The following is a 71,659-nucleotide window of genomic DNA, read 5'->3' as shown; positions in this document are numbered from 1 at the left end:
TAGAATTCTCAATTCAGAGACTAAGTCCGCCATGGAAACCCTTATACTGCCATTGAAACCATACAATTCTCCATTTGAAGTCTAAGTCTGCCATGCTAACACTAATACTGCCATTGAAACCCTAGAATTTACCATTCAGACACTAAGTCCGCCATGGAAACCCTAATTGTGCCACTGAAAAACTAGAATTCTCCATTCAGAGACTAAGTCCTCCATAGAAACCTTAATACTGCCATTGAACCCCTTGAATTCTCAACTCAGAGACGAAGTCTGCCAAACAAACCCTAATGCTGTCATTGAAACCCTTGAATTCTCAACTCAGAGACTAAGTCTGCCAAACAAACCCTAATGCTGCTATTGAAACCCTAGATCTCTCGATTTAGAGGCTAAGTCCTCCATGGAAAAAACTAATTTTGCCACTGAAACCCTAGAATTCTACATTCAGAGACTAACCCCACCACGGAAATCCTAATACTGCCACTGAAACACTGGAATTTGCCATTCAGAGACTAAGTCCTCCATTGAAACCCTATGTTCCCCATTGAAACCCTAGAATTTGCCATTTGGAGACTAAGTCCACCATGCTAACACTTATACTGCCTTTGAAACCACAGAATTTGCCGCTCAGTGACTAAGACCTCCATGGAAACCCTAATACTGCAAATGAAACCCAGGAATTTGCCATTCAGAGACTAAAACCTCCATGGAAACCCTAATACTGCCATTGAAAAACTGGAATTTGCCATTCAGAGATTAAGTCCGCCATGAAAACCCTAATACAGACATTGAAACACTACAATTCTCCCGTCAGAGTCTAAGTCCTCCATGGAAAGCCTATGTTCTCCATTGAAACCCTAGAACTTGCCATTCAGAGACTAAGCCCTCAATTGAAACCCTACGTTCTCCATTGAAACCCTAGAATTTGCCATTCAGAGACTAAAACCTCCATGGAAACCCTAATACTGCCATTGAAAAACTGGAATTTGCCATTCAGAGATTAAGTCCGCCATGGAAACCCTAATACAGACATTGAAACACTACAATTCTCCCGTCAGAGTCTAAGTCCTCCATGGAAAGCCTATGTTCTCCATTGAAACCCTAGAATTTGCCATTCAGAGACTAAGCCCTCAATTGAAACCCTACGTTCTCCATTGAAACCCTAGAATTTGCCATTCAGAGACGAAGTCCGACATGGGAACTTTATGTTATACCATGAAACCCTAGAATTTGCCATTCAGAGATTAAGTCCACCATGGAAACCCTAATACTGGCATTGAAACCCTAGAAATCTCCATTCAGAGACTAAGTCCAACATGGAAACCCTTATACTGCCATTGAAACCTTCTAATTTTCCATTCAGAGACTAAGTCCTCAATGGAAAGCCTGACACTGTCATTGAAACCCTAGAATTTGCCATTCAGAGACTAAGTCCGCCATGCTAACACTTATACGGCCTTTGAAACCGTAGAATTTGCCATTCAGAGAATGAGTCCACCATGGAAACCCTAATGCTGCCATTGAAACCTTAGAATTCTCCATTCAGAGACTGCGTCCTCCATAGAAACACTAATACTGCCACTGAAACCCTAGACATCTTGATTCAGTGACTAAGTCCTCCATGGAAATCCTAATACTGCCATTGAAACCCTGGAATTTGCCATTCAGATACTAAGTCCGCCATGGAAACCCTAATACTGCCATTGAAACCCTAGAATTTTCACCATTGCAAGGCTGACTGTCTGCAGAAGAGGCACAGCTCCAGTTTTCTGTCCTGGATCTTCAGCAGTGGGAGCAGAGGCCAAACATTTGTGCTCTACTCACTCTGATGCTTGACAGCTGAAAGACGGTGCCGCAGAGTTTCAACTCAAATGGACTTCTAGGTGGGAAAACAAGGAGCGACAGCAATGTGTGTGGCCTGTGAGCGATGACACCGTTTCGCACCTCGCCACCGCCAAGGGGCTGGCCAGAGGTAGGGGGGAGCACCCCAAAGATATGAGGGGGTGGCAATGGGGGAGCCAAAGAGGGGGCCACAAATGGGGTTAAGCAGGAGATGGTGGCCTAAGCGATGGGGTCCTAAGGAATGGGGTCCTAAGGGATGGGATACCCAAATGGTGTCACCAAGGACAGGGTCCCAAAGGATGGAGTTGTTAGAGGAGGGTGAAATTTTCTGGAACCATTCTAGCAGTGATTATATTTGAAAAGTTTGCAGCTTGCAAAGAAAGCCTTTGTACCTCTGTTAAAATTTGTAACTTTGCTGTTCTGTGTTTTAGATACTGTTCCAGTAGGTGATTGTGTTTAGAAACCATAAATCAATAGAGAAGCTTCATACACTGAATGCTGCAACTGTGCTGGTTTGTATCTTAGCTACTTTATAACTAAACGCTACAATGGTGACTTTAGGAATAGAAACAAATATAACCTTGTCTAATAAAAGGAGTGTAGAAAAGAATATACTGTGAAACTCCAACTTAGCAGAACCAAAGATTAAGTAAGCCTGAACCACATACCAAAGGAAGATAAAAGAATGCTGTATCCACATAATGGTTGGGATTTGTCCAAAGAACAGAAAGGTAAAAAGAGGACAGAGTGAGGAAGACTCCTTAATTCATCAGGACGACCACCAGACGACCACCAGAGGGGGCCGCGCAAGCGCAGGAGAGGCTGATGTCATAAGGGACTGATGAAGTAATCCCCGATACCTATTGCGAAACTTCTAACGTATAAAATGCAAACGCGATGTGACGGGGTTAGAACCAGATTTGGGTGCGTACCCCTGGTTCTCGGCGCCTTAATAAAGCACCTCATATGACCATTCCGGTGGTTATGTGTTTGTCCCGACGCTAACAGGGTCACCAGGGAATGAGGGTCACAAAGGATGGGGTCCCCAAATGATGTCACCAGGAGACGGGGTCCCAAGGGATGGGGTCCTAAGGAATGAGGTCACCAGGAGATGGGGTACCCAAATGGGGTGACCAAGGGATGGGGTCACAAGGGATGGGGTCACCAGGGGATGTGGTCCCAAGGGATGGGGTACCCAAAGATGATGTTCAAAGGAATGGGGATACCAGGAAATGGGGTCCCAAGGGAAGGGGTGCAAAGATGGGGTCCCAAAGGATTGGGTACCCAAGGGATGGGGTCCCAAGGATGGGGTCCCGAGGAGACGGGGTTCCAAGTGATGGGGTCACCAGTGGATAGGGTACCCAAAGATGGGGTCCTCAAGGGATGGGATGCACAAGGGATGGGGTCCTCAGGTGATGAGGTCACAAGGGATTGGGTCCCCAGGAGATGAGGTCCCAAGGGATGGGATCCACAAGGATGGGGTCACCTGGGGATGGGGGACCCAAAGACAGGGTCCTAAGCGATGGGGTCACCAGGGGATGGGGTACACAAAGGGGGTCCCCAAATGGGATTAAGTAGGAGATGGGGTCCCAAGGGATGGGATGCACAAGGGACGGGGTACCCAAAGATGGGGTACAAAGAGATGGGCTCCCATGGGATGGGGTACCCAAGGATGTGGTGCAAAGAGATGGGTTCTCATGGGATGGGGTACCCAAAGATAGGGTCCCAATGGATGAGGGTCTCAAGGGATGGGGTTCCCAGGGGGTGAGGGTACCCAAATGGGGTCCTCAAGGGATGGGATGCATAAGGGATGGGGTCTCCAGGAGATGGAGTCCCCAAGGGATGGGATCCCAAGCGGATGAGGGTCACAAGGGATGGGGTTCCCAGTGGAGGGGGTACCCAAATGGGGTCCTCAAAAGATGGGATGCACAGGGTATGGGGTACTCAAGGGATGGGGTCTCCAGGAGATGGGGTCCCAAGGGATGGGGTCACAAGGGATGGGGTCCCAAGGGATGCGGTCTCCAAGGAATGGGGTCCCCAGGAGATGGGATCGCAAGCGATGGGGTCACCAGGGGATGGGGTCCCCAGGAGATGGGGTCCCAAGGGATGAGGCTGCTATTGTACCACAGCCCCCCTGTGGTTCTGGGATGGGATTTGAGCATCCCTGTTCTAAGGAGTAGGTGCCCGGGGGGGTGGGGTTGGAGACCCCTGTTCTATGCCTTGGGCTCTATGAGGGGTGTCCAGGAGTGGTGTTGGGGGTCCCCATTATACACCATAGGGTGTCTATGGGGTGAATGCTCCCCCCACTTGTGGGGGTCCATGTTTGGGGGGGGTTTCCCTTTTCCCTCCCTTATTGAGAATCCATGGGGTTGCCCCTGCACATGGGTGCCCTGGAAGTGGGGCGAGGGGGGGGTGGGGGTGTCTCACTAGCACTGCTGCAGGAGCTGGCCCGTTGCTATGTGGTCGCAATGGGGAACATGGAAGGGCGCAAAGTGGGACCCACAAGCATCCTGGGTGAGGGGGGACAATGGAGGGGTCTGGGGGGGATTGGAGGGGTAATGGGGGTAATGAGGGTGGGAGTTCATCAAGGGGTCTGGGGGGGTAAGGGGACAGAGAGGGGATGGGGACAGGGAGGGGATTAGGACAGGGAGGGTATAGGGACAAGTAGGGATGGGGACAGGGAGGGGATTAGGACAGGGAGGGTATAGGGACAAGGAGGGATGGGGACAGGGAGGGGATGGCGACAGGGAGGGGATGGGGACAAGGGGGGATGGGGACAAGGGGGGATGGGGACAGGGACTGATGGGGACAGGGAGGGGATGGGGACAGGGAGGGGATGGGGACGGGGAAGGGATGGAGAACATCAGTGGGTGCTGGGGGGGGGGCATAAGGGGATGTGGGAATCCTTGGGGATGTATCAGAGGGTACCATGGCAATGGGATGGATATGGAGAGCATCAATGGGTGCTATGGGGGGCATAGGGGAATGTGGGGACACTTGGGGGTGTCACGGTACCAGGGCAATGGGATGGGGATGGAAAAGGTCAATGGGCAACAAGGAGGGATATAGAGAGATATGAGGACCTGAGGGGATGTCTCAGAGAGTACTAGGGGAATGGGACGGGGACGGAGAACATCAATGCGTGCTATGTGGGGGGGCATAGGTAATGTGAAGGGTTAACCGATGAATAGGGGGGTTAGGGTTAAGCTGCTTGCTTAACATGTTACTGCTTACTCATGCCTACAGCACTGTGACACTGCTGCTGTCACAGTGCCTGCTGTGGTGGGTGTCAGGGTGGGCGCTGTCACAGTGGGTTCTGTGGTCGGTGTCACGGTAGGTGCTGTAACAATGGGTGCTGTGTTCGGTGTCACAGTGGGTGCTGTCACAATGGGTGCTATGGTTTGTGACACTGTGGGTACTATCACATTGGTTTCTGTGGTGAGTGTCACAGTGGGTGCTGCCACAGTGAGAGCTGTGGTAGGTGTCACAGTGGGTGCTGTCACAGTTGGTGGTGTGGTGGGTGTCATGGTGAGTGTTGTCACAATGGCTGCTGTGGTGGGTGCACAGTCCATGTTGTCAGTGGGTGCTGTTGTGGGTGACACACTGGGTGTGGTCACAGTGGGTGCTGAGGTGGATGTCACAGTGGATGCTGTTCACAATGGTTGCTGTGGTGGGTATCATAGTTGATGCTGTCGGAGTGGGTGCTGTGGTGGGTGTCACAGTGGGCGCTGTCACAGGGGGTGCAGTGGTGGGTGTCAGAGTGGGTGCTGTGGTGGGTGTCACAGTGGGCGCTGTCACAGCGGGTGCAGTGGTGGGTGTCACAGTGGGTGCTGTGACAGTGGGTGCCATGGTGGGTGACACAGTGTGTGCTGTCACAGTGTTTGCTGTGGTGGGTGTCACGTTGGGTGCTGTCACAATGAGTGCAGTGGTGGGTGTCATGCTGGATGCTGTCACAATGGGTGCTGTGGTGGGTTTCACCTTGGGTGCTGTCACAGTGGGTGCTCTGGTGAGTGTCATGGTGGGTGTTGTCACAGTGGGTGCTGTGGTGCGTGTCACACTGGGTGCTGTCACGGTGGGTGCTGTGGTGGGTGTCACAGTGGGTGCTGTCATAGTGGGTGCTGTGGTGGATGTCACAGTGGGAGCTGTCACGGTGGGTGCTGTGGTGGGTGTCACAGTGGGTGCTGTCACGGTGCTGTGGTGGGTGTCACGGTGGGTGCTGTGGTGGGTGTCACAGTGGGTGCTGTCACGGTGCTGTGGTGGGTGTCATAGTGGGTGCTGTGACAGTGGGTGCTGTGGTGGGTGTCACAGTGGGTGCTAACACAATGGTTTCTATCGTTAGTGTCAGCGTGGGTGCTGTCACAATGGGTGCTGTGATGTATGTTCCGGTGGGTGCTGTCACAATTGTTGCAGTGGTGGGTGCCATGGTCAATGCTGTCACAATGAGTGCTGTCACAGTGGGTGGTGTGGTGGGTGTTGTGGTGGATGCTGTCAGAATGGGTGCTGTGGTGTATGCCAAGGTCAGAGCAGTCACAGTGGGTGCTGTAGTGGTTGTCACGGTGGGTGCTGTCACAGTCGGTTCTGTGGTCGGTGTCACGGTGGATGGTGTCATAATGAGTGCTGTGGTGGGTTTCACAGTGGGTACTGACACAATGGTTGCTGTGCTGGGTATCACAGTGGGTGCTGTCACAATGGGTGCTGTTGTGGGTGTCACGGTGGGTGCTGTCACAGTGGGTGCTGTTGTGGGTGTCACAGTGGATGCTGTCATGGGGGATGCTGTGGTGGATGTCACAGTGGGTGCTGTCACACTGGGTGCTGTGGTGGGTGTCACTTTGGGTGCTGTCACAACGGATGATGTGGTGCGTGTCACAGTGGGTTCTGTCATTATGGGTGATGTGTTTGGTGTCACAATGGGTGCTGTCACAGTGGGTCTTGTGGTGGGTGATACAGTTTGTGCTGTGGTGGGTGTCACAGTGGATGCTGTCAAAATGGGGCTGTGACACCCACCATGGTATCCATTGTGACAGCAACCACTGTGACAACCCACCACAGAACCCACTATGACACCACTCACTGTGACACCCACTGCAGCACTCACTGTGACAGCACCCAGTGTGACACCCACCACATCACAGACTCTGACAGCACCCACTGTGACAGCACACACTGTGATAACCACCATAGCACCCATTGTGTCAGCACCCATCGTGACACCCACCACATCACACGTTACAACTCCCACTGTGAAAAGCACCACAGCACCCATTGTGACAGAACCCATGGATACACCCACCACAGGACTCATTGCGTCAGCACGCACCGTGTCACCCACCACAGCACCCATTTTGACAGCACCCACTGTGACAGCACCTACTGTGAAACTCACCATATCACTCATTGTGACAGCACCCACCATGACACCTGCCACAGCACCACTGTGACAGCACCCACTTTGACACCCACCACAGCACCCATTATGACAGAACCCACCGAGACACTCACCAAAAGAACCACTATAACAGCATTCAGCATGACACACATCACAGCACAAATTGTGACAGCATCCACTGTGACACCCACAACAGCACCCATTGTTACAGCAACCACTGTGACACCCACAACAGCTCCCACTGTGACAGCACCCACCAGGGCACCCACCACAGCACCCATTGTGACTGCACCCATATGACAACCACAACAGCACCCACTTTGACAGCACCCACTGTGACACCCACCACAACACCCATTGTGACTGCACCCACTGTGATATATATCACAGCACCCACTCCGACAGCAGCCTCTGTGACACTCACTACAGCACCCATTGAGACAGCACTCACTTAACACCCTTAACACCCACCACAGCACCCTCTGTGACAGCACCCGCTGTGACATCCACCACAGTACCCACTATGACACCTACAACAGCACCCATTGTGACAGCACCCACCGTGATACCCACCACAGCACCCCTTATGACAGCACCAGCCATGACACACACCAGAGCACCCTCTGTGACAGTATCCACCGTGACACCCACCACATCACCCACTGGGACAGCACCCACCATGGCACCAACCACAGCACCCATTCGGACAGCACCCATCATGAATCCCACAACAGGATACACATTGTGACAGCATCCACTGTGACATCCACCACAGCTCCCACTGTGACACCCACTATAGCAACTAGTGTGACACCCACCACAGCACCCACTGTGACAGCACTCACCGTGACGACCACCACAGCACCCATTGTGTCAGCACCCACCATGACACCCACCACAGTACCCATTGTGACAGCACCGACCGTGATATCCACAGCACCCAATGTGACAGCAACCACTGTGACAGCAGCCACCATGACACCCATCACAGCACCCATTGTGACAGCACTCACTGTGACACCCACAACAGCACCTACTGTGACAGCAGCCACCATGACACTCACCAGAGTAACCACTGTGAGAGCACCCAACTTGACACCCACCACAGCAACCACTGTGACAGCACCCACTGTGACACCCAGCACAGCACCCACTGTGACAACACCCACTGTTGTTAGAGGAGGGTGAAATTTTCTGGAACCATTCTAGCAGTGATTATATTTGAAAAGTTTGCAGTTTGCAAATCAATAGAAAGCCTTTGTACATATGTTAAAATTTTGTAACTTTGCTGTTCTGTGTTTTAGATACTGTTCCAGTAGGTGATTGTGTTTAGAAATCATAAATCAATAGAGAAGCTTCATACACTGAATGCTGCAACTGTGTTGGTTTGTATCTTAGCTACTTTATAACTAAACGCTACAATGGTGACTTTAGGAATAGAAACAAATATAACCTTGTCTAATAAAAGGAGTGTAGAAAAGAATATACTGAGAAACTCCAACTTAGCAGAACCAAAGATTAAGCCTGAACCACATACCAAAGGAAGATAAAAGAATGCTGTATCCACATAATGGTTGGGATTTGTCCAAAGAACAGAAAGGTAAAAAGAGGACAGAGTGAGGAAGACTCCTTAATTCATCAGGACGACCAACAGACAACCACCAGAGGGGGCCGCACAAGCGCAGGAGAGGCTGATGTCGTAAGGGACTGATGAAGCAATCCCTGATACCTATTGCGAAACTTCTAACGTATAAATTGCGAACGCGATGTGACGGGGTTAGAACCAGATTTGGGTGCGTACCCCTGGTTCTCGGCGCCTTAATAAAGCACTTCATATAACCATTCCGATGGGTATGTGTTTGTCCTGACGCTAACACTGTGACACCCACCACAGCACCCATCCTGACAGCACCCACTGTAACACCCACCACAGCACCCATAGTGACAGCACCCACCGTGACACCCACCAGCAATGGGACCCTCTCCCCCCTCATGGGACACTCACTTCTCCTCCATAGCAGCTGGGGGAGCCCATCAGGATGGGGGCAAGGAGCCAGGAGTGCCTAAGGAGGAGGAGGAGATCCCATGGGATCCTGATGGGATCCATCCCAAAGGGACTTGAAGGGCAGCAAGGGGGGAGGTATGGAAGTGATATGGGAGGGGGTGAGGGCAAAGGTGGATCGGGGGCACAAAGGGATGGGGAGGAGTGAGGGGGGCACCCAATGGGGTAGTTCCAAAGGGGAATGGAAGAGCATGGATTACCCCAAAGATGGATGAGGGTACTCAAAGGAGCACGAAAACACATGGGGGCACCCAAAGGGACCTGAGGGTTACCCCAAAGGTCAATGGAAGAAAATAGGGGGCAACCAAAGATGGATGGAGGGATCCCAAAGGGGAATGGAAGCAGAAAGGAGGCACCCAAAGGCTCAAACACACAGTATCACAGTATCACAGTATGTTAGAGATTGGAAGGGACCTCAAAAGATCATCTAGTCCAATCCCCCTGCCAGAGCAGGAACACCTAGATAAGATTACATAGGAATGTGTCCAGGCGGGTTTTGAATGTCTCCAGAGAAGGAGACTCCACAACCTCCCTGGGCAGCCTGTTCCAGTGTTCTGTCACCCTCACTGAGAAGTTTCTTCTCAAGTTTAAGTGGAACCTCTTGTGTTCCAGTTTATACCCATTACCCCTTGTCTTATCATTGTTTGCCTTTGAGAAGAGCCTGGCTCCATCCTCATGACACTCCCCCTTTATATATTTATATACACTAATAAGGTCCCCCCGCAGTCTCCTCTTCTCCAAACTATAGAGACCCAGCTCCCTCAGCCTTTCCTCATAAGGGAGATGCTCCACTCCCTTAATCATCTTAGTTGCCCTGCGCTGGACTCTCTCCAGCAGGTCCCTGTCCTTCTTGAACTGAGGGGCCCAGAACTGGACACAATATTCCAGATGTGGTCTCACCAGGGCAGAGTAGAGGGGAAGGAGGACCTCTCTCGACCTACTGACCACCTCCCTTCTAATACACCCCAGGATGCCATTGGCCTTCTTGGCCACAAGGGCACAGTGTTGGCTCATGGTCATCCTGCCATCCACTAGGACCCCCAGGTCCCTCTCCCCTACACTGCTCTCTAACAGGTCGTTCCCCAACCTATATTGGAACCTGGGGTTGTTCCTGCCCAGATGCAGGACTCTACACTTTCCCTTGTTATATTTCATCAAGTTTCTCACTGCCCAACTCTCCAGCCTATCCAGGTCCCGCTGGATGGCAGCACAGCCTTCTGGCGTGTCAGCCACTCCTCCCAGCTTAGTGTCATCAGCAAACTTGCTGACAGTACACTCAATTCCCTCATCTAAATCATTGATGAATATATTAAATAATACTGGTCCCAGTACTGATCCTTGAGGCACTCCACTAGATACAGGCCTCCAACTAGACTCCCCCCCATAGACTACAACTCTCTGGCTTCTGTCCTTCAGCCAGTTTGCAGTCCACCTCACTACCTGATCATCCAGGCCACACTTCCTCAATTTAGCTATGAGGATGCTGTGGGAGACTGTGTCAAATGCTTTGCTGAAGTCAAGGTAGACCACATCCACCGCTCTGCCATCATCCATCCACAATGTTATTTCCTCATAAAAGGCTATGAGGTTGGTCAAGCATGACTTCCCCTTGGTAAAGCCATGTTGACTGCCCCTCATAACCCTCTTATCCTTGACATGCCTTAAGATGGCATCAAGGATAAGGTGTTCCATCACTTTCCCAGGGATGGAGGTGAGGCTGACCGGTCTATAGTTACCCGGGTCCTCCTTCTTGCCCTTTTTGAAGACTGGAGTGACATTGGCTTTCCTCCAGTCCTCAGGCACCTCTCCTGTTTCCCAAGACTTGTTAAAGATGATGGAGAGTGGTCTAGCAATGACTTCCGCCAGTTCCCTCAGCACCCGCGGGTGCATCCCATCTGGACCCATGGATTTATGGATGTCCAGATTGCTCAACTGGTCCCTAACCCATTGTCGTGGTTTAAGCCCAGGCCATAAATCAGAATCACGAAGTCCACTTCCCCCCCCCACCTTTCTTCCCTCCGCTCCTGGAGGGACGGGGAGGAGAATCAAAAGAATGCAGCTCCCACGGGTTGAGATAAGAACAGTTTAATAACTAAGGTATAACATAAATCACTACTGCTACCACTAATAGTAATAATGATAAAGGAAATAACAAGGAAGAGAATACAACCGCATTGGTGTATAGGCATTTCAAGGAGGGAGCTGAGCTCACCAATTTCACCCTAGGATTATAGGAGGCCTCCCAGTCTTCATCAATTCTAGAGTGCTGCCCCACTGGGGCAAGCCCAGTTACAACCCCATCCCCCTTCGAATCTAGTTTAAAGCTCTCCAAATGAGCCCTGTTAATTCATGCCCCAGCATCCTTTTGCCTCTGTGAGTTAAACCTTTCCCACGTGCCATCATTCGGACTGGAGCCTTATAAAGCCAGCTGTTATCAAAGAACCCAAAGCCCTGCCTAAAGCACCAGTCTCGTAGCCAATTGTTTATGGACTGAATTTTCCCATTCAGTCCCACATCATCACCGGAAAATGGAAGAACTGAGGAGAAGATCACTTGAGCCCCAGATTCTTTCACCATCCACCCCAAGGCCCTGTAGTCTTTCTTCATCCCCCTCAGACTGCGGGAAGCAGCTTCCCCCCCACCTGTCTGGAAGACCAGCAGTGGGTAGTAGTCTGTCGGGTGCACCAGGCTGGGGAGCGCCTTGGTGATATCCCTGATCCGGGCTCCAGGCAGACTACACACTTCCCTATGATGAGGGTCAACTCTGCATATCGGGCCCTCTGTTCCTCTCAGAAGGGAATCGCCTACAACAATGACCTTTCTTTCTTTCTTGTCAGAGGCAGTCTTGAGGCGTGAAGTTGACCGCCTTTTCCTATGTGACCTTGTAGTCTGGCCTTGCACCACATCCTCACTTACCTCTCCATCAAGATCCAGGGCCTCAAACCTATTACGGAGGGGCACCTGGGGAAGCAGGGCAGGAAGGGAGGAAGGTTGCCCACGGTTCCGAACTGGAACTTGCTTCCAGCCCTCATCGTCTTTTTGATCCCTTACCTCTGCGCGACAGCTACAGGGCAGGGGCTGTCTTGGGTCATCCCCCTCTGTCTGAGAGGACAGGGGGTCCATCCCCTTTTGGGAGGTATCTCCCTGGAACCGTTCCTGCTGGCACGCTAGGGAGTTACTCCACCAGTCGATCTCCCTTTCACACTCCCTGATGGTCCTCAGCGTCTCGACCTCCTCTTTAAGTTCTGCCACCAATCTAAGCAGATCTTCTACCTGCTCACACCTCACACAGGTGGAATGCTGGCCTCCCTCCCCCGGCAGCAGCAGGCTCCGGCACTCCCTGCAGCCAGAGACCTGAACAGCCACGGTTTGGGACGGGATCTCTGTCTGAGTTGCTACAGTCTCCTTACTGCAAGCTCTCCTTCTGGAGGCGACCATATTGGTCAGCAGTCTGGGACACCAGCAAAAGAGTCCGCAACACGACCTGCTTGTTCCTCCCTGCGCCTGCTGCTACCGGCAGCGACCGGCCGCTGCCCTCCCAAAGGCTCTTTCAAGGCAAGGGGCAGGGGTGCGGTCGCTGTTACCGCGGGAACGGCCCCTGCCACGTCAGCCGCTCTCTCGCAAGGGCTGCTGGGGCTTCGGAGATCGGGAGATGTCGGGAATCGCGATGTCTCTGCGCTGTCCCCTCTGATTTTCCTGATCTCTGCTGAACCTCGTGGTCTCTGAAGCATGCTGGCTCCGGCTCTAGCTGTGCTAGCTCCGATCAGCTGACTCAAACAGGCACATGGCAGCCCTCCAAAAGGACCAGGAAGGTGCCCAAGGGACCACAAGGATGAGGATGCAGGGAGCAGAAGCAGCATCCCCATAGAGCATGGTCCTTGGTGAGGATTATCGCACATTGATCCCAAACCCGCTGCTTTTTGCTCCTCAAAAGCACCCAAAATCCTGGGTTTTGGTGGGCAAGGAGTGGTGAAGGGATCGTCCTTAAATCCCAAAGCCTGGAAGCGGGATCCGGCAGCAGGAGCCTGTGCGCAGGCCCGGATCCAAGGGCACAGCTGCTGCCCCAGAGGCAGCTTCCCAGACTCTGCTTTGGGCCAAAAAGTGGTGGAATGAGGCCCAGGTTGTTCTTAAAAGCCAGTTTTGGGGGGGGTTGGGAGTTCAAATGGTGCCAAATCCATGGAATTGGGGAAGGGGGGGTTGGGGAAAAGAAGGGGTTGGAAAGGGATTGGGGCAGAAGCAATGGGGTATGTGGGATGCTCCTGGAAGCGGCCATGGTTGGATGGGGCATCCTGCTCTGTGGAAGGTGCCCTTGCCATGGCAGGGCTTGGAGCTGGATGAGCTTTAAGGTGCCCTCAATCCAACCCATTCCATGATTCCATGGTTCCATGACTTCGTGATGTCAGACCTCTGTGCTGTAGTGTGGATGTTCCCTGGTGTAGGGATCTGAGGAAGGAGCTGGTGGCACAAGGGACCTCCAGAGCATCCCACAAACAGAGCATCCCATAGGGATTCAGAGCATCCCATAGGGCTCCAGAGGGCTTCAGAGCAAGTGTGAATGCCTTTCTGTAGACAGAATTTTTCTCAGTAATAAACAAGCTTCCTCAGTAGTGTCTCCCTGTCTAGTTAATTTTGAGGTGGAAAGGGTTTTGTTTGTTCCTTTGTTATAGTATTTTCTCTCCCGTTGTGTCCTTGATTTAAAATGACCTGAAATTCCCTCAGATGAGTTTTAGCAATTCAGTCTGTTGCTCTGAGAGGCTCTGATGCCCTTCGCCCCCTTTCCTGATTCCTTTTCACTGTAGTACGATGTGATTAGCATTTATTTTGTACTTCATAAGCAAAACTCTCAATGTTTATCTGAGTTTTGAAGTAACTAATAGTATTAACTGCAGATACATTTACTGGAAGAAGCAAGTGTCATTTACACTCGCATATGTAGTCATTGTTTGCTAGGAAGTTTATAGGTGAGTAGGTAGCCGCAGCTACCCCAAGAGTTGTGTCTGTTAGCATCACATTTAATAAACTATGCCAGAATAGGAACTTCCAGGAATCTTGTACGTGCTTCCAGTTTATTGTTTCAGAGAAACAAAAGTCACACAAAGAAACGTGGCCGGCTTTGGGTTTTTTTTTCAGAGAAGAGTACAGCTCGAGCAGCTCCGGATGGAAGCAGTGCAGGATGCCAAAAGAATGTCACTGGCAAAAAGGGGGAAAATGGAAGAGAAAGAAAAGATGAAGAGAGAGGTGGAAGAAAGAGTAAAACTGGGACTGGTGGAAGAGAGCATCGCAAAGAATGACTGACTTGTTTCAAGTCACTCCTGCTGTTGTTAGGACAAGTTTTAATTCCACTGTTCTTTCTGCCTTGTGATGCGCTTCTGCTAAGCTTGAAAGTGATCTAATTTGACATGTTTTGAGAAAGTAAAGCCAAACCCGTCTTTCTAAGATACTGCATATGAGCTCAAGGATTATAATGCCATCGAAAACCGGTGTGTGTATGTATATGCAAGCTATGTGTTTCTATAAATTTTTGCAATTAGAAATACAGTGAACTTCAGATTGCTTTTAATGGTCTAATGCCACATATATATGTATATACATTTTAAACCACACTATTGCCCCTTATTAAACATCATCACAAATACTCCAGTAGGGAGGGAGTATCTGAGCATATTGAGAGTGACTACATGGCTGGGGGGATGAGGGCTAAGGTCAGCGTGAGTCCAGATGGTTTTCTCTTTAATCCTATTGCCAAATTGGAAAGGCTTAAGGAGGATTGGATGTATCTTGAGGTTCAGCATGTTGTTGTGCAGCTGTGTCAATGACAACGGTGTGATTTTAAAACCACAGGACCACCTTTGGGGGTCAAGGATTGGTAGGGACAAGTAGAACTTTCCCGACAAAGAAGGTAGAAACCCCTCTTTGCTAACAGACTGGCAAACCTGAGGAGACTAGAATAAGATAGGAGGGAGATGATGACTTAAGTGAGGAAGCGGTGAATTGGTTTGGCAAGCAAAAGTGCAGAGTGATGTGGTTGACGGTTTTCAAAATCTACAGAACAGGGAAGAACGGTGCACACTCACAAATAAGGAATTGCTGAGGGGACATTAGCAAGGGGTGTGGGGGGGTTGTTCCTCATCTTTCAGGAGTGTCTGTACGCTAATGCAGTCAGTATGGGGAGCACACAGAAGAAATTAGAAGTTTACATGCCATTAGAGGGCTACAGTCTCAGTGAAGTCACAGAGATGTGGTGGGAAAGCTCACATGACAGAAGTGCTGAAACAGATGGACACAGGGTCTTTAGGAGAGACAGACCGGGAAAGGGATGAGCGGGAGTTGCCCTTACTGTGACAGCAGCTGGAATCCATGGAGCTCTGCCTTGGGGTGAACAAAGCCGGTTGAGAGGTTATGGCTCAGGATTAGCCGGCAGACTAACATGGGTGATGTGAGTTGAGGTATCTGTATGGACTGCCTGATCAGGAAGAAGTAGATGAGGTCTTCGTCAAACAGCTGGAAGAAACCTCATGCTCATAGGCCCAAGTCCTAAGGGAAGACTTTAAGCACCCTGGCATGTCATAGAAGGACAATAGAGCAGAATACAGATAATCCAGGGCGTTTCTGGAGTACACTCATGACAACTTCCTAGCACAGGTGATTGAGGGTCCAGCCAAGGGCAATGCTCTGCTCAACCTAATGCTTACAAAGAAGTTAAAACTGATTAACTGATTAGGTGCCATCAATCTGAAAGGTTGAGCTGACTGACTAGTCCAACTCCAAGCACCCTGGATGGGGGATTATGACTGAAAACAGCAGAAATCTTACATTTGCCACTTTCTATTATGGATGCCAGTGATAATCCATCATCTTTCAAATTTAGAGAATTTGTAAATGAGTGTAAATCATTAATGTACTTACTGAGGTAGCCTTCTTATGTAAGCGGTGTATTTCTGTACCCTAATACGCCATGGTGGTATACTGAGGCACCTTCACTTCCATTATTTAGCTCCCCTAGTCAAGGGAAAAGAGGGCTGGTTGCAGGTGCCTGCAGTCAAGCATTATGGCAAGAGAGGAGGCGGGACAGGCTGATGTGCAGAGAAAGGAACACATAAGGCTGTGGAAAGCAATGGCCACATTTCACTGTTTGGTGCTGGTGAAGACTGCCATGTTGTGGATTAAGAAGCCATCTCAGGAGCCAGATGAGCTAGACTATTTGCCTTTCCAAGTCTGTAGCATTTTAGGAAGCTGGAATTCAGCTTCCGAGTGTGCCTGTATAAAGCCATGTGGCTTCCTAGAGGGAACTTCACAGAGGGAATTTCACCTCTGGTGCCTTTAGGTCCCATGGGAAACTGATATTCCTTCTAGCTCCTCTCCTAGGGCACAGAATGGGGAGGGACCCTTTCAGTCCCTTCACTGGGATTGAAGTGAGCTGAGGTTTCCTCTTCTGAAATCTAAAACCTTGTCTTAGTACTAACTTTCAGGACTCTCAGCTTGATTTCAAACTCCACAATGATACGCTCACTGCAGCCAAGGCTATCACTGAGATATTATAAAGCAGGTTTTTTTTCTTTGTGAGTAGCAAGATTAAGGTAGATTAGTGGCAACTGTAGATTTATTAGACATTAGGCAGTTCTTCCTTCTGAGGGTGCTGAGGCGCTGGCACAGGGTGCCCAGAGAAGCTGTGGCTGCCCCATCCCTGGCAGTGTTCAAGGCCAGGTTGGACACAGGGCCTTGGAGCAAGCTGCTCTAGTGGAAGGTGTCCCTGCCCGTGGCAGGGATTGGGACTGGATGAGCTTTAAGGTCCCTTCCAACACAAACCAGTCTAGGAGTCTACGATTCTATGATGCTAAGGCTACTGCCAGGGTGCTGGGGCCCAGTCAGGCCTTCCTGTGCATGGCTCTTCTCTCAGGGGCTGGGAGCACCCTGGGGCATGTTGGGCAGCCAGCTAGAGCCAGAGAATAGGAAGGTCTGGCAAAGGTGTGGCCAAGCCTGGAAAAGAAGACGGCCCACAAGTCCTGTCCCCTAACACTGCCCTGCAAGAAAGGCGGAGAAGGATGACCCACAAATGAGTGTGGGATATCCCGGTTAAGAGAAGACATACAGTCAACTTTAATGTGCTGGGAGATGCGGAGCAGCTCTTGGGGCAGGCACATGGCTGGTTCCACAGGATTTTCCAGGCCAGCTGTATGGCTTTTGCTCCTGCCGCTGTAATCGTGAGCGGTGTCAGACCCGATCTCGCCCGGAGCAGCTGTGGAATCACCCTAGTGGACCCTGGGCAATGGTGCTAGGCCTGCTGATCTCATAGACTTGGGATCCATGGGACAGCCCCGATGCCTCCTGGCTGGCAGAGGTGGAGCTGACAATCTCTGAATTGTCACTGGAGGCTATGAGGGGAGAGATCAAAAGGTCAGCAGTACAGCCACCCAGCCCCAGGCCAGGGTGGTGGTGCCCACAGACCTCCTGGAGCCAAACCTACCTTAACCTACCAGGCCTAGCCTTGCCCCTGGCTCCACTGCAGGAGCTCCTGGGTGCTTTGCCTTCTACCAGTGCCCACAGCAGCATGGCAGCTGCACTCCCAGGTGACTGCTCTGTACCTCAAATAGGAGCAGAGTAGCTGGATGCCTTTGGCAGTAAAGGATCTGCACAGCAGCAATAGCCAGTGCCTGGGGAAGCAAACAGGTTGCTGGTTATGAAGACAAAGTGATGTAGACAAGCCATTGCCCAGCAGAGCCCTTTTTCCTAGCCCTTCCTCCCTGAGCCCCTGGGGAGACAGAGATCCCATGCAGAGCCCTAGATCGCTGCTTTAGCAACTTACCCCTCTTCCTCTGCCTGCTCCCTGCCTCCTGGACAAAGGCACTTTCTGGCATTGCAGCAGCTGTGCCTCTGATATACCAGTCCAAGTGCTTGGTCATGTTTCCATGGTGGCTGTCTGTTGGAGAAGGAAGATAAAAGTGTTTGACTCCTGCTGCCCCAGCATCCAGCTGATCCATGCTGTCCCTGCCTCCACCCCATTTCCATCTTCTTCATGAAGCTGAGAACAAGAGTCAGGGGCAGCAGAAGGCCAGGTCTGCTAGGATCAGTCCTGGCCTGGCACTGCGCTTGTGCCTGATGTCTTGTAAGTTGGGAATGTTAGCGTCGGGACAAACACATAACCACCGGAATGGTCATATGAGGTGCTTTATTAAGGCGCCGAGAACCAGGGGTACGCACCCAAATCTGGTTCTAACCCCGTCACATCGCGTTCGCAATTTATACGTTAGAAGTTTCGCAATAGGTATCGGGATTACTTCATCAGTCCCTTACGACATCAGCCTCTCCTGCGCTTGCGCAGCCCCCTCTGGTGGTCGTCTGGTGGTCGTCCTGATGAAGTAAGGAGTCTTCCTCACTCTGTCCTCTTTTTACCTTTCTGTTCTTTGGACAAATCCCAACCATTATGTGGATACAGCATTCTTTTATCTTCCTTTGGTATGTGGTTCAGGCTTACTTAATCTTTGGTTCTGCTAAGTTGGAGTTTCACAGTATATTCTTTTCTACACTCCTTTTATTAGACAAGGTTATATTTGTTTCTATTCCTAAAGTCACCATTGTAGCGTTTAGTTATAAAGTAGCTAAGATACAAACCAACACAGTTGCAGCATTCAGTATATGAAGCTTCTCTATTGATTTATGATTTCTAAACACAATCGCCTACTGGAATAGTGTCTGAAATACAGAACAGCAAAGTTACAAATTTTAACAGAGGTACAAAGGCTTTCTTTGCAAGCTGCAAACTTTTCAAATATAATCACTGCTAGAATGGTTCCAGAAAATTTCACCCTCCTGTAACAGGAAGAGAAAACCCAAACTCTTGGAGACTCGAATCCCCATGGTGAGCATTTCCATCACAAACTGATCTTTGTTTTGGGAATGCAAGCAGTGGAAGGAGATGCCAGCTTGGATAGCCTGTTTTAGAATGCAGCTCTGGTGTAGCCAGGCACGTGGGCATGCTGGACACACTGTGGTGTGGTAGGACTTGCTCTCCACGGGGTCCAGGAAGGTGATGCAGGTACTGTTCTGCACTGGACTGGCCTGCACTGCCTGCTCTGGGCGGTGCTCCCAGCAGAAGGACCTAGGATGCAGATGGAAGAGATAGGCAAGGTGAAGTGGGAAGTGCTGAGTCTTTACCCTGCGACGGTGAGGAGGGCAGAGGAGCTGTCAAGGAGCCCCAGACCCTGTCCATTCTCTACCTGTAGCTGTGAAAGGCTGCTGGGAAGCGTCCCTGTGGTTCCTCACTTGCGTGTCCACTGCTGACATGAGGGGGTTTGAAAACAAGGAGGCTCCTGCACAAGGGTTGGCAGCCCTCACCTGTACAGCCCGAAGAACTGGGTGACACATTCACCCCCTGAAGTGCAGAGCAGATGGAAACTGCGGTTGCACCCTTTCTTCTTGCATGTGATGGTTGCACCCATCCCACCACAAATGAAACAGCGCTGGGAAGAGCACAGCAGCCCCCATCAGCAGCACTCCCAGGGCCTGCGTGACCAGCCTCAATGCCTCCAGGCAATCATAGGCTGTGGGCACTGCTGGCTTACAGCCTGCAGATCCCTCTGGTGCACAAGGCTTTTGCCTGTGCCAGAGCCTCTGTGGAGCTGCTGGCAGCAGGCATTAGTCCCAAACCTGGTGGAAGAGCTGGCATTTCTTTCTTGGGGTCCAGGAAGAACACCCGCAAACCCATCCTGGTGCAAACCTCCCTGTGCTTGCAAGATCCTCACCTTACGGGCTGCCACCTGGATTGCACGTCTGGTGTCCTCAATGAGAAACCCCTGCCTGCTCTCTTGCAGGGAAAGCTTGCTGGCAAGAAGCTGCAGAGCAGAGGCGGCCAGGAGCTCATTAGATCGGCAAGGAAGGGACCATCCCTGCCATAAAGCTACAAGCCCTGGGAGAACTCAGCAAGCAATAGGTGTGGGCACAGAGCCCTTTCTTCACTGTTTTGCACCCACAGATATCTGGGTCAGCCTCTGCCCAGCAACACAGCATGCATGCTGGAAGGGAGAGAGCAAATGCCGCTGGGAGTGAGCACCTCTGTAGGCCTGTGAAAGAGTCCCTGTGAGATTGCCCCCGAGGCCCTGCTCTGTCCCTGCCTAGCTGGCTGAAGGGCAGGGCCTGGCCTTTGGAGAGGGGAACATGGCAGGCATGGGTGCCCTGCAGGTGTCCACAACTTGGCCTGGGCCCACTTCCCGAGGAGAGGAGGGACCCTGCCCTGGGGAAGCTCCTGCATTCCCCTCTCACTGGTCTTGGCCACACACAGTCTCCTGACAATTCCTCTGCCAGCCATGAGAAGCTGTGGAGAGGGACACTTTGCTCTCACCTTGTCCCTCGAGTTGGGATCTTCCTGCTTCATTGCGCACACGGTGCCTCCTGAAAGCCAGCACTTTGAAAGGAGCACCTCTGCCCCAGCAGCGCCAGATGCTTCTCGTCCAGATGCTCCTCTTCCAACCCTGAGGGAATAGTGGGATGCGGGTGAGCTCTCTGCACAGGCCCCAGAGCCCCAAAGTGCGAAGCTCTCCTCCTCCCTCAGCAGCCCCAGGAGAACCCCTTCCTTCCCTGCCCTCACCTCACCGGTTGACACCAACACACAGCTGGAGCCCACCACCCTTTTACCCAGGCCTTGGCAACGGTGGAAGTAGCCACTGTGATACAGCACCACCCACCTGCAGGTGCCCCAGTAAGGGGGCAAGGACAGCCTCGGCTTCCTGCTACCCGCTGTGACACCGCCATCACCTCGCAGTGGGTGGGTCTGAAGCGCTGAGGCCAGGGCCAAGCCCTTGGCACCTGAATCAGGAGGTTGGCTGCTCTTGCACCGCTCCAGGGCTGCAGTGCTCCACAGGTCACTCGGAACGGCCGTGGAGTCTCCAGCTTTGAAGCCAGGCCCAACCTGTCTGGATATGGGCCTGGGCAGCCTACTCCAGGAGGTCCCTGCTTGAGCAAGTGCTTGGGCTCGATGATCTCCAGAGGTGCCCTCCAGCCTTGATCAGTTTGGGCTTGTGCTTTTGTTCCTTCTGGACTGGACAGGCATCAGTTGGCTCATGGTGAGCAATTGTGGCTTTTTGCATCACTTGTCTTCTTTATCTTGATAGGGCTTGCTTTGCTCATTTAACTGTATCTATCTCAACCCATGAAGTTTTGCATTTTACCCTTCTGATTCTTTCCCCCATCCTAGTGTGAAGGAGAGTGAGTGAACACCTGTGAGGGGCTTAGCTGCCTACCAGGGTGTCGTGGCTTAAGCCCAGCCATAAGTCAGAACCACGCAGTCTCTGTCTCACTCCCCCCCTTCCCCCACGGAGGGATGGGGAGGAGAATCAAAAGAATGTAACTCCCATGGGCTGAGATAAGAACAGTCCAGTAACTAAGGTATAACACAAACCATTGCTGCTGCCAACAATAATAATAATGATAAGGGAAATAACAAGGGGAGAGAATACAACCGCTCACCATCCACGGACCGATACCCAGCCCGACCAGAGCAGTGATTGAGCCCTTCCAGGTAACTGCCCCCAGTTTCTATAGTGGGCATGAAGTGCTGTGGTATGGAATACCTCTTGGCTAGTTTGGGTCAGGTGTCCTTTCTCTGCTTCCTCCCGGCTTCCCTTCCATCCTGGCAGAGCATGAGACTCACAAAGTAAACATTGACATAGTAAACATTACTGAGCACCAACTAAAAACATCGGTGTTATCAGCGCTGTTTCCAGGCTGAAAGTCAAAAGCACAGCGCTGCACCAGCTACTGAGAAGGAGAAAAATGACTGCTACAGCTGAACCCGGGACACAGGGTTAAACCCTGCCAGCGTGGGACATGAGTGCTGAGCATGGGGCTGGGGACCACACCAAATGTGGGGAAAGGGCCAAGCTGAGGGTCAGGGCTCACACAGAACTTGGAGGTGACGGCCAAGCATGGAGCTGGAGCCAGGGGCGAGCATGGGGATGGGACTGCATTGACGCTGGGATGGGAAGGCTGGATGGGTATGGCTTTGAGTGTGGGGACGGAGACAGTGACGGGCATGGGTGCAGGAGCACTGGGCTGCAGGAGCCTCTGGGACAAGGCTGCAGCTGGTGGCAAACCAGGGTGGGATCATGGTACAGAAGCAGATAGGGATACCTTGAGACAATGTAGAGATGGACTTTTAGAATCCCTGGAGTTGAGCAGGATAAAAAACAACCAGTTGCAGTCAGGTGAGGGAAAGTCAGTAAGGGTCAACAGAGCACTCATCTGATGTTTGTGCTCGATGAGCTTAGCAAAGGGGTATGTATGGGAGGGTCCACCCTGGAAATAATTGTTTCCCTTTTTGTCAACCAACCCACTCCTGACATCCAAAAAGATTTTTCTAAACATGCTCCAGCACGGCAAGGGCAAGGAAGAGATGAAATTGTTAGCGTAGCAACTTTTCTCTTTAATGGGAGGAAGGATCACAAGGAGAAACTGAGGAACAATGCAAGTTCCCTTGCTAGTTCCCACAGCCCTTAGGGGTCCAGGACCCTTTTTCCCAAAAGGAAGGGGACAAGGGCAAGGATACAGTATACCACAAGGACTTTTTTCCCCTGAAATTGCCCAAGCCAATTGCTGCAAATATTGTGAATCATAAGGCCACTGGAAAAAAGATTACCCCTTTAAGCTGTGTTTTTCTCTGGCATCACAAGCTATGCCAAGTTTAACCATGACTTCCAAATCCAGTCCCCTGCACCTGCACAGGAAAATAAATACACCCAAAATTCACAATTACTGGGAATCTGTTATACAGCAACCTTCAGTAAAGCCCACGTGATTTTAAATACCATAAACCCACGTCAAGAGTTCCCACACACCTGTCAGGGGAGGAAGGGGGAGGGGGGGGAATTATCTGTCCCCGATAGATATGGGCACCATGCATTCATCTCTGAACAGCTACAGGTTGGGCAGAGAAGAGATTCAGAGCAGCCCTGCGGAGAAGGACTTGGGGGTGTTGGTCAATGAGAAAATGAACATGAGCCGGCTGCAGTGTGCGCTCACAGCCCAAAAAGCCAACCGTAGCCTGGCCTGCATCAAGAGGAGCGCGACCAGCAGGTCGAAGGAGGTGATCCTGCCCCTCTACTCTGCTCTCATGAGACCTCACTTGGAGCATTGTGTGCAGTTCTGGTGTCCTCAACACAAAAAGGACATAGGACTGTTGGAACAAGTCCAGAGGAGGGCCATGAGGATGATCAAGGGACTCCCGTATGAAGACAGGCTGAGAAAGTTGGGGCTGTTCAGCCTGGAGAAGAGAAGGCTGTGTGGAAGCCTCAGAGCAGCCTTCCAGTATCTGAAGGGGGCCTACAAGGATGCTGGGGAGGGACTCTTCATCAGGGACTGTAGTGACAGGACAAGGGGTAATGGGTTAAAGCTTAAACAGGGAAAGTTTAGATTGGATCTAAGGAAGAAATTCTTTACTGTGAGGGTGGTGAGGCACTGGAATGGGTTGCCCAGGGAGGTTGTCAATGCTCCATCCTTGGCAGTGTTCGAGGTCAGGCTGGATGAGGCCTTGGGTGGCATGGTTTAGTGTGGGGTGTCCCTGCCCATGGTAGGGGGGTTGGAACTAGACGATCTTCAGGTCCTTTCCAACCCTAACTATTCTACGATTCTAACAAATGACCAGACAACATGGACACAGTGGGACTACAATACAGCATGGGAATTGAATAAAGGTCCCCAAGACGTGCCCTTTTTCAGAAAAGGCACCCTTCCAGGTGGGCCACCTATCAATTACACGTTCTTTTGTACTATCTGAAAACAGCCCAACCAGCGTCTTAGGGACGCATTTACACAGCAAACCGCAGGCAAAGTTAACAAACCATTAACAACGACCTAAACTATGCCTGGACGGAAAACCTGCCTACCAATTTGTATAGGATCAAAAAGCCATCAATGACTGGGTACAAATATTCCACCTGATAGTGCCTGATCCATCAGTTCTTGTTGCCTTTATCTCCCAGGGTGGTGATCTCATAGCAGCCTTCCAATATCTGAAGGGGACCTAGAAAGATGCTGGAGAGGGGCTCTTCATCAGGGACTGTAGCGACAGGACAAGGGGTGATGGGTTCAAATTAAAACAGGAAGTTCAGGTTAGATATAAGCAGGAAGTTCTTTACTGTGGGGGTGGTGAGGCACTGGAACAGGTTGCCCAAAAAAACCAAGTGAGTAAATGCTCTATCCCTGGCCGCATTCAAGGCCAGGTTGAAAAGAGCCTTGGGCAACATGGTCTAGGGTAAGGAGTCCCTGCCCATAGCAGGGGGGTTGGAACTGGATGCTCTTAAGGTCCTTTCCAACCCTGACTATTCTATGATTCTATGATTTTGATTCTCCCCAACTCCCTTGGGTCTGGGGAAGAGGAAAAGAAGAGAGAGAAGGAAGAGAGGAAGGAGCTTGCAGAACTCATGGTGCTGGCCAGAGATTCCTCCTCCTGAATGTCAGCCGCCCGCAACAGGAAGGTTGCCATGAGAAACCTTGAGGGTCACAGGGATGTTCCCAAGGGCAATAAGGGAGCAGAGGGGACAGATTTCCCATGGTGTCTGGCACCAAGTCCAATCTCTCTCAGCTACTTGTGGTTAAAGGAACATCTCCATTTGCTGGGAGATGAGAATCTGCCACGTCCTAGGGAAGGAGATCCACAAAGCAGTTGTGATGAGACCTGAGAGGTGGGGAGGATCAGAGATGTTTCCCCTCATCCCTCCCCAGGCTTCCTCCTCGTGCACCCCCAGCCTCATTGCTTTCCAGGTTTGTCTGGGATGTCTAACCGTGCAAGGACAACCTGGGTGGAGACGGACACATAGGACACTGCAGGGAATTTGGGTACCCAAGGAGAGGAGATGGGGGAGTGTCGAGGGAGGGGATTTTGGGAAGTCCAGCTGAGGTGATTGGTAGGCACCGAAGGAAAAGAACTGAAACAGATCCAAGTTAAGGGGCCTGGGAGGACCACTGTTAGGGGAATTTAGGCTATGGACCAGACAAAATAATAAGCATAGATCTAGGAAGAACTGAAAGGTCATGGAGAGAGAGCAAGGAGGATTTCTTTATGGACACATAACCATAGACTTGGTGGAGGCCCCTCCATGAGTTTGGGATGTGTCTTCACAGGCATGGGACAGATGTGACTATTCACTGTGAACCTGGGCTCCGGGGAAAGAAAGACTTATGGAAGGAAGGAGAGGGACTGATGGGATTGGGTAGCCCCTTGATTGGTCAGGGAGAGGCAAAGCCGAAGAGGCTTGGTCCCCAACATTGCAGCTTTCTTCTGCAGGATTGATGATATGAGCTTGCTGAGAAATCCTACCCCAGTCTCCCCAGAGCTCCCTAGATGTCTCTGGAGGGGCATTTCCAGGCTCCCTGGGATCCCATTACCCCAGGCTGGCACCTGAGGGGCCATCTGGGCACTTACCACATGGTCCAAGTTCAACAATCAAAGAGGTATGATTTGAGCTCTGGAGAGAGAGAAGAGGGCAATGGGATGAGAGTTAAGGACCCAGGACTCCAGAGGCGGATCCATACCTTATGCTGGGACCCAGATGTCCATGAGGGCAAAGAACATCCATAGTCATTGGGATCTCCTGCAGCCTAGACCAACCTCCAGCCTTATTCATTAATGAGGTTTAATAATTTGGGGTCACCTGTGCATCTGATTTGGTGTACCAGACGCTGAGGAGCAAGGCCAAGTTGAGCACTGTGATCTTCATCTTCCTCCTTTGATTTACTATGTTTATTAATTGGTTGTAAAGATGTTAGTGATCACTTGATTCACGCCTTACCTGAACATTTGAAGGTTCCATGCACCCTGTGTAAAACCACAATTGGGTGCCTCAATTTAGCTGAAACACCTTATGTGCGTGAATAAATATTTGTTCTTGTAATTCTGTACTTCGTGTCCTGACCTCTCTTACCTCAGTCAGTGTGAATTTTTGCGACACCACCACCGTCATTGTCAGCCTAAGTCAGCGCTGTCACCGAGCAAGATGTGACCATTCAGAGTGGACATTCAGTGACATTCAGAGTGGCTTGTCCCCAAGCAGCCACTTGGAGCTGACTGCAGGAACAGAGCTCCCCTGGCTGTAGGAAGGATGTCTGTCCCCACAGCACCTCTGATAAGATGCGGGTTTTTTTGTTTGTCCAGGGCCCACAGGACAAGGATCTTGTCGAGGAAACTTGGAAAGAGCCTGACCCAGGTGGGCTGTGGCAGTTGAAGCATCCGGTATGCCTGGGTACTGGGGAGATTTCCTTCCCTGCCCATCCTGGGCAGCATCCTCTGACCAGTGTGGGGTAGGGGCAGCCATGAGAGCCTGGGAACTTGCCAAGCCTGGAACTGTTCATGCCTGTTTTCAAGCACTGCAACCTCATCGTGCGCAACAATCAACTGCAATTGCAATAGAGCCTTAAAGCATGGTTGTCAGCCTGGCTTCTTTCCATGAGACAAGCAAAATGCTGTCCACGTGCCATTGCTAGAAGGAAAGGAGAACAACACTGAGAGCACTCTCATAGTTCTGGCCAATCCCGGGCAATTTTCACATCAGGACAAAGATCTGTTTCTCTTGCCTGTTTCTGAAAGGTAACCATTGAAGCATGTCAGGTTTCTCTCTCCAGCCCCGTTCACCTCTCCTCCCCAAGACAGCTTGGCTGAGGTGTCCCACCAGGGATGGGGACAAAGGCTGCTGTTCCCAAAGAACCACTCCAATCCCCCATCCCTATTGGGGTGGCCTGTCTACCAGTCTCTCGAGGGAGCAGAACATCAGAAGTGCTCATGTGCAACTGTCAGCAAACCCACCAACCGCTCTGAGCAACGGCAGCACTGAACTGAGTGGCCATACTGAGGCCCTCTGAGGTCAGTGTCAGGAGAGCAGAGCTGTGAATGCCAAGTTGTTGTCCTATTCTTCAGACTCGTCCTCTCCTGAAGTGTCACAGTCTTTCCACATACCAAGCAGAAGCCTCAGCACTTGCTCCCTCTAAAATAACTAAAATAATCCACTGTGAGGATAATTCTACAAGGCTGGTGGGGAAAACCTGACTTGGATCTTGAAGCCCATGGGATATTTCAGGGGAAGCAAGAGGTCACCTGGTTTGTCTCCATTATGATACAGACTCCTGTCGTAGCTTCAAATAAAGCCTGCCTAGTTCGATTCAGATGGAAAGCTAGGAACAAAGAAGCACTGTGTGTGGCTGAGAGCTGAAAATAGCTGGGACTCTCCAGTGAAACATTAAAGGTCATTTCTGAAGATTACCCATTACATGATGAGTGCTTGTTCTTTACAGAAGACTTGGTATAGAGAAGAGAACTGTTGTTGGACAGTTCTGAGAAGATATCAAGCACTTCTGAATATTTGCTTTGGAGATTGTTTAAAGGAGAAGCAGTCAACTGGAAAATTGTTCTGCCTTGTGCATTAGCTGCTGAAGCCACAGAGTGCTGAATAATTAGCATTTCAGAGGGCTATGACACAGCTGTGAAGTCGTTGTTCAAGGCATTGCATGCATGTAAGTAGTTAAGTGCAGTGGGCAGTGCAGCCCACCCAGCCACTCGCTCCGTCCTTGCAGTGAGCTCAATTCTTCCTCTATCTCCCCATCCCCTCCATTCCCCCTTCACTCACCTAGCATCTGTTGGTTTCCCCATCCCTTCCCACTTCATTTCTTCCCTCTCTCCATCCCTTCATCCCTCCATCCATTACCTTTTCACCCTTCCTGAGTCACTCACTCACCAACATCCACAAATATCACTGGGAGCAGCACAAATGGACCAGCAATGATTTTATCGTCAGTAAATTGACTCGAGACTTTCTGTACCTTGGACCTTCTGTATCAGCAGTATCAGAGCATACAAGTGAAGCCTACTATGCAGGAGCTGATCTGCCTCCTTCTACAGCTTCATGCCCAACTGGAACATCATCTGCAAGGACCTGTAATTTAGGGGGCTGGAGGATACTGATTACCACCTCAATCAACACCTCTAGGGACTGTGAGAGCCATCTGGGGGATAATGGTCCTGAACGTGAGAAGAGAGAGAGGTGGGAAGCCACCAGATAGTATCTAAATGACTTGGAGGGGGGAGAGATGTGGGGCTCCTGGCCTGGCTGGTGGTTACTTGTGGTCACTTCCGATTTTCAGCTGCCTCTAGAGAACAATAGAGAGGTGACAACTTCCAGCAGGGCACAGAGGTTCTCTGTTCCCAGGGTTTCAGTCACCCCATCCCTGCCAGCAACCCCTATTTCCACAGTGCTGCCCCCAGTGTCATCCCATACACCCTGAGTGCGATCCCAGCATCACCTCAACCCCCTGAACCCCAGTGCTCCCAGTACTCCCTCAGTCCTCCACCTGCCCCAGTGCCCTCCCACACCACTCCCTGGTTCCCTTTGTCTGCCCCAGTGGTCCCACTTCTGCTTCCTTTCTCTCCCACCTTTCCAGGGCCACTTCTTTGTTCTCTCCTCCTACCCCTGTGCTCCCAGGTCTGCTCTCTCGTTCACTCAGTCTGCACCAGTTCTTCTACTTCTGGTCTCTAATTCCCCTCATTTTCCCCAGCGCTGCACGGGGAGGGTGGAAATGGAAGGGCTCAGCCATCTGGGGGTGGTGAAGGCGGACAGACAGAGAAGAATTAGATGAGTTGTACCTATTCATATGCCCCTTACAACACCCTAAAGGGCAACTCCTTTGGCTGCCTTTCTGTGGTTTGTTGCTCTTTTGGGGGTGTTTTTCTCAGAAGGTGATGAGCAGCTGCAGTTGATCCTGCAGCTTCCTGGAATTTGTACGTTCCTGGTGACCACCTGAAATGTGTTTTCAGAAGCATAGCCAATGCTATTTCACTGGGAAAAGAGAGGGATTTCTCAATGCCTGTGCATTCCATGGCCCAAGTGGTAGCTCTATGTGGGATTGCCAGCAACAAGAATGATGTGGGTTAACCTGTTTCTGCCATTTGGTCTGTGGCTTGCCCTCTAGGAGCCTGAGGGTAAGAGGAATAGGGAGGCTCAAAGCACAGGCTGAATGTGGAATTGTCCTGAAGGCCACATGCAGGCTGCATAAAGCAGCTCCGCTGCTCTGTGGGTTTGTGTAGGGTTTTGTTTTTAAAGCAAACAGTAGGGCTCTGCCTGGTCTTAGGGTCTTTTCCCACACTTTTTACTATTGTAATATATGTTAGTTAAACATCGCCATTCTGTAATTCTGTTGTGTGGCAGACTTTTATATAAAAGCAACAGGAATGGCCAAGTAAAACACATCTGGCACTAAAAGGGAGATGTGCACTTTTTTTGCATCATGCCTGCAGGACTGGATTCCTGCTGTGAGATCTTCCTGCATTTACTCTGCTCAACTCCACTTAGTTTTCCAAGACAAGCTGATGTCTCTAATTCTGTCTCTCCTGTTGCACAGGACGACTGGCTGTAACAGACCAGCTGCATCCAGGAAATGGCTTTTTGAGTTGGTGGCTTTGCGAACATCAAAGTCCACAAACTCGGTGGACCACCAGAGAAGTTATGAGGTGGCTTCTTTTGTTCAGAGCTCAGTGGCGATTGTTTTTTTGCAAGACCACTTAGGAAATATCTAAAAAATCCTATTTAAAAACTCCAAACAAACAAAGAAGCCCCAAACCCCAATTTGTAAGCCTTTGGAGACAGACCACCGTGGGTCAATTGGTCTTCAACTCTTGGTGCTTTTGCACAATCTCAATGAATCAGAAATTACTATTAACAATCCCTACACCACAGCGTCTGTCCTGTGCCAGCCCACCAACTGAATTACTGACATTTGTCTCGATGAAAGAGGAAATAGATTTTGTGGTAACATGATGAAGAGGCCGGCGTATGGATTTCCCCTGTGATTTGAGAGCACCATATGATTTAGCTGCTCTCTTTTGCCCAATTCCAAGTGGAAATAATCAAGATTATCCAAGTAAAGCAGCAAATTAATATCATGTCTGTCAAGGGGCTGGTCAGATAAGATCCGTTCAAGACCTCAGTGCAACTGCTATGGAAAACTTGGTTGCTTCTTTGTCAAAGGTCAGGAGGAATTTGAAGCTATTTTTATTCCAGTTGTCCCTCTCTTCTCTCTCCACAGGTGTGTTAACAACCGATGCAGCTTTCTGTTAGTTTGGAAGTTGATCTGTTCTTCGCAGTCCTGAAAGACATGCAGGAGGTGCCCTACAGGACACACAGAGAAGTGCTGGAGCATGTCCAAAGAAGGACAACAGAGGAGGTGAAGGGTCCAGAGAGCAAGTCCTGTGAGGAATGGCTAAGGGAACTAGGAGTGTTTAGTCCGGAGAAGAGAAGGCTGAGGGGGGGCCTTCTCACTCTCTACAGCTACATGAAAGGAGGATGGAGAGAGGTGGGGGTCAGTCTCTTCTTCAAAACTTACAAGGAGCAGGACAAGAGGAAAGTGCCTCTTGAGCCCAAAAGAGAGAGCAGGTGGCTGTGGCTTGATCAGCATCACCTGAAAGGGGAAAAGGGAGGAAAAGAAGGTGCCCATAGCGCCTTGTTCTCCAGAAGACTTGTCCGCAGTGCAGGCGTCTGGCATAACGAGTTGCTGTACGTGCATTTGCCCTTTGCTGTGTGTTGCTGTGTGTTGCTGTGTGCATGCCTGGGCACCTTTAGCTGAAGTCCCCCTGTCACAGTGGCGGGGAGAAAACTTGATGGAAAACTCCCGTGTTATCAGGACATTGCTAATGGTCTGCTGCTGTTACTGACTGGCATTTCTCCCCTTTCTGGTGAGGAAGATAAAGGCAAGAGAGACAGAGCTAAGGGGCAGATACAATACATCCCTCAAGGGGTTTTAGAAGGCCTCCCAAAGGAAAGATCTAGTCTCTGATGCAAACTGGAGTGACATGCCCTGTCCACATGGCAGGGCAAGCTCGTGGCTGGAACTGAGCTGGCAGTGGAATTGGTTCCAAGTCCTAGCTCCAGTTCCCTCCTAGCTCCAGCCAGACATTGCTGGATGCCCCTGCTCTGCCAGCTGATCCCCAGTGTGTGAGAAAGGTCCGATCCAGGGTCTGCTTATGCCTTCTGAACAGCTCGTGATGTGTGAGCGCGCATCAGCATTGAATAGCTGAGCTAGTGAAAGGCAAAGATGTGTTCCTTGGCCTCCCTCTGCTCAGCTTTGGGCCAAGGCAGGGAGCAGGCCTGCTGTCCTGTGGCTGGTCTCTCCGCTAAGGTGCTTGTGTGTTCTCAGAAGCCCCAACAGAAGGTGGGGATACTCAAGGGCTGGTAGTTGCAAAGCAGAGGACGAGGGGCGGGCAGGCTGCTTTCCCTTTCCCAGGCAGTAGTCCTGGTTTTGGCTGAGACAGAGTTAATTCTCTTCCCTGTAGCTGGTGCAGTGCTCTGTTTTGGCTTCAGTCTGAGAGCAATGCTGGTAACACACCAGTGATTTAGTTGTTGCTCAGTAGCACTTATCCTGATCAAGGACTCTTCAGTCTCTCATGCTCTGCCAGTGAGGAGGAGCACAAGAAGCCAGGAGGAAGCAGAGACAGGACACCTGACCTGAACTAGCCACAGAGGTATTCCAGACCACAGCATGTCATGACCGGTATAGAAACTGGGTGAGTTGGACGGAAAGGACCGTTTGATGCTGGATCAGGCTGGGTATCGGTCAGCGGGTGCTGAGCAATTGTATTGGGCAACACTTGTGTTTTCTGGATTTTCATTTCTCTTATTCTGTTGCTTCCTAGTATTATTATAATTTCTGTTATTGTTGGTGTTGTTTATATTATCACTATCTTTTACTTGCTTTCAATTATTAAACTGTTCTTTTCTCCACCCGCAGGTTTTACATTCTTCCGATTCCCCTCCCCATCCCACCCAGGGGGTGGGCGAGCGGCTGCCTGGTGCTGAGCTACCAGCTGGGTTTAAACCAGGACAGAGGGACACTCCAGTTTGCCCTCATCTGCCCTTACCTGGGGCACACGGTGTGCGGGAAGGGAATCTCCTTTACACAGACACCACAGGAGCCCACATTCCCTCAGCCACTCTGCTCACTGTGGTGATGCAGCCGGAGAGGATCCAGGCATGCGGCCGCTGGCAGAGGAGAGGGGACACAGACACAGACACACAGAGTGCAGCTTTGCTGAACGGGTTTATTGATCATGAGAGGGAAACGGCCCAGGGCTCCCAGGGGATCAGGTGGGGTCCTCCAGGGATGACCATCTCCTCATGGCGCTGGAGGGGGACACGATAAGGAGGTCACCACCACTTCGGTCCTGAAAGACAGATCCCTAAATGAAACACCCGCCCGCGGTGTCTGCTGGAACACGAGAGGGGCCTTGTCCCCGGTGTCTCTCTGCAGAGACCTGAGGAAGGAGAAGGGAATTGGAGACCCCAATATGCCTGGGATAGGGCTTGGCTCCTGTGAGATCCATAGGGCACCCAGACTCCCTTACAACAGGAAGCCTTGAAACCTCCCAGAGCCCTGCCCAGCCCTCACGGTCATCCTGGGGGTCTGTATGGCACCAGAGCCCTTGCCTGGCCTGCACAGTGATCCTCTGGGTCTGCTGAGCCCCGCTGAGTGCAAGGAAAGGCAGCTCTGTCCAGCTTGCCCTGGCACATGGATCATGGACAGTCCCCTCTGTTTCCCTCTTCCATACCCAAGCTCTGGCCACCCCTGAGGGCTCAGGGATTTCCTGGGCCTCAGAATCCCTTGTGGGGCTGGAAATGCCCTGATGCTGCTCACCTAGACACGAAGACCTACAGCCAGGCGTTTCTGGCGGAGAAGCACCAGAGGAACCTGGGGAGAAAGGGAGGGTTAGGGACACGCTTGGGTGCACTGGGGTGTACTGGCAGGCAGGGAAAAGCGATGAGCAATGGGGTCCTTGGAGAAGGTGCTTTCAGGGAGAAATGGGGTACAAGAATTTGCATGGTGGTACACAGAAAGCAATGGGGGTCCTGGGGAAGGGGTCACCTGGGTGCATGGCCATGTATTGGGGCATCCTGGGGTGCTTTGGGTTGTAATGGGATGGATGGGAGTGCAAGGGGGACCCAGGGGAAGGGGGCCTCCCTGGAAAAACACTGGGGTGTTGTGGCCGTGAGGGGGGAGCATCTGGGGACAGCAGAACTCATGATACCTACCTCAGGCTTCTTCCCTTCCTCTATTTCGAGTTCCCCCTGTAGAGAGACCACAAAACCTCACTGGTCACTGGTATGTCCCCAGTACCAGCAAGGGACCAGCAAGGGATGGGAGGCGTAAACTGCCATCTAGTTCCCCAGATTGGTTGCCCTCTAAGTCCACCCCAATACTCACACTCAGGCCATAATCTCCACTTTCTTCTAAGACTGCCTGGGAAAGAGAGCAAAGAGCTTGTCTGGATTGGACCTCGGTGGGGCTTTGTGTGGGGCACAGGCGTCCCCATCCTCCCCAGGCCCACAGCTTCCCTCTGGTTTGAGCAGGAAGATCCCTTCTGCTCCCCCCCACCCCATTGCTCCAAGTTTCACCTGGGATACCTGTTCATGCAGTGACCAGGGGTGGGGACAGAGGTAAGGACAGCCTGGAGAACTAGGGGTCTCCAAAGGGGATGGGGTGACTGGGACCCAAAGATAGGGCACTGGCGTGAACTAGCCAGGCTGATAGCATTGAAGGGACAGGACCGTGTGGGATGTTAATGTGGGGTATAGGAATTCAGGTGCAGAGGATACGGGGACTTCAAGTGTGGTGGTTGGTAGAGGCAGAAGGCCGACTGCAGAGGACCAAAGTGAGGGGACTGGGAGAGTGTTTGGGAGCTGGGGTTCAAGGAAGTGGCTTTGGGGACATTACCACAGTGGACAGGATGAAAGGTAAAGGACTGAGGGGGGCGACGTCCCAAAGGCATTGGGAACGATCAAAGGGAGGGCATCTGGGGACCCTAGGTAGGACACAGAGGAGATCCCAGGGAGGGGATGCCTGAGGGGACCAAAAGGATGAAGGGGCCCAAAAGGGAGGGGTGTGGGGGCATCGAGAAAAGAAACCGTTTGGGGCCCTCCGAGCGAGGAGATAGATCCGACCATGCAGTGAAGAAGCTGGGCTCTGGGTATCAGGAGCTATACTGCTGGGAAGCTTGGGAACAGACAGAACTGTGGAAGGCAGAAAGCTGCATCGCCTGGGGCTTCTCCCTTTCCTCTTGCTTGGGAAAGGGAGAAGCCAACTCAAGGGGTTTCGTGCTCACCACTGTGATTTCATCCTGCAGGGGAGCTGATGTCTTGCAGCCAACACCTGTTCCCAGCCTTGAGCCCCTCCATGAGGCACTGGGGACTCACCTGAGCATCTGCTGGGGTGCACAGCAGGATGGTGAAGAGCAGGGCCATGCTGAGCACTGCGACCTTCATGTTTCTCTGCGGTGTGGTGAGTCCTGGATGAGGCTGGAGAAGGTGAGGGGCAGATTTATCCCTCCCAGGACTCCTCCTTTGCCCCCAGGGCAAAGCCAGACTTGGCAGAGACACCAGCCCTGGCAGCAAGCCCGGCCTAGGCGCAGTCACCCCTGCCTCCAGCATGGCTTCAGCCACCTTTGCCGGCATCAGTCCAGCTTCCTGCACGAGGCAGCTGGACATGCAAGTGCCCAGGCATCTGGGGGTGGTGAAGGGGAACAGACAAAGGACCCCTGACAGCCAGACATCCTACAGTGTCTGCCCACTGCTCCAACACAAAAGCACCCTCCAACAGCCCCCCAAAGCCGGATCCCCCTATCTTCCAGTGCCCCTCACCTCCCAGCACTACCATCTCCCAGTACCGCCTACCTCCCAGGACTGTCCTTCCCCCCAGGACTCCCCCAGGGATGATGCTAGCCTCAGACCAGGGGTCTCTAAGCAGAACTGTCCCTGCCCCCTCTCCATCCCTTGGGTAAACAGGGGGCTGGGAATGACCCCTCTTCCTGGGGCATCAAGGATCCCAGCATTAGGGAACACTGGGAAGTAGGAGGACAGCTGCGGTGTACTGGCAGGTGGGGATACTGCCGGGTGACTGCGACCTTCAGTCACGGGAGGCAATGGGGAGCACTGGTGAGTGCTGGGCACTGGGAGATGAGGGTTCGGCTTGAAAGCGTGCTGGGGTGGTCCCGATGCCCAGCTCCAGCCCACCCCATTTCCCACACACAGCAGGCCCCAGCCTGGTCTGGTCCCCAGCCACAGCCTCCCCAGTGCAGAGAACAGAGCAGAATATCCCCTGCCCTGGCCACCAGCCTGCCACTGCCTGGGGCCACCATACCCACCCCGATCACTGGAGTCCCACTCTGCAGAGCTGCCTCCAGATAGGGGGTCCCAATGACTTTGTCCCCAACAAGGCTCTGGCTCCAGCCACGTCCCTGGGTGGCACTCAGACACTGGTCACCCAAGGCCCTTGTCCCCAAGGCATGTCCCTTCAATGCACTCATCCTTGGCCAGGCCAGCTCTGTCCCCGAGCAGGATGTGGCCATCCAGAGGGACACCGAGAAGCAGGCGCTTGTCCTCAGGCAGCCACTTGGAGCTAATTGCAGGAACAAGAGAGCTCTCATGGCAACAGGAGAGATGTTTGTTCTTGTCATCCCTCCTCCGTGTGTCTGTGGCTGATAAGCTGTATTTGCCCAGGGCCAGTGGCACAGGAACCTGTCAGCAAGAGCATGTTGTTGCTTCCAGCATGTTCTGCAAGTTGCCGCTTCATGAGAATGCATAATGGGGGGCTGAGGGGGAACCTGGAGAGGTTAAGCCAGAGTGGCAGAGCCCACTGAAAGCCACCCAGTGAAAGAGAGGGGCACCCTGGCCATGAGGCTGCTCCCCTGGGACTGCCCTCACCTCTGGGCTCCAGCCTGTCCCAGGGGAGTGAGGAGCCCCAGTGAGGGTGAGTGTACGGGGTGCCCTAGGTCTGCTCCTCCCTGGTGCCCCCAGCACTGCCCTCCTTGGTGGGAAGGCCATGGCTCGAGGGTGTGCATGGCTGAGGATGACTGGCTGTCGTCATTCCATGTCTGTGCCTCAGCCAAAACCCTGCAAGGTGAGGACGAAGGGAGAGGAGCAGCGTGAGCAAGGCACAGAGCTCTGACAGCATCACGTCACTTGACTGGAGCTAAACACTGCCCTGTGAATGCAGCACAGCCCTTCCCTGCATGCTCTCTCCCAGGGCTGTGTCCCCCGCAGGAACAGGGCTTTCCCCAAGGACACAGCCCACCTCAGCACTCCCCTTTGCAGTGCACACAGGTGGCTTCTCTGAAGGGTGTAGCCAGAAAGGCAGATGCTCTGCGTGACCTTTGCCATGGGGTAAATACCACAGAGGAGTCTCCCAAAACACCAACAGTTAAGGAGAGAGAATGACGAATTACGCTCTGAAAGAATCACAGAATCTTAGAAGTCAGGGACCTCTTTGAATAGGAACCTGGAGGTGTTATGGGATGTGCTCTGGTGGCCAAGCTTGTGCTCACTGCTGGGGGGAGCCACGGAGAAAAGGCTGAGTGGGAGGAGGGCTCAGGACTCACCCTGCTCCCCTGGGACAAGCCCTGTCTCAAAGGGTCTCCCAGAGCTGCCCTGGGACAGGACCTTCCCTCAACCCTCAGGTGTCACGCAGCACGCAGGAGCACACAGAGAGCGGCTGTCCCTGGCGGGGACAGGAAGAACTGGTGAGATGAAGCTCCTCTCTTGGGCCCAGGACCTTGCTGCTCTCCCCACACACCCCAGCGCAGGGGTCAGCCCTGGGTGGGGCAGTAAGGGGGAAAAGCCTGGCAGATGTGCCCCATGGAGGGGACTCGCTGAACATGGGCAACCGAACCTTGCCTGCTTCTTCCATGCTGAGCTGTAACCGATCTCCTCATACACGGCCTCAGGGAAGGGCTCCCAAGCTCTCCCAGAGCATCTGGACAGTGGCAGAACTGTCCCAGAACAGGCAGAGAGGGGACAGGAACCCACTCTGCTCCCCCAGCTTTGGTCCTTTGGGCATTGCCTTAGCAGAGGGAAGTGACAAAGTCCCACAGTGTGCAGCCGAGAACTGGGAAACCCTCTGGCCCAGGCAGCTGCTGCCATTGTGGACGCAAGCTGTGCTGCCCAGGAGGGTCCCGTCATGCAGGGGTTGGCAGATGGACACAGAGTGGTTGTAGGGCATGATGGTGAGAAGATAAAACTCGTCTGTGCTTGAAGAGAGAAAGAAAAAGACCTGGGCAGGACATCCCAGGAAGAAGACGGCCCTGGTGTTCCAGAGGGAACTGGCAATCGGTTTAGTGACAGTGGTGGACATGGGGCGCAGGTCCAGCAGGGGAGGTCAAGGAGGAAGAAGTACATGGGGGTGTGGAGGCACTGGTTGCAGGCTGTGGTGGTGAGGATGAGTTCGTTGCCCAGGAGCACAGCCAGGTAGATGCCGAGGAAGAGTCAGGCATGCAAGAGCTGCAGCTCCCACATGTCTGCAAATGGCAGGCGGAGGAAGCGGGTGACGGAGCTGCCACTGGACATTTGCTGCTTCTTCTTATGGGGGCTTTCCAAAAGGGAAAAGACAGTGGCAATTTAGGGGAGAATTCTCTGAGTGAAACCTAATGCATTTCTCACAGAACACCCTGAAACTGCCTCTTCTCTGGTTTCAGGAAGACTTTTGGCAGGTCCCTTCCATGAGCTCTGGTTGCTGCAGGCTGAGGGTGTCAGTGGAAGGAGGGGGCTCTGCTGGGGGCTCTGGCAGAGCCAGTCCTGCCCTCCGGCAGTAAGGAAATAGGAACATGGAAGGAGCGCCTATGGGGATGTTGTGTCAGATGAAATTCAGACGAGATATCAAAGAGCTGTTCAGAAGATCTCATCTGTCCATCAGCTTTGGTCTCAGCTGTCCTGTGCTGGGTCTTTCAGCAGGAAGATGACTTCCCCCAGACTGCTCCAGCACACAGCCCCTGGGGTGCAGGGACCCTGCTTGGAAGGACAACCCTGGGTACCCCTGGCTGCACACCCCTGAAACCATCCCCGGGAGAAGGCAGCCATCACACACACCCCTTTGATGGTGCACTGGGGAACCCGGTGCTTCTCCAGCCCCTCTACTGGGAAATTAAAAGGGGGAGCTCACAAGCCCCTGGCAGCCCCAAGGAGCTGTCCCAAGGATTGTTGGTGACCCACATCCGCTGCCTGCAGGCTGCCCTGTAGCCATGTCAGCGGGTGCTCCTACCCATCCCCCAGTGGTCCTTCCTGCACACCCTACTTTGGAGACAGATCTTCTACACCACTCTGATCTGACAAACCATTTATCCCTCCTCCCTCTTTTTTATTTGTGTTCTTTTCCTTCTCTGGTTTCAGTTGAGGTTTTCTGGTTTTGCCATCTTTCCATGAACCTGCACTCGATAAATGCAGGTGTAGGCTGTGTTTCCCCAGTTGCTCTTCACGGTAAGTTTGATGTGTGAAAAGGCTCTCTGTGTGTTCTGTGAAGAGAGTGACAAGGAAACTGAGGCGTTAAGTGTGACGGTGCCGTTGACGTTTCTGCCCCTGCCAGCCCTGCTCCTGCTCAGGAACAAGCTTCCAAAAGCGGGTTGGAGTGGCTGTAGGCACCCGAGGCTCCCTGCTGGCAGCGGGGCTCCTGCAGAGACTGGAGGCATGGGAAGGGAGAAGGCACCCTCTGCAGCCTGGCCTGCTGGGGACTGCACCTCCCTTCCCTTCGCCCCTTGCCCTCTGCAGCTTGCTCCGTGTTGACAGAGAGGCTGGGGAGGTCCTCCTATGCGTGAGACAGGTGGTGTGAAACCCCATGAAGCTCCCGCTATCCTCTCTGCCTGCCTTCCTGCTGGCAGGTGTGAGGGCACCAGGAGAAAAGGGACGTGTTGTGCTGGGAGCAAAGGACACTGTCCAGCCTGTCAGCAGGCCACAAGGTGGAGCGACAATGCTGCCTGGCAGCTTTCCCCACCAGGCATCTCTATTTCTCCTGGCACGAAGATGTTGCTTTGGTGGAGAGGCCCTGTGTGCAGCTGGCTCCGCTGAAGGCAGCAGCTGCAGCCAGGGCTCTCTCAGGACTGAAGCTCCCACGGGAACAACCCTGCCCCTGCAAAGCTGTTGCTGCTACCACCACCGCAGGCTACTCAGCCCTCCCAGCTCCACCACACCTCCCCGGCAGTGGTCCGGGCCCCTGTGCCAGGGGAGAGAGCATTCACGCTCTTCCTGCCACGGACTTGCAGGCACTCCTGGTTTTCTCCTGGGCATCTTGCCCTCCTGCGTGGACCGTACCTTCAGAGGGAAGGTTTGAATGGCCTCTTTTGCCACGTCGTACACGAACATCCCAAGGAGAGTTTCCTCTTCTCTGTCCACATTCACTCCCTCGAGGGAAAAGCACAAGGAGGAAGGAGAGAAGCTCAGGCTTGTTCCAACAAAGAGGATGTTTGTGTGTGCTGGATCGGCACATGCTGCGTGGGCTGTTATCTACTCAGCCTCTCCTGGGGCTCTAGCAGCAGTTAAGCACTGTCTCCACCTTGTGTTTTCTTCAAGGTGCTCTCACCAGAACGAGTCCTGAGAGGGATGGAACCTCTAGACCCCCTGAAGTATCCTGCAAGTGCGCTGCAGGGCTTAGGAGAAAGCAGGACACGAACCTCCAAGGATGCACAAAGCAAGCAAGTTCCAGTCACAGCTTTCCCCCAGGGCCACATGCCAGCCAGCAGCACCCAGCAGAGACTTACAAAGACAGCGATGTCTCGGGGGGCACTGAGGACGGTCCCAGATGGAGAGACCTCTTTGTAGATGTGCTGCACGCTGAGAGCAGTCAGATGAACTCGTGCTGGCAACCTGATGACCACCTGGCCCTGGTGCCCTTGTAAAGGCCAGCACTTTCCTGGCGAAATATCCGGCTGCAATCAGAATGTGAGAGCAATGAAAGGTGAGCCCACGTTCAGTTCAACACAGCTGCTCATGTAGCTTGAAGCACAGGTGCTGGTGTGTCTGGGGGGTCTATTCCAGCTTGAAAATGAGGCACGTCTGGGGAAATGGGCAAACGCAGCAGCCTCTCGGTATTACGGAAAGAGGAGAATCCCTGTTACTAAGCCAACCTAGTCCGGGCCTTACAGATACACCTCTGTGCCCAGTGGCTCTGCAGAGGACCCCCTGCCTCCCACCCCAAAAAGGTACTGTTAGGGGTGAGTATGGAAATGAGGTCACCAGGGAGAAAGTCGTTCACCCAGCCGTGACAGAGGACTGTGGGCAAGATGCAGCAGCTGAGCTCTGTTCCCCTCCTGAGGGGAACCACTGCTTTCTATCAAGCCCAGCCCTGAGTTCAAGCTTTGGTTTCAGGCAACAGATCAGCACTGTGGGCTTGAGCATCACCACTGGACTGAGAGGACAACCCCTAAGGTCAGTCCCCAGCTCCACAGGAAGGAAACATGCACCGGTGATTTCTGCTACAATACCTGCAAAATCAGATCAGGAGAGTTGGGAGCGTGGAAGAACCGTGAAAGCCTGCAGACCCAATTCTCTTTGCAGTCATAAGTCTTTGAAGTTCTCTGCATGTCAATGATGGCACCTGTAAGGAAGGGAGAGCAGGTGACTGCAAGAGGCCACAGAGTAGGACCCCGTGCTCAGACCCTCTTTCTGATGCTGCTGGACAGCTCCGTGTCTCTCAGTCCTCTCCTCATCTCCATGCTGGTAGGGGTGCCAGCTGCGCAGGACGGCAGCACCCGTATGCCTGGTGTCTGCTCCTCTCAGCACCACAAGTAGAAGGTCTGAGGGTGCCGGTGAATGACAGCAGACCAAAGCTGAGGGCTTGCTGTGTGGGCAATAAAGGATGAGCCATCCGTTCCCTTTCCAAATGCATTGATGAGGAAAGGAGCCCCTCCATCAGCCCTGGAATGTGTGTGGGGCAGTGCCAGAGGCACCTGCGCAGAGGTGGGACCAGGAGGGAATCCAAGAGAGCCACTGCCACAGACTTGCTCTCGGACCTCATGAAGCTCCCCTGCTTTCAGCTCCCCTGCTTTGGAGAGCAGCACCTGCAGGACATCCTCCTTTGGGGAGTGCTACAGACAAGTGCATGGCAAGGAGAATGGGCTGCTGTGTCCATACCAGCACTTTTCAGGGCCCAGTCAGATCTTTCGACGTAGATTTCCGAAGCCAGCTCCAGCGCTGCCTGGTTCACCTCCTGACTCTCCTGGGAAAGACGCAAACAAGCACAGAAAACGAGCACATCAGCAGGCAGTTCAGCATGGCTGCCAGCACCCAGAAAGGCAAAGGGTCAGTGTCAGAAACACAAGGCACGCCTTGTCCAGTAAGCTCAGAGCCTGCAGCTGACGTGAGTCACGAGCACAGTATCTGCGGCCACGACCATGGTGTCCTCACTCCCTTTGTCCCACCTTCCTTGCTCAGGCCATGCCCACGATGGCTGGCCATGGGAGAGGGCCTGGGTCTCACTGCTGCTCAGGGCCCAGCCACAGCAGCCGGAGGTGCCCGTGCCAAGGGAAGGCTGTTGGAAGACCCGCATTGCCTAAAGCACCAGTTAACCTGGGCCCAGAGAAGGGCCTGGGCAGTGCCACAGCTCACCCAGCAATCCCCTGGCAAAGGCTGGCTTGCTGCGGCCAGCAGGCTGAGCCCACTACTAATCCCAAGGAGTGCTTCCTCAGGGCTTCTGCCCAGCCAAGCCTTCTTCTCCAAAATGCAGGGTTACCTTCTTCAAACTGCTTATCTCCACCTCCAGATGAGCCATCTCCTCCAGCAGAAGCTGCAACTTTTGGGTTTGCTCTGTCAAAGAGGTGTGCAAATTCCTGCAGGAACAGGAAAGCAGACGTTGTCAGAGAGCAGCCCATTCCCTTGGGAGCGTCTGAGCTCAGCAAGGAGCAGAGACACAGGGGCTTTCTGCTTTGTGAATGCTTCCCTTCCTCCCCAGGCTGAAAGAAAGGCAGTGGCCAGAGGGAAGTACGGGAACCGTGGCTGTTAGAAAAATGGGTGCAGGTAGCACGAGGCTGTACTGGGTTCAGCTGTAGCAGTCATTTTTCTCCTTCTCAGTAGCTGGTGCAGCGCTGTGCTTTTGACTTTCAGCCTGGGAACAGCGCTGATAACACCGATGTTTTTAGTTGGTGCTCAGTCATGTTTACTCTGACCAAGGACTTTGTGAGTCTCACACTTTGCCAGGGAGGAGGGGAAGCCGGGAAAAAGCAGAGACAGGACACCTGATCCAAACTAGCCAAAGAGGTATTCCATACCACAGCACTTCATGCCCACTATAGAAACCCAGAGCAGTTACCCGGAAGGGCTCGATCACTGCTCTGGTCGGGCTGGGTATCGGTCCGCGGATGGTGAGCGGTTGTATTCTCTTCCCTTGTTATTCCCTTCATCATTATTGTTACTGGTGGTAGCAGCAACGGTTTGTGTTATACCTTAGTTACTGGACTGTTCTTATCTCAGCCCATGGGAGCTACATTCTTTCGATTCTCCTCCCCATCCGTCGGGGAGCACGGGGAGAGAGAAGAGGGGGAGTGAGCGAGAGGCTGCGTGGTGCTGAGTTACCGGCCGGGATTAAACCGTGACAGGTTGGCTGATGCTTCTGCACAGATCAATTCCAGCCCAGGAAACATCTCTTACCTCAGCATCTTTGTTTCTGCTGCAGATGCCCATGTCAGATCCTGAAAGGGAAAAACGCTCTGTTAGAGTATCCACCCCCAGAGCTGCTGGGGCTTCCCAGGAGAGGCTTCCCTAGGAAGCCCTGGCAAAAGCTGCTGCTTCTTTGGGTCACTCTGTGTGCACACAGAGAAGCCCATGATTTAGCCAGCCACTGTCAGCACTGCTCCCTTGCAGGAGCTGCCTGTCCCAAAGGGTCACCAACCTCTCTCTGTGCCTCTGCCCGCATTGTCCACACTGGCAGGGAGGTCCCACAGTAAACACCAGCTGCAATACACATCACCAAGAGACAGTTACTTGACCTGGGTTGCTAGTGATCCCTGCAGCACCGTGGTCTCCTCCTGGTTGCCTGTGGCTGGGGCAGCAGGTAAGCCGAGGAGGTGGGGAACATGGGGTGCAGAGAGAGGACGTGCCTCTGACTGGAAGCCATCACCACAGGCTTCAGGGCACTGTGTAGCCACGATCTTCAGGTGTGCTCGGTGACCCAGAGCTATTCCCCATTTCCCCTTACTGCTTCTGTGAGCCCCGAGACCAGGCTGCATCAGCCAGGAGAGGTATCAGGAGGGGCATCAGTCACCCTGCACAGCCCCTCTGGGTATCCCCCCGTTCAGGCTTGGAAATACATACTCCCTTCTCTCGCAGGCTTGCAGACTAAGCAAACCCTTTGGTTCTGTGGCCAGTGCAGCAGCATGGCTGGGAGGCTACCAGTCTTACTGGTAGCTGAAAAGCAAGTCCTTGTCAAGGACGCACTCCAGAAGCACTTGGACCCTGCGAGTTTCCACACGTATGGGCCAAAAAGAAAAGCTGGCATCCAGCACAACCAGGCTGTTACTCTCAAATGTGTGCTCAGGCAGACTCACCAAGAACCATCGGAAGCAAGAAGATAATGAATTTCAAGCACCTCTTCTTGTGCACGGCCATCTTTTGCCTGAAAAAGGAGGGTGTCCTATGTCTGTCAATGAGCCAGGTTTTGAGCAAAGCAGCGGCATTACCACTTCCAGGCAGGAAAGCCACTGTTTTGGAAGCCTGCTGCTGACAGACAGCTGCCAGGGAAGCGCCCAGAAGGAACACTTTCTGTCCACACCTTTCAAAACTGCCAGCAGCTCTTCCCCAAAAGAACTTCCAGGACTCACTACTCCCAGAAAGTAAAGAGGTTGAGCAAATCAAGACTGTTGGCTCTGCACCCCTGCATCTGGCTACACAGCAGTTTGTCCTACCATGACCAAAATCTGGGCCTCTGGCGAATGTGTGGCAGTGAGACCGCCCAGGGGCTTTACTCTTGGCTCTCCCTGAGAATGGCCACAAGACGAGCAGTGCTCATGAGAGTGGGAAGCTGGCTGAGGAACACCCCTTGCTCTCCCCTTTGCTTGCACCGGCCCTCAGACGTCTTCTTGCTCCCCGTATCCAACACAGAAACATGTAGTTACATACATATTCCTCTCCCCATCTTTGCTTTACAGCAAAGATGCAGCCTGCAGTGGAGGAAGAGCAAGAAGTTGGCGGCGGCAGCAGCAGTCCCCACTGCTTGAAGCACAGGCGGCAGCACAGCCCAGTTCTCACCCCCTCCCTCCCTGCACCCTGACCCCTGCAGCATGAGGCTACCGCCTCCCCAAAAGCCCAACAGCAGAAACAGGTAGTACATACACAGTGAAGATGCACATGATCAGCAAGTATCTCCACGGGGATGCAAGGATACTTGCTGGGCGGCAAACAAGGCTGAAGACCGTCCCTGGGCAAAGAAACCAGAGAAAAGTTAGGCCTCTCTCTTGAGGTCTCTTCTCCAGGATGCTCAGCCAAGAGTGTTTTGGCTCCCTGCAGGGAGGCAAGCACCGAGTCCTAGGCACCACCTCTCTGGGGTGAAGAGCAGGGCAGCCTGCATTTCTCCAGCCACTCGTGACATTTTGCCAGGCTTGTGGCACAGTGCAGCTCTCAGAGCTCACCCCCAAGGACTCTGCAGCAAGAACCAGTGCTGAGCTTACTTGCAAGTGCTGTGGCCTTGTCATGACACTTTGGTGGCCCTCGAGCGGATGAGCTGGGATTGGACTGAGAAATGCGTTTCGTCAGCTCCACCTCTGTGAAAAGGCTCCTGTGGGAGGAAAACAAAAAGATGCCAATTGCTCGCAGCGCTCACGCTGTGAGGACCAAGGCCCTTGCCAGATCTAAGCCTGTGGAAGCCTCCCAAGAGATGTTCCGGCTGCAGCAAGAGAGGACAGCACAGCTGGGCTGCTTCCAGGGGCCCCCTCTCTCCTTTCCCCAGCCTTTGCTTTACAGGCCTGCAGTGGAGGAAGACGAAAAAGCTGGTGGCAGCAGCAGCAGTCTCCACCACTGGAAGCGCACCCTGATAATACATCTAAAACCGCTCCTACAATGCTCAATTGTTTTAAGTGACTCGAGGCTTGCAAACTCAGCTAAAAGTAGCCCATTCATACCATGGAAACACATTATAATATATACATGTGCTTCACAGAGAACCAGCTCTTGCAGGCAATCAAGAAGGACATCTGACACTGCGGTGTGGAGGATTGCTACAGCGAGAAAAAGATGAACTATCACATCTTCATCATCCTCCGTGTGACCTTTGGATAACCCAAGGAAGACAAGAGAGGAGTAACGACCCCTACGACCGCCAGAGCGAGCTACCATGCATGCTCTAGTAGGTTGCAACCTACGTCAGTTAATTCTGGGAAGAAATTATGCACAAGGTCCCTGGGAATTATAACGTATATGAATGAGATGAATTCTCATAAGCAAGAAATCTGTAAGAATCGACATGCACGTTTGGTGGAGCAATTCCCCCATGCATCGGGTGCCATAATAAATAATGCCTGCTTCTTAATGCTACATTTGATGAGAAAAATGAGCACGAGCCGGCTTCAGTGCGCGCTCACAGCCCAAAAAGCCAACCGTATCCTGGCCTGCATCAAGAGGAGCGCGACCAGCAGGTAGAAGGAGGTGATCCTGCCCCTCTCCTCTGCTCTCATGAGACCTCCCTTGGAGTATTGTGTGCAGTTCTGGTGTCCTCAACATGAAAAGGACATGGAACTGTTGGAACAAGTCCAGAGGAGGGCCACGAGGATGATCAGGGGGCTCAATCACCTTCCATATGAAGACAGGCTGAGAAAGCTGGGGCTGTTCAGCCTGGAGAAGAGAAGGCTGCGTGGAGACCTCAGAGCAACCTTCCAGTATCTGAAGGGTGATTTAGGGCAGGATGTCCCTGCCCATGGCAGGGGTGTTGGAACGAGATGATCTTAAGGTCCTTTCCAGCCCTAACTGTTCTAGGATTCTATGGCTGGTGTTAAGGAGTCTTATTCTACCGACTTTCGGTGACGCCGCAGCACAGCCTGATTCTCATCCCCTCCCTCCGTGTTCCCTGCCCCAACATGCCTCTCAGCAGCTCCTCTCAGTGGCTGTTCACACAGGGGGCACGGACTGCTGCCCCAACCACTATCCCGCACTTCTTTCCTGGGGCTGAGCTCTCCTCCCCATGCAGCCTCCCTCTGTCAGTCAGGCGGGTCCCAGGAGACCAACCTGAGGTGCCAGGGGCTGGGACCCCCCTCCCCGGGGCAAAGCTGGGCCCCAACCCTCACAGTATAAGGAAGCCCCTGCTGCACACTGCCTTTTGGCTGGGAGAGCAAGCCATGCTTTCAGCCAAGGCCCACCAGAAGGGGGCTTGGCAATGCACAGGGCTCTTGTGCAGAAGCGGCTGTCAGCTTCCCCATGCTGATCCATGACCTGCTGGCTGTATTAGGCCATGTCCCAGCTACCGTCCTAACCTGATGCCCCAGGCACGAGCGGCCAACTTCGTACCTAGTTGCCTGGCGGTGGCTCTGCCCTGCAGTCTCTCCTACTGACTGCTGGTCAGTCTCGCTCTCAAAGGGGACGTTTAAGGCCCCTTGGCCTCTTTTCCGTGATGCCTTTCTCCTTTCCATCTCTGGGCAAAGGCAGCCTCCCTGCTCAGCTCTTCCTCCTAAGCCTCAGCAATCTGGGCTCCTCAGGCAAAACCAGCTCCAGCAGCTGCCCCTCCACAGGAGTGTCCCTGCTCAGGGCAACAGTCACGCGCAGCTGTGGGCTCTCTCCCTGCCCCACCACGCTGTATGGGTGCCCAGTTCTATGATGTCACAGTGGGGCTGAGCAGGGCTCCCTCTGGGCTCCCGTGGGGCAACATGGAAGTTGCCTGCTCCTTAGGAACAACTTGCAAATAGCTTCATTTGACTTGGCTTTCACAAAGTGGCCTGTGCTTGCCGTAGGATTGTTAGAAACTTAAAAATGCTTCTTGTAAAGGCTCAGCTTAGACACAACAGTGAAGCATCTCTTTATTTCAAGTTTTTGCAAAAACAGGCCTTGTAGTAAGGAGGCACACCCTGGTCACAAGGCTTTTATGACCTTTTGATGGCCCACCTCCGACCGCAGAGTCCCTCCCTTGTTTCCCTATTGGCTAGGTACTCCAAGGTTTACAGCCTATCTGAAGTGCCTGAGTTACCCACACCAAGTCCACCCCCGGGTACAGAGTGCATTACTTCCTTTGAGAGCTCACTACCCTCCCACCCCCGACCCCGCCCCGCCAACCTGCTTGTGTGGGATGGCTTCCCTACACTGTAAGCACTAACCCAGCTCCTGCCAAAGTTTTCACGCCTTAACCGCCATCTTTCGGCTAACTGCAAAAACAAGACTTTAATACTTTTTACAAGATTATTGAGAAAAGAAACTGATGCACGGAATGAGACTCTACAACTCAAAAGGAGTTATAAAGCAGGTATGTTTATCATGGCGCCGGCTGCAAGGGGGGTCACTCCTCCTGACTTGCACACCGAGGGGTTAAGCAAGCAGATATTTATTACACACAAACATGCATATTCATTTGTGATAAGCACATAAATGTACTGGCTTTCGCAAATCATAGGTGTTCCTATGTGGATGTAACTGTATGAGTTCCCAGTAACAAACAAAGCTCGCTGAAGACACAAGATTAGGCAACAAGTTGAAAATGGCCAGGACTCTTGAGCAAAATGGAGTCAAACAACAAAAGAATTTGTAAAAATAAAAGAAAAGGGGGGGTGTGTGTTTTGATTTGAGGAAAGCTAGTGCCTGGACAACATAGGGCTAAAGTACTTTTAGCCTAACTTAGGTCGAAGAGAAAGATCAATGTTTGTGTTGTAAGTCTGTGGAATTTAGTGGCCTGACTAAACACCATCCTTCCACTTATCAGTTAGTTTAGAGACAGAACCTCCCAAACATCTGCTAGCTTGCGATACTCCCTGTCTGCCCCTCCTGCAATAAATTTTGCAGGAAGGTCACGCTGTTCTAAATCTTTGCCAGCTATCAGAAGAATTACAGATACGGCTGGGTTCAGGCCAAAGGGCTGGAGTGAGCAGGGCCGGGCTCACGGTCAGGCCTGCTGTCCTATACGGTACTGCCGCGGGGGGGCGGCGCAGGGTGGCTACGCGGGCCTCCCTCTAGGCCCCAGCGCCGGGCGAGGCCGCCGGGGTGTCCACGGCAAGGCGCCGGCCATGATCTGGGGCCTCGCACCCCACCAGGCGGAGTCGGCAGTGTTGTCGGGGGCGCGGCCATGGCCGTTGATGTGGGGCGAGTTTTCGCTCTGCTGGCGGCCAAGGGCACGGAAGAGGCGAGGGCGGCTAGCTGTGGCCACAGCTCCAGGCAGGGCCTGCCCCGCGGGCCGGGGACCGGCAACGTGCGCGGTGCTGATGCTGGGCTGCGGGGAGAGACCGCCGGAGGCCCCCCGCTCTGCCACCCGGGTACGAGCGTTCCGCGGGCCCCGGACGGCTGTCGGTGATGCGCTGTGGCCACGTGTCCCCCAGCGTGTGTTCGCTGGGAGCCCTGCCCGTCCGTGGGCAGGGGAGGGGCGGTCAGGAGGCCCTGCTTCCTCCTTGGAAGAAGAGCGGCTCGGATGCTGCCTTCCCTGGGCTTTCTCTCCCTGCTCGCCCTCTACTGGTGCCAAACTCAGTTTGAGCTTATTCTGAGTAAGGCAAGAGCTTTCACAGCATCCGTGTGATGTCTGAGAGCACGTTCACCTGGGGAATCAGCCCTCACTGCTCTTCTTGGTGTTCCTGTCAGTCCGTGTCTGGGTTGGTAACACGTCCACTGTGAAAATAAAAACTGAGCTCCACGGTTTCACATAACACCCTCTGTTCTCTCCCTCGGACCACTCAGTCTGTCCTCAGTCCCAGAGAAGATGGTAGATGGTTGCTGTGAGTGCTGTTATTAGCACCATAATGTTCTTTTGTTTTAAGCCAGGGGCAGTCGCTCCTTTTATGCCACAAAGTGCCAAGACTGTGGCAGGGCTGCATACTTTATGATTATTTTTAATGCAAGAGAAGAAGTGAAGAATTGAGATTGTTATTTAAGTGGTTTTTGCTTTTAATTAACAATTTTTGATTGATTTATATAAAATATCTTCCAAATGCTTGGTTTTGCTTCAAAGTGGTGAATACCTTGAAGTGTTTGTGACTGAAATCAATGACGATCAGATTTCAGTCAGGTACAGTTAGATGAGCAGGTTGGTAGCTAAGGTTTTCTTCACAGAAGAGAGGGGGTTATGGACAACTTTTTTACTGCGCATCAGCCACTTTCATACAGCCCAGCACTTTGTTTGCCTATGGTACAAAATTTCATCAGTGCGTTCTCCGGAAGGGTTAAAGTGGCAGTTTTGGAGCACTTTTAAAGCAAGTGGTGTGTAAAGTTTTAATAATCCAGTCACTTCACATGCATCTGGCAGTTGAAGACTTTTACCTTTTGTTTTGAATGCAGAATGCTGAAGGTATATTGGCATACCGGTCTTTAGGACAGCTGTTGAATGGTTGAATAGATGTTGGTTTCTCCTCTGTCGTTTAGCAATGAGAATATGAACACTGAGATACATCTACTGAAGTAGTATGGACTACTGATTGCTATGTGATGGAAGAGCTTCTAGAGAAATTGGTAAAATCTTGGCTGGGCTTTGAAGCCCACAACTAAAGTGACATTGAGACTGTGCCCAGTCTTAACTGTGTAACAGATTCATCCTCTTCGTGTGTCAGTTGCCTGCATCTTGTTAGTCCTGCTCTGCTGCAGTAAGAATGCAATTTCACTTATTTTTGTCCTATCAGTTGTATCATTCTTCTTGTCTTGTCCTCTTTTGTGGATTACAGAGATATGTGGGAAAGTTGTACATAGGCCACCGCCACAGAAATGGGGTTAACTACAGGCCTGATGGTTCCAAATTCACAGGAGCTGTTTATCTTGGCCGTGTAGAAGGCTATGGGATGCTGGAATGGAAGGATGTCAGAAAATTTCAGGGAACTGGGAAATTGCTGTGCTAATACTGCAATTCCTGTGCCTTTCAAAGTCAGCAGTGGTTTGGTTTGGTGTTTTTTGGTTGTTTTTTTTTTTTTTCCGAGTAGCTCCCTTAGTATTTTAGTTCTTTAGAGCAAAATTGTCATGCTTTGATCTCCCATGAGTTAGGGTGCTATTTCAACAGCTTAGCTTCTGTACTCAACTTTTGCATGGGGAAATACCGAAGGAGATGATAATAGAATCATTTGAGCTGGAAAAGACCCTTAAGATCATCCAGTCCAACCATTAACCCAGCACTGCCAAGTCCACCACTAAACCATATCCGTAAGTGCCACATCTACATGTCTTTTTAAATACCTCCAGAATGGTGACTCCACCACTTCCCTGGGCAGCCTGTTCCAAGACCTGACCGCCCTTTCAGGGAAGAAATGTTTCCTAATATCCGGACTAAACCTCCTGTGGTGCAACTTGAGGCCATTTTCTCTTTCTACTTGGGAAAAGACACCAACCCCCACCTCACTACAGCCTTCTTTCAGGTGGTTGTAGAGAGTGGTAAGGTCTCCCCTGAGCCTCCTTTTCTCCAGGCTAAACACCCCCAGTTCCTCATCACTCTTGTGCTCCAGGCCTTTCACCAGCTCCACTGCCATTCTCTGGACCAGCTCCAGCACTTCAATGCCTTTTTTGTAGTGAGAGGCCTGAAACTGAACACAGTATTTGAGGTGCAGCCTCACCAGTGCTGCCTGGAAAAGTTTCTTGTTCACGTATCTGATGTATGTAATTTGGGTATTTATTCTCCTTCGTTGATGAAGAGCTTATTTGTTAGACAGTACTCTCAAAAGGCATATTAGGATGAATTAGAAACTGGAAAAGCACTGCATTTTAGGAAACTGTGAAGATAGCACTCTGAAGTTTCCAGGTAGCTAGTTGGCTGGTTTGCATCATTTTCAGCCCTGATGTTGCTAGTAGAAGCTGGAAATCTTGTTTTCTAAGAGCTTGCAGTCCTTCTTTATTTTCCTAAAAGGTATATCTGGCCAGTCCCAAGTGTAGGGGAACAGTGCCCACCTGTTCCTGCTGATCCCTGGGTATCTCTGCAAGTCCTCAAATAATCTAAAACATAGAGAGAAACAACATAACAGTGTTTGCATTTAGAGGGCCAATCAACACTGAGGAGGCATCAACAAGAACAGAGCATTCTTGCTCAGTGTTGATAATGTGGCATTAATTACAGATTTAGGAGAGCTTTAGTTTGAGTATATGATGTAAAATCTAAAGCTCGGGGAAAAACAGAGAAACTTGAGATCATAACCATACTCAGAATTTTTTTCTTGCCAGTATATTCTGCCAGTGATAGTGCTTTTGTCCTACTCATTTGTCTGTGTAGCTAAACAGTTCAGTGTGAAGTTGCTGATTTTTGCTCCAAATGGCTGTTTTGAGGTTGTGATAGCTCAGTGTGAACCTGTCTCGAACCATCTGTGTGGTCCAGATACGCATGAGTCTGCTTGAATTTGATGATGTTTATGCCTTACCTACCACAGTGTCCTATCAAACTAGGATACCTTTTGTAGGAAGACTGAAACTCCTGTCCTGTAGTGCGCTATTTGCTGCTGAGACTCTTCCGTTGACATGTCGTGTCATGCTTGCAAGACTATAGATACCCTAAATTTAGTTACTTTGTAAGAAAAGAAACGTGCCATTTCCAGAATCTGTGTCTGCGCCAGGTGTGTTTCAGAAATGTTTGTTTTGAGAAGGTAGTAAAATCTAACCAAAAACCTGTCCTGGGCCAAAAGGCTGCAATCTAAAATTGATCACAGAATAAAATTAAAATAAAATCTTGCCTAGGCCTTAAAAGCGTCAGGAATTGTAATCTAAACATTACATTCTACTGTAGTTAAATTTAGGGCCTTCCACTGTTCGTGTGCTGGAAGATTTGTGTTTGCTGTTAATAGACCAAAGTGAACATGAAGGCTTTGCTGTTCAGATTGGCTTTGGCAGTTATTGCGCTGTCAATAGTAAGTGGACCAGTAAGGCCAAAAGCAGCCAGATTGGTTTAAATACAATCCAGACTTTAACTGTACAAATTGTTTGATCTCTGACTGAAACTCATGAGTTTACTTGTTTCTTAAGGGGCTGTACAAATCTGATGAGCGATTTGGACCAGGGGTTGAGAGCTATCCAGATGGCTGTCAGGATGTTGGCTTGTGGCTCAGAGATCATCTAATTAAGCTATGTACTGAAGTACCTGGTTATTTTCCTGTCTTGGATTATCCAGCGCACTACAGGTACACTGATGACAGATCTCAGAAGGGGTATATTTCACTTGAGGAAGACCCATTTCTCCGTAGCTATAAACATCTCCCTTTTGATGATAAGGATATTTTACCTGAAGGAGTCTTTGCATATTCTCGTAACATGGATCGTCTTACTCTGACTCACTCCTTCCTGGAGAGTGTGATGCTCTGTATTTTCAGAAGAAGCTGCCTGAGGAGGACCCTTGGCCTGTTGCAAATGTAACCTCCCTGCTGGTTCGAAGGTAGATGCACGTGCATAAGCACAGGTAACTGCTGATGATTTGTTTATTATGTGTGGATTTTTAACAATTACTACCCATGGGTGTTTGTTGTTTTCAAATTTACGTTGCAGGATAAAAGCTGCACTCGAGATTGGGTTTTGTGGCCTTGGGATTACAAGTTGCCAATAAGGGTTGTTTTTTTTAAAAAAAGGAAGCAAATAACATATTCATCTCTCAATTTATAGATTTTATTCCTTTAAGTTAAACATTGGGTTTATCCTGGTCACACCTAGAAAAATAATCCCATTACTCATTAACAAGTCAGGGTTTCTGGAAGTCCAGTTTTGAAAAGAATTGGGAGTCAAGGGCTGTAGAGACCTGTTCTGACCTTCGCTGTCCTGAGAGTGTAGTCTGGCATAGAAATAAAAATATGGGGAATCATAGCGCCAGGTTTTCAAAAGTACTGAAAATATGGTTATTGATAACTCTTTGTGGTTGTCTTGACTCTTGTTCTTCTTCAAGGCTATTCAAAATACGCTGTAACAAAAAAGTCGACAGCTAGTAGAACTGCCAACTGCACATCAGTTTTTATGTAGCTTGGTACTTGTATGTGCAGATGCTTTTTGAGCCCACGGAGGATTTCCTTGTGTGCTTTTCTGATAGGAACACAAGCTACCTACGTATATTTTATAGTCATAGTTAAAGCAGGTGATGAAAATTAGATCATAAACAAATGTCATGACTGTGCATGATAAATTGGGTCATAAAAACACATGGTAGTTAGATTTTGTTTTCTTACCCATCCATCAAACATCTACTAAAATACTTTTAACTTGTCTAGATAAAATCCATATGCTACTGCCAGCACCCCATTCATATAAGCAAGCTCACACTACCTAAAATAGCTCGTAAAATGATAGCTGGCCTTATTTTCCCATCTTGCGGACCAGCATATTTTATTCTTGATGCATTTTCTTTAGCTGCAGTAGTGGTCCAAGAGTACCTAGCTGCTTAAATGTGCTGTGCTTTTCTCTCCTTTTCTAGGCGCTGTCAAGTGGAGTTCAATTCAGATGTCAACCTCATTCTCAGTGGAGCCCGCAATGCTTATGGGCCTTCAGACCCCAGAGAACTTGCCTCAGAGCAGCTAATTAAGAAGGCAGCAAGAGGAGACTATGATGGGGTCTCTGCGATTCTAAGGAACGGGCTTGCTCATCCAGACATAGCTGACAAACATGGATACACAGCACTTGCTGCTGCGGCTGTAAGATTCTAAGCATGACTCTTTACCACATGATGAGAAAATTCCTGGCGTAGTAGGCTGGATTAATTTTTTCTCTTGTTTCATTACATAGTATGAAGGAATGTTCAACAAGCAGGAAACCCAGAAAAGCGGTGTGGCATGAGTAGTGTCTGTAATGACTGGTATCGTGCCAACCCCCATGGTAAACAAAGAACCTAAAAGAAGCCCTTCAGTAAATATTAGCAGTGATTTCAAATGTCAGGTTTGATTTCAGGTTGTGATTATGCCGTGGGCTAGATCTATGTTCTTGGATGTGATTGTGCCCGTATTATTTTTGATCCTATTTGCAATCAGATGCACACAGAGTTGTTTTGTTTTTGCTGAAAAGTGGTTGTGGCTGAAACTACGCATGTACAACTCCAGTTTCTGTAGGAGGGGGATGCAATCTCTCCCCCTGCCTTTTTCTTTGTTTTTCTGTCAGCTGCCTCAATACTCAGCATTCACTGTAAATGCCAAGCAGAAGCTAGATAATTTAGAACACTGTATTTCTCCTACAGCCGTCTCAGTCATTTCTAGTCTCTCTGTGCATGAATCCTCCATGAATTCCTGCAAAATCCATTAGTTGAAAATTAACCAAAGAAGTTATGTTCTGAACCCTGTAAGACATTGAGCTTCTGTTTTGAGGAAAATATCAATGTGAATTAGATAAACAGTGTAGAGCATCATTACCTCAAAATTGTGCTGTCAGTTCTTTCCATGTCCCAGGCAAGAAGTGTGTACTTATATATGCAAATATGGATGCTTCCCCTCTACAGGTTCATTCCCGTAATGCTCTTGTCAATCTTCTTCTTGATAGTGGAGCTGATGTGAGTAAGTGTAGTGATGAAGGATTTTCTGCTCTCTCCATGTGTTTTATTCTTGTTTATCCAGAAGAATCTTTTAAGGGTAATATTGCTGAGAGGAGCTTGCACAGTTACAAGGTTTGTTTACTTCTAATCTAAAATAACAGAATCATAATGTAGTATTTTGCCAACCTGCAAGCTTGCTTTTAAAATTTGCTGTATAAAAACCTCAGAACTTTAATACATTTTGCATTCTGAAACGGCAGAATAATCTCTGCTCTCACTGCACTCACTTCCTAAGTCGAAGAACATGCTCCTATGCAGTTACAAGCTTACTCAGCAGTTGAAATAAGGCACTATATCAATAGCAGAATGCGAGGCTGTGCTGGCTAGGTGTTTAACACAGTGAAGATGCAGTGGGAGAGTTAATGGGAATTACAAAAATGTAAGTAGAACAGTAGGATGTAGGTGATTCTCCTGGTACTACGTAACCTTGCTGGCATCATGGAGGTGGCTACTACGAAGCAATTGTTCTGTCAGAAGTCTGCTGATGCTTGGGGAGTACTCAAAAAGGAAGAGTCGTATCCCTAACCTTTCTTCTGCCACAAAATGAAACACCTGCTCTTACTTCCTGTGTAGGAACAGGATATGAATTTTGTAAGGGTACAAACCTGGGAATGGGAAAGCAATGGAAGCAAGGATGCTGGGACTCACCAGCCAGGATGAGAAAACAGCTGAAAAAGGGGTCTGGGCAGGAACTGTGTGGTCTTAGAAGAGCTTCCGCGTAGTCTAGAAATGGAGGGGTGCCTCTGGAACTTTCACATGAGGTTAGACAGATTAGGCCTGTGCTTTGAGGAAACTTGTTGGAAATTAAGTACCAAATAATCCTTGGTTGCTCTGAAGTCACTGTTCCAGTTCCAAGAGTACGATCATGTGGTCGTGCGAAACATTGCTAAAGTTGCAAGGCAACTATATGGGAAAGGGAGAAGGGGAGTGAGAGAGAACTGCTGCTGAAAACTACACAGAAAATCAGTGTAGAGCTATTACCTCTCATAGTACTATAAGGTAATTAGGAGTAGAGAGGGGATCTTTCTATGTTGGTCGTTGTCTGTAACAGTCTGTGAGATCTGACGAGTAGACATACACTGCTTTCACTTTTCCTCTGAGTTGAACTTGCATCCAGATTTGGAAAAATTAGCCTTGTAGGTCCTAGTATCAGATTCTCATGCAAGCTAATGCAGGTTGAAAATCTGTGTGTGTCTCGTTTTATTTCAGCAATTCTTTTTCTCTTAGGTTAGGTGATGTATACTGGAAGAAAGATTCAACTGCTCTGAACACGCTTTAGACACCATGGAATCATAGTAAAGTGAGGGTCGGAAACAACCTTAAGATGATCCAGTTCCAACCCCCCTGCCACGGGCAACCCCTCTAGACCATGTTGCCCAAGGCTCTGTCCAACCTGGCGTTGAACACTGCCAGGGACGGAGCATTTACCCACTTCTTTTTTGGGCAACCTGTTCCAGTGCCTCACCACCCTCACAGTAAAGAACTTCTTCCTTATATCTAACCTGAACTTGCCCTGAAATTGAACAAGAGAAATATTCTGTTATTTTAAGAAATTAAAACAAATGAACAAGCAAAAACTTAGTTACAATTTACTTCTAAATTATATCCCTAACAGCGCTTAACAAAATTCCAGTATCATTATATGCTGTATTGCGTTAAAGCTGTGATTAACAGGCATGTTAATATACTGAGTCATGCACTGGAAGAAGATTTGTTTCATTTTAGTAACACTTCTTTTTTCTTTTTTTTTAGTCTTTAAGTGGACTGAAAAATCAGAATCCTCAGAAACTGTGAGTGATGCTGAAGGCATAGTGTGAGAGTAAGTCTCATGCGCTAGAAATGGGAGACCAACTCTCATAAATGGTTTTGCAAAAAGAAGGTAACATTATTTCACATATTTCACATAAATGTGCATCCGTTGCAAGGAAAGATATTTTTTGATTGTTTAACTGGGCAAACCTTGTTTACGAGTAGAAACCACTAACTGTTTATACGCTCTAATGTGGCTCACGGCAGCACTGAGAAAGACTATAGTTGAAAAGTGCAGTTCAAGCAAAGGACATCATGCTTGAACAAGACAAGATTTCTTGTTAGAAGATTGTGAAAAGCTTCTAAATATGCCAAGGAGAGTTGCAGTGTAGTGCAGACCTGAGGAAGGAGAATATATTTGTTACTTGAAGTCTTGACTACATAGGAACTTGCTTGTTGTTTTCTGCAAGTGTCTGTTCACCAGTGTCAGCTGAAACATAGTCCAACTGTTTTGCATTTGTGGATCTTTGAAAGGGACACATTTTGCTTTTTGCTTTGCTTACAGAGCAGTCACCAAAGATGTCCAAATTTTTGTGTGGGTTTTATGGCAGTGTAGGTCGTTTTGACATCTCAGACCCCTCAGACTGAAAGTTCGTGGCTGGCCTTCTGACCTCCATCCCTTATTTGTGCCACATTTTACTTTTGTGGCACAAAAGTAAAACATGCTCCCACCTCCCATGATTCTTGTTGTCTGAAATACTGTGCATACTGCATATTGTTCATTGGAATATAGAGATCTGCTGAATGTAGGGCTTGTGGGTAAAGCCGAGTTATTACAATGCCTGCAAAGATGAGTATACCGTGAGAACACTTTGTGATGGAATTTCTGGGTGATATCCAAGCATCCAAGTGCTGTCTGCTTCATTTTGTAGGGGTGTCAGATTCTTTTGTGTGTGTGGATAGTTTGCCTCCATAGAGATGCAGATGGCACCTGGAATATACTGTCCTAATCTAGCATAGCTCCGGTTCCAGCTTTTGTTTAAGAGAAACACTGGACCTTTGTTTTGTTGGGATGGATGGGTGAATGAAGTTTTCTTGAGGAAAGAAACTTCCAAGCAGTCTTTGATGGCAGGAAGGAGGACTCTGTTTCTTTCATTAAACAATACGAAGACTAAATGTTTTACAAGTCACATGTGAGACTGGTAAAGACGCAGATAACCTTGCCTAGCTTTTTACCTGTCCCTATGCTGCAGCTTTTCATGACTGCAGAGACTGCTCTTTGCATGCCACTGCTTTAGTTTAGAGGGCTGAGATACACTGACTGTACTGTCTCCTCTTCAGGTCATAATGTTGTTGCCTGACTGGTGTATGACAGTTGTGATGTGACCCTAAAGACTGCCATGTCTTCCCTCTGCTAAGTGACAGTTGTAATGTCTATTACCTGCAAGCCATTTTAGTCCACTAGCTTTTCTTGGAAGGTGCTAATATGTTATTCTGGTATTTTCTATGTCAATTCTAGACGACAGAAGAGATGGGAAGCAATCCAGCTACTGCTTCGTCGAGGTGCAGATCCCAACGCATCCTGGGCCCCACCACACCTTCTGTTCTTTGCTGATAAAGCTGCAGACGCAGAAGCAGTGGAACTCCACTTAAAAAGGGGAGCCAGGTCTGATGTGCGGCTTCCATCGAAGGTTTTACTGAATGATATTTCATAATATGGGATTCAAGGTGTGTACTGCAGCTTCAGTGCCCTACTGTAAAATATCTTGCATGTCAGAATCAGCTTTAGAATGGCCAGAAAGCTGTTTAAAGCGATTATCCTGTTCAAAGATTTATTTTTCTTTTTTTAGTAGAAAGAACTCAAAGCTCCTTACTCTCCAAGTTTCTCTTTCTTACTATGTTTTCTGATTGCCAAGCTTGTGAGTGGTTGAGGAATATTTGCGAAGCTGCTCCTGACGTTGGTTATAGCTGTTGTGATATTTAACAGGCCAAGTGTCTGGGGCCTTTAGTATTCCACAGTCTTATAAGTCTGGGCTCTAGATTTCTGGTGGCTGTCTGTGAGGCACAGCATATGGGAAGAGTGAGCTTGGATTATTCTTAAAATAATATTTATCACTATTTAAGTGCTGCTTCTGATAAACAGGAGTCTTAATGCTATATTTGTGTTTTCAGTTAGGGGGGTTAACTCCCCTCCACATAGCTGCCTCGATTCCTGGGGAGGAAGGGGTCCAGATAACTCAGTACCTCCTGCATTCTGCCCCAGATCTTAATGCAAGGGCAGAAGATGGAAATGAGCTATATGGTCCAGACAAGGTATGTTGCTTTTTGAGCTCATCTTTCAGCTATTGAAATTCAGATTGCAGAGGACCTGAGCAGGGAGTTGAGATTACTGCCTGCCTGATTTTGCAGTGAAAGCTTTGCATTTCCCTGAAAGAGCCTTAAAAAAAGAAAGAAAACCAAACCCCCAAAAAACTAGAGTCACTTGAGGTGTATTGTATTAGGTTGTAAATAAACACATGCTTCCGGTGCCCCAGAACACTCTGTCATGTCTTACATAAGACAGAGTCTAGAAGTTTCTTATGTGTAGTCCAGTACAAATCATAAAATCATCGAATCATAGAATAGTTACGGAAAGGACCTGAAGGTCATCTAGTTCCCACCCCCCTGCCATGAGCAGGGACACCTCACCCAAGGCTCTGTCCAGCCTGGGCCTGAACTCTGCCAGGGATGGAGCATTCACAACATCTTTGAGCAACCTGTTGCAGTGCCTCACCAACCTCACAGTAAAGAACTTCTTCCTTATATATAACCTAAACTTCCCCGATTTAAGTTTAAACCCATTCCCCCTTGTCCTGTTGCTACAGTCCCTAATGAAGAGTACCTCTCCAGCATCCCTGTAGGCCTCCTTCAGATACTGGAAGGCTGCTATGAAGTCTCCACACAGCCTTCTCTTCTCCAGGCTGAACAGCCCCAACTTTTTCAGCCTATCTTCATATGGGAGGTGATCGAGTCCCCTCGTCATCCTTGTAGCCCGTCTCTGGACTTGCTCCAATAGCTCCATGTCCTTTTTATGTTGAGGACACCAGAGCTGCACACAATACTCCAAGTGAGGTCTCACAAGAGCAGAGCAGAGGGGCAACATCACCTCCTTCGACCTGCTGGTCACACTTCTTTTGATGCAGGCCAGGATACGGTTGGCTTTCTGGGCTGCGAGTGCACACTGCAGCCGGCTCATGTTCACATCGACCAAGACCCCCAAGTCCTTCTCTGCAGGGCTGCTCTGAATCTCTTCTCTGCCCAACCTGTAGCCGTGCCTGGGATTGCCCCGCCCCAGGTGTACGACCTTGCACTTGGCATGGTTGGACTTCATGAGGTTGGCATTGGCCCACCTCACAGGCGTGTCGAGGTCCCTCTGGATGGCATCCCTTCCCTCCAGCGTATCAACCGAACTACATGACTTAGTGGTGCTGGCAAACTTGATGAGGGTGCATCAATCCCATTGTCCATGTCACCGACAAAGATGTTGAACAGGATTGGTCCCAGTACCGACAACCACAACTCTTTGTGTGCAGCCACCCAGCCAGTTCCTTATCCACTGAATGGTCCATCCATCAAATTGATGTCTCTCCAATTTAGAGACAAGGATGCCTTCTCCAAAGCCAGGGTAGCCAGTTCTCCTGATAGCTTCTGGAGAGGGCCAACATTAACCCTAGTCTGTCTTTTGTTTGCTCCATACCTATAGAAGCCCTTCCTGGTATCTTTCACCTCCCTTGCCAGATTTAATTCTAACTGGGCCTTAGCTTTCCTAACCTGGTCCCTAGCTTCCTGGGCAACGTCCCTGTATTCTGCACAGGCTGCCTGTCCTTGCTTCCACCTTTTATAAGCCTCTTTTTTCCCCTCTAAGTTTTCTCAGCAGTTCCTTATCCATCCATGGAGGTCTCCTGGCCTTCCTGCCACATTTCCTTCTAGTTGTTACACAACACTCCTGAGCTTGTAAGTCAGGATATAAGCATCCCTTCCCTCAACCTGGTTGATCCCTGAATATCAACCAGCAGTCTTGGCCCTCCTGCCCTTCAGGGCTTTATCCCACAGAACCTTACTAAGCAGGTTCCAGAAGAGGCCAAAGTCTGTTTTCTTGCAGTCCAGGGCAGTGAGCTTGCTGTGTGCCCTTCTTACTGTCCTGAGGATCTCAAACTCGACCATCTTGTGATTGCTACAGCCAAGGCTGCCCTGGAGCATCACTTTCCCAACCAGCCCCTCCTTGTTGGTGAGTACGAGGTAAAGCATGGCACCTCTCCTTGTTGGTTCCTCTATTACTTGCAAGAGGAAGTTGTCTTCCGCACAATGGAGGAACCTCCTGGACTGCTTGTGCCAGGCTGTACCGTCCCTCCAGCAGATATCCCCCATGAGGACAAGGGCCTATGAGCACGAGGCTGCTCCTATCTGTCTGTAGAGCACTTCATCCAGAGAGTCCTCCTGATCAGCAGCTTGTACAAGATCTCCTTTGACTGTGACTCACAAGCTCTCTGTTGACTCATCACCTGTCCCCAGACAGAGATCCATATTCAAATGTCTGAAGATATATATGTCTGTTATGGGACTTGCTTGCTTCATCTCCATGGAGTTGTATTTTAGTACTTTGTCCTTAACTAGTAAACAGGAGAACTTAATACCTATTTATCAACAGTATTTAGTTACAGAATGCCCAGACACAGTCTAGGCAAAATTTACTTTTTCAAATATCACTTTTATATTGATCTGGTAACACTTTATTCATAGAGCTTAAATGAATATGTGAATGAGCCCCACTCAAGGCAGGTCCTTTGTGCCTGAAAGCTTGCTGCTTCCCTCTCACGCCCAACTCTCTGTCATTTGGCCCAGTGAAAGTTATTAACATCTATCTCTCAAATTTGCTATCCCCAGACTTCTCCAGTCGTTTTACTAAACTTCCTAGTGAGTGGTGCGAAAGCCAGCAAGACATGAATGTAAAGAAAGTAGGAAAAGGGTGGCTATTGTTTTTGTGGGGCTGAGCAAGCCATGGTAAGAACACTCCAAAGGGAGGCAAGCCTAGCAGTTCCGAAAAGCTGAAAGGGGCAGGATTGAAGTGTGGTTTCTGCATCCCTGTTTATCTTTCTCCAATACAAAAGCACACCAATAATCCAGAGCGGCATTCTGTTGGAAACTCAGCCATGAGCAAATCTAGAGGAAACCATTTTCAGTATTTTTTATGAAACCAACATTCTACCTTTTGTTCTGTCACTACAAAATTTATACTTTACATAGGATAAGTAGTAGAACAAAGAAAATATTTGTAGTGTGTTGCTGTTCTTTAACTATATTCCGTTCACTGGAAGGGTATCAAATATCTATAAAAATAAATCTGAATGCAATATATACAGCTAGAGGAGCTAGAGTGTGTGCTATGAAAGGGGTGACAACTGCATACAACATGAAATAGATTCTGTATCAAGTCTTTGTTTCTCAACCTTTTTCCGTATGCTGTCTTCATAATTTTAAAGTCAATTTTGGTATTCTTCTGGGCAAAAGTGTTTTCTTGCAACACAAAAATTTAGGTTTCATGATTTTTAATGAAATAGTCCCATATCCAACAATTTCTACTGGTTCCTTATGTCTGATAAAGTAATGATCTAATAGGCTGTAAGGGATCAACCTATCTAATCCTTATCTTTGTAGTAAAGGTTTTGGTTTTTTTTTTTTTTTCCAAATACGTTATGACTCAGACCAGGTGATTTTTAAAGCTACCCTTTCACAGTATCACAGTATCACAGTATGCTAGAGATTGCAAGGGACCTCAAAAGATCATCTAGTGCAATCCCCCTGCCAGAGCAGGAACACCTAGATAAGGTTACACAGGAATGTGTCCAGGCGGGTTTTGAATGTCTCCAGAGAAGGAGACTCCACAACCTCCCTGGGCAGCCTGTTCCAGTGTTCTGTCACCCTCACTGAGAAGAAGTTTCTTCTCAAGTTTAAGTGGAACCTCTTGTGTTCCAGTTTGTACCCATTACCCCTTGTCCTATCATTGTTTGCCACTGAGAAGAGCCTGGCTCCATCCTCGTGACACTCCCCCTTTATATATTTATATACACTAATAAGGTCACCCATCAGTCTCCTCTTCTTCAAACTATAGAGACCCAGCTCCCTCAGCCTTTCCTCATAAGGGAGATGCTCCACTCCCTTGATCATCTTAGCTGCCCTGCGCTGGACTCTCTCCAGCAGGTCCCTGTCCTTCTTGAACTGAGGGGCCCAGAACTGGACACAATATTCCAGATTCGATGGTGATGCTATGATTCATGCTAAAAGAAGTAAAAACTACTGTCTGGTGACTAAATTTTTGAGTGTTACTGAAGCTATGACAAATACAGGCCGATACTGCAAGTGTGCTGTGGTAAATACTGTAAAGCTTTAGGGCTTTGCCTTATCTGACCAGGGTCTGGGTTTCCTGCTGTAGAACTGTCAATACAGGCTTCTCCAGTCACTAACGTGTCACATTTGCATGTGCACATTTGCAGGCAGTGATTGAACTCCTCAGACATGGGGCTGACCCAAATCTGCCATTGATTGGAGCAGTAAGAAGTGCCCTGTGTGCTGCTGTCAGTACGGCTTATGAGCAGCAGAGGACGGCAGCACAGAGGATTGCCTTGGTGAGATAACTTCTGGGTGTTTATTGGGTTTTTTTTCAAACCTCAGAAAACCAGAGAGTTCTGTCTCCTTTCTCTGTAATGGGTAATCTGATTTCTCCCCACTCTTCCTGTGTCTGTTCCTAATGCTGTTTATTTCTGTCCTGAGGAACAGGTGTTTTGTATGGAAATTCATTTTCATGTTCAAGTAAAGAGGATGATAACTTCCTTGTGTAGAAAAGGAAAAACTGCATTAAAGTCAGATGGGGTAGTTGTAGTGCCCACAGTCCTATCAAATCTGACTATAACCTTGTTTATGAACCCAACCAGCATCCACATGAAGAGAGCTGCGTTGTCTTTGATTGTTAATGTAAAATATTCAATACCACTGGTGATGAGTGAGCTTTCTCATTCATGATTAGGTCAATGGCAGCATTTGGCCTTGTGAAAACTGGAGTTTTTTCTCCTCATCCAAGGGAGCACAGGGCTGATCTTATTCAGAGTGGAGGTGAAAGGCTGCAGCTGATGGGTCTGGGAGAGGAGGGAATTTCCTCAGGTGGGTTCTGTTCTGAACCCTCCCTCACTAGTTGTCTGCGCTTCATGTGTTGCTGGAATATCGTGAGATATCCAGAAACAAATAGCTACTGCCTGCAAGAAGGTTTTACTTACAGAACATGTTTAGATTTGACAATTCATCATCAGCTCTAAAGGGGCAGAAGAAATGCATGGTTTGGTGCACAAAATGGTCTCACAAACAGAGGTTAAGCTCTGATGCTCAGCACTGTCTCTGTAGCTGTGGTATGAATGCAGTTTCTGGGAAGGTTTTCTTTTTGCTTGAATGTGTCATGATTTGCTGTCTTCAGGTTGATAAGCTGCTTGAAGCTGGTGCAGATATCCTTGCACCAGTTACTCTTCAGGAAGGACAGAGAAAAGCTGTGGGAACAGTTGTTGACTACGCCTATTATGAGTATTACCAGGTATAACTTCAGTTTCCATATCTGAAAGTCCTGTGCATTTGCATCCATTCAAATATATGGCCTGTTATGTCCTTATGAATTGACCAGGGCCTCCTTCAAAACCTTTTATGGAAATTTGATTTTCTCTTCTTTTTTTGGTGAGACTCAGTTCAGCACCAAATGAAACACTAATCAGTTAAGTTTCAATACCCTCTGATAGTTTTGCCTGTGAAGACAATCCTTGCTGTCCATCTTATCGTAAGATTCCATTCATAATCTGATTGAACAGGGTTACTCGTAGTCTTAAACTTGGGCATTAAAACCAAAAATAGTATGTGTTTCTGGAAGGCTACAACCAAATCAGGGGAAGTTATTATGGGTTATAAATCATGTTAATTTCTGATGTCTTGCAAGCCATGAGAGGACATTATTGGTCAAATTTAAAAATAATGGATTTCCTAACTAAAATACATATATTTAAATAAAAAATACATTAAAATATGTATTATGCATTATATGTTATAGATAAATAACTAAATATATATTTATTAAGTGAATTTACTAAAGGGATCTTTAATCATTTAGTAATGCCTTATAAAAAGAATCTCACTGTGAAGTATAATGAGAAACTTCTGCTGATGTGTTTTTTCTGTATATATTTGTTTAAAAAAACTACTTTAAAAAGGCCTGGGATTCTGTGACAGTTCAATTAAACCTCTTTTTTTTTTTATAGTATTCTTATTAACAAGAAAACTTACATGTTGAGCAGATTGCTTATGTCTGAAACATAAACAGCAGTTGTTCTGAAAAGAACGGTAGTAATGGTCACCTTGTTCACAGAGCAGCCTGCTTAGAGCTACTGAGGGTTTTTCATCCCACACCAATGTTCTACGTAGACATACATAGCTGATTCTCAAACAGGAAAATAAATTAAGCAATTCATAGCTGTAATCACAGGTCAAATTTGATCACTGTACTCCATGTATCTTACTGTCTTGCTCTGGACGTTTTTTCTATGCTCTCCTTCCTGGCACTTGCTACAGGGAAGTAGCACGGGAAATTGAGGAGTGTAGTAGTGGGCAAACAGTGCCCCCCAGCTGTCTTTTAATTTTCAAGAAACTTCGTGGTGCTTCCAGACGTGCTGGGAGAAGAGCTCTGCAAGATGAGGGCAGCTTCCAAGTGCAAGGTCCTGCAGATGGGTCCATGCAACCCCTGGTATCAGTGCAGGCTGGGGGTGAAGCAGCGATTGAGAGCAACCCTGAAGAGAAGGACATGGGGGTACTGGTGGTTGAAAAGCTGGATGTGGCCCAGCAGTGTGCACTGGAGCCCAGAACCCCTCACCCTGTGTTGGGCTGCATCCCCAGAGCATGAGCAGCCAGTCAAGGGAGGGGATTCTCCCCCTCTGCTGCTCTCTGGGGAGACCCCCCCTGCAGTCCTGATCCAGCTCTGGGGCAACAGCACAAGAGGGACGTGGAGCTGTTGGAGCGAGTCTGGAGGAGGCCACAGAGATGCTGCGAGGGCTGGAGCAGCTCTGCTCTGGAGCCAGGCTGAGAGAGCTGGGCTGGGTCAGCCTGGAGAAGAGAAGGCTCCGGGGAGAACGTACTGCATCCTTTCAGTACTTAAATTGAGTTTATAAGATGGAGACAAACCTTTTAGCAGGCTGGTTGCAATAGAACAAGGAGTAATAGTTCTAAACTTGAAAGAGAGTAGATTTGACTAGATGTAAGGAAGAAATTTTTTACAATGTGAGTGGTGAAACACTGAAATAGGTTTCACAGAGAAGATGTGAAAGATCTTCTCTGTGAAACCTATTCCAGTGGGAAGGGATGCCCCATCCCTGGAAACACCATCCCTGGCTTAGTGGTGCTCTGAGCAACCTGATCTTGTTGAAGATGTTCCTGCTTATTGCAGGGGGTTGGACTAAATGACCTTTAAAGGCCTGTTCCAACCCAAACTATTCTATTATTCTATGATTTTCTCTTGACGAAACATCTGGAAATTGTTTTAGTTAATTTCTTGAGCACTCACCAAACCGATAACTGGAACAACTAGGACATCTAACCTGAACATGTTCTGTGCTCCATAGCATGAACTGAGATCCAAGCCAGGATCCAGCAGGGACAATGCTGTGCTTTTAGAATTGGTTGGCTTTAACTCTGAAACACTAACTTGTGTGCTACTGTTCCCAGGTGTTAGTGAATTATCTCATGTTATGTTGCAGGATAGAATTGCTCACACACCATACCACATACTGCCAGCATTTGAGCAGGAAGCTTTTCAAACACGCCGATCACTGCTGGAACACTTTAGAGTGAAGCTCCGTGAGCGTGTCATCCTGAAAGAGAAAGAGTGGGATGAGGAAGAGCTGAGAAGATCCAAGAAATGTTAGTTCAAGTCTAAGATTAGTTCAAGATTAAAGGTAGCATCACCTGGTGTGAAGGGGAATTGATTATTATAGTTCTCATTATTGTCTGAAAAGGTAACTCCTAATAAAACCTGCTTATCCATGTTTGGTAAGGAGATGTAGGGGTTATGGAATCCTAGAATAGTTAGGGTTGGAAAGGACCTGAAGATCATCTAGTTCCAACCCCCCTGCCATGGGACACCTCACACTAAACCACGTCACCCAAGGCTCTGTCCAGCCTGGCCTTGAACACCGCCAGGGATGGAGCATTCACAACTTCCCTGGACAACCCATTCCAGTGCCTCACCACCCTTACAGTAAAGAACTTCTTCCTTGTATCCAATCTAAACTTCCCCTGTTTAAGTTTGAACCTGCCACCCCTTGTCCTCTCACTACAGTCCCTAATGAAGAGTCCCTCCCCAATTCTACAAATATTAAAGAGAATGAACAGGCTTTGTGAAGAAATCTGAATATGAGTTTAGTGCCTGTCAGCTGCTTCCTGGTAAATCCCTGTACAAGATCTACTACCATGTGTTAAGGAGTGATTGTAGGAGTTGGCTCTTCTTTCATGGGAGAACCTTGGAATTGCTTGTCATTACTGCAGGGATCAGGATACATGCAGTGGTCACTGCGGATATCTAGTGTACCTTCATTCCTTATGGCAACTGACTATCAGGTCCTCTCCCATTATGTCAGTGCTCTTCTGCTATTAAAGTAGCAACAATGAATATATTAATATGTTACATAAATCTTAATTTGGATGGTCTGAGTTACACCCTCAGTACTGGTCAAATGCGTGGTGAAATGAGGCTTAGATCCTAGGTCTCTGATAGGTCTTTGGGACAAAAGATGTAGCACACTTGGGAAGTGAACTCAGAATGTAAGGCTGTTACCTTTGCAGTTCAGCATCACCTGTGACTCTGTGGCTTGTCACAAGCAGGTTGTAAGAATAAGTTATCTGTATGGTTTCTTCCTCTTGGCTGTGACAGGCAGCAATTGGCTCCTATTTTCTTGGCTTCTGAAGCTTGTGGATGGAAGATGCATTTTATTATGTATCTTCAATTTTTCTACAGTAGACAAAGCCAAGCAGACTTTTAATGACAGTGGGTCTTGTGACTAGTATTTGAATTCTTATGTCAGAATACCAATTTTTGTTTTCCCCCCTGTTCTCTTTTGCTGGTGTAGCGGATTCAGCCATTCATAAACGTGTTTCAAAGAAGAAAGGAGGGAGCCAGCATGTGGAAGAAATGAGGTAGGACAGTACTACAGGATACTGCTCTCAAGGATTGACTATTACAAGTCAAAAATCCTATGCCCTGGGGATTTTTCTTCCTCACCAAAATTATTGTCGCCCTGCCATTTTTCTCCTTTCTAATGTTTCTCTCCAGTCTATCCAGACTTACCAGCTGCCATTAGGTTCTTTCTGGGCTCTGATCACATCCCTCCTTTTCAGCTCCAGACTTTGCTATTACTGTTTATAATATTCAGTCTTCTTGTGAGAAGCAGAGTGTCCTTGTGTTTTAAACCAATTAATGACATCAGTACATTAGAGGAGCATGCAAATACTAAGAATTAGGCCCGTACAAATTTTGTAGCTTACATTTCTCCAGAAATTTCAGGAATAAGTTGTACAGTTTGAATGTTATTCTTGGAACTGTGTATTAACAAAAGTTTGAGTAATAATGGAATACTGGCCTCAAGGATATTGAATTCTGTCACCAGTTTCTCATACCGTACGGAATTCACAGGCTTCTGAACTTTGCCTCAGTATTTGAATCAAGAGGAAGTAAGATAGGTGTCAGGAGCTGGGGCCTTTTTGAAGACAGAAATTTTGAGGTAGCATTTTTTTCTGAACCAAGATAGATCAATAGTAGCATAAGATGCAGAAATACCTAGAAGAACATGAACTAACTCAAACTAAAACCTGGAAAGTTAAACTAGTACACCAAGATTTTACAAATAAATCTCAATGATGACTTCCAGCAACAAATGAAACCTTAGTGAAACTTGCTATTTGGAAATGATCCTTAGATGCTTTTAAAAGGATGTGAATCTGTAGTCCAGCTTGCACTTATATCTAATATTCTGCTTCCCTGTCCCACTGACAGCCTTAATCCAAGCAATCTGTTTTATGTTCCAACTTTGGAATAACTGTTGTGGTGCAGAGGCCTATGAAAGCCCTTGTTTGTCTCTGCAGTATTCCAGGGTGTTCTGTGAGTGTTTTAAGTTTGCCAGCTTGGCTTTGTTATCTCTGGCCATATATGATCTGTTTGCATGCCAGTTTGAAAAGAGACATCTCCAGGCCGAGTGTACACTAAAGCATGCAGTGTGCTAGTGTATGGCAGGATGTGGATGTTGGTTTGGTAAAAGCTTGGTCATTTTTCTCACTAGGCTTTTCTGGGGGCTGGCTTTGCAGCTGGTACGCAGTCTGCTCCCCACAAACCCCTGTGATAAGCTGCAGAGACTCCTGTTCTTTATTGCTGAGCATTATTGTTGAACATTATTATTTTCGTATTGTAGCCGTTTTAATGCAGTTTTACTGTGATCTGCAAACATGCTGTCAGCTTGAGGAAAGCATTAACCAAACAACAGTGTGCTTTCATTTTACAACTGTCTTTGTTCTAGATTACCTTTATTTAAATACTGCTATCAGTGTGGACGTTCAGCTGGTGTTCAGCTCTCACCTTGCCAGCATTGTCATGAAGTCTTCACTTGCAGTGATATTTGCAAAAAGAAATCCTGGAATGAGCGGCATAGGCAGGAGTGTTTGGGATTGCTGAGCAAGTCTTCCCATCATTACGATCTGAGTACAGTGGTTTGTGCTTGTATACTGACTGGGGTATGTCTTCCATGTAACGGACCGGTAAAATGTGCTTTACAAAAGAATTTAAATAAGAAGGTTCAGTTCATTCACTTTAGTAGCTGTGATCTTTGTAAACCCACCAGCTTTAAGAGAGCTGCTACTGTGTAATTACTTGGAACGTGAGGAGAAAAGAATCTTTAAGGTGAGTGCAGAGCAAAGGAAATGCTCTCTCCGAGACTAAGGTTAGCTACTGTGAACATCCATAGACAACTTTCCAGGCTGAAAGACCACCATAGAGCAAACAAGTTAGGCAGGGTGGAGCTTTCGGTACAAATTCTACCAATTAATCATCTGTACCTGTATTTTAGAAGAGAAATCAATGAGATTTCTGACTTTTACGCATGGAGTCGTTAATACCACACCACTGTGCTTATTGGAAACCACACTTGTGCTCATAAAAATGAAGCCCCATGCTACCTAGCAGTAGAAGACTGGCAAGGTAGAAATTACACTATTTGAATTATATCAGATGCTCACATAGATTGAATGAGAAATCTGACGTATGAAGTGTGAGGTGGATACAGAACTGCTTTATTCACAGAAGTTCTGCAATTGATGTATCTTCTAGCGTCTGCCTTGAATGGGACTTTTAAATCTTGGATACATATAAAACCCTGTGTGTTTGGAATAGTGGGGTCTGTCCCACTGGAGATAAGTTATATCAAACATAGATGTTTACCAGTATGGGCTCTAGAGAATCAAAATATTACAGAACGGAACAGAATAGACATCAGACTGAAAGTTGGCAGCTGTATACGGCAGCTGTACACTGAAGGACTTAAACATGAAAAAAAGGACGTTCGTTTAGAAAACAGAATTTTACTACCTTGTGTTTAAAAATTTAGTGCATTATGGATACAGCTGGGTGAAACATCAGGATGTTAACTGGTCGTTATTTAAGCTCTTTGAGGTAAGCTTTTTCCTGTATGGCAAATGCAAAATTTCATTAAATTCAGATTCAGTGACTTCAGAGCAAGTGTGAATGCCTTTCTGTAGACAGAATTTTTCTCAGTAATAAACAAGCTTCCTCAGTAGTGTCTCCCTGTCTAGTTAATTTTGAGGTGGAAAGGGTTTTGTTTGTTCCTTTGTTATAGTATTTTCTCTCCTGTTGTGTCCTTGATTTAAAATGACCTGAAATTCCCTCAGATGAGTTTTAGCAATTCAGTCTGTTGCTCTGAGAGGCTCTGATGCCCTTCGCCCCCTTTCCTGATTCCTTTTCACTGTAGTACGATGTGATTAGCATTTATTTTGTACTTCATAAGCAAAACTCTCAATGTTTATCTGAGTTTTGAAGTAACTAATAGTATTAACTGCAGATACATTTACTGGAAGAAGCAAGTGTCATTTACACTCGCATATGTAGTCATTGTTTGCTAGGAAGTTTATAGGTGAGTAGGTAGCCGCAGCTACCCCAAGAGTTGTGTCTGTTAGCATCACATTTAATAAACTATGCCAAAATAGGAACTTCCAGGAATCTTGTACGTGATTCCAGTTTATTGTTTCAGAGAAACAAAAGTCACACAAAGAAACGTGGCCGGCTTTGGGTTTTTTTTTCAGAGAAGAGTACAGCTCGAGCAGCTCCGGATGGAAGCAGTGCAGGATGCCAAAAGAATGTCACTGGCAAAAAGGGGGAAAATGGAAGAGAAAGAAAAGATGAAGAGAGAGGTGGAAGAAAGAGTAAAACTGGGACTGGTGGAAGAGAGCATCGCAAAGAATGACTGACTTGTTTCAAGTCACTCCTGCTGTTGTTAGGACAAGTTTTAATTCCACTGTTCTTTCTGCCTTGTGATGCGCTTCTGCTAAGCTTGAAAGTGATCTAATTTGACATGTTTTGAGAAAGTAAAGCCAAACCCGTCTTTCTAAGATACTGCATATGAGCTCAAGGATTATAATGCCATCGAAAACCGGTGTGTGTATGTATATGCAAGCTATGTGTTTCTATAAATTTTTGCAATTAGAAATACAGTGAACTTCAGATTGCTTTTAATGGTCTAATGCCACATATATATGTATATACATTTTAAACCACACTATTGCCCCTTATTAAACATCATCACAAATACTCCAGTAGGGAGGGAGTATCTGAGCATATCGAGAGTGACTACATGGCTGGGGGGATGAGGGCTAAGGTCAGCGTGAGTCCAGATGGTTTTCTCTTTAATCCTATTGCCAAATTGGAAAGGCTTAAGGAGGAGTGGATGTATCTTGAGGTTCAGCACGTTGTTGTGCAGCTGTGTCAATGACAACGGTGTGATTTTAAAACCACAGGACCACCTTTGGGGGTCAAGGATTGGTAGGGACAAGTAGAACTTTCCCGACAAAGAAGGTAGAAACCCCTCTTTGCTAACAGACTGGCA

At 49.3% G+C, this 71,659-nt stretch overlaps 1 pseudogene across 1 annotated transcript; it reads left to right on the top strand.

The window, feature by feature from the left end:
• Positions 1 to 49,538: 49,538 nt before the first annotated feature.
• LOC308232742 (ankyrin repeat and MYND domain-containing protein 1-like) lies at positions 49,539 to 71,024 on the top strand (annotated as a pseudogene). The gene is made up of 13 exons: positions 49,539 to 50,037; positions 52,160 to 52,589; positions 53,589 to 53,805; positions 54,600 to 54,764; positions 56,445 to 56,482; positions 57,961 to 58,132; positions 58,614 to 58,754; positions 62,972 to 63,103; positions 63,943 to 64,056; positions 66,257 to 66,419; positions 67,625 to 67,691; positions 69,065 to 69,278; positions 70,860 to 71,024. The product of its transcript is annotated as an ankyrin repeat and MYND domain-containing protein 1-like (transcript).
• Positions 71,025 to 71,659: the final 635 nt, after the last annotated feature.

The sequence above is a fragment of the Psittacula echo genome (assembly GCF_963264785.1).
Source record: "Psittacula echo genome assembly, contig: SCAFFOLD_48, whole genome shotgun sequence".
Lineage (NCBI taxonomy): Eukaryota > Metazoa > Chordata > Aves > Psittaciformes > Psittacidae > Psittacula > Psittacula echo.
The sequence above is the reverse complement of the archived record's forward strand: the minus strand, read 5'-3'. Positions and strand labels throughout refer to the sequence as shown.